Below are 62,386 nucleotides of genomic sequence, written 5' to 3' on the forward strand. Positions count from 1 at the left end.
CTCGAAATCCTAACGGGAAGCATCGGAACTCCACAAGGATCGGTAGTTTCACCATTCCTATTTAATGCCAGCATGATCGACCTCGCCAACAAATTTCTAATTATAGATGAAGCCCATCTCAGCATCTACGCCGACGACGTCACTTTGTGGGCAGCGAGGGCCAGAGACGTAGACGTACAAGATCGCCTTCAATTTGTTGTGGATGCTGTTGACAATACGCCAAAACACTCGGCCTTTCCTTTTCTCCCGAAAAGTCTGACCAACTGTCGTACAAGCACCCGAGACCAGGCTAAAAGCCCAAAGGTGCCACACAAAATCACAGCATAACGCTTCCAGTAGGTAAAACCCTATCCCCGAAGTGGGCGAGATACGTATCCTCGGCCTCCAACTCTAGGCCAACGCACACAACGGCAAGACTGTACAAACCGTAGAGATAGCCACGCAGCAAATCACGAGTCTAATTGCGCGGAGAGCCAACAATCATTAAAGCATGAAGTCGAAAACGCTTCTAAAGCTCGTAAAAGCATTCTTAATTAGCAGAAGTACGCATGTAGCCCCTTACCCCCAAAGGAAGCATAGCGCAATAAAATGGACCGTCTCATCAAGAGGGCACATAATCAGGCTCTGGGAATCCCGATATGAGTAACCCGATATGAAAATCTCGATATGGGAATCCCGATATGAGAATCTCGATATGAGAATCCCTGTAATGATAAATTTTCGGCACTGGGTGTACACAACACCCACGAAGGGCTCATCGAGGCGCATCGCTTTGCACACTTCAAACACCTGACCAATCCGCCACCGGCAGTCAAATGCTCGATCACCTCCGTATCCCGTACGAGAGAATTTTCAGAGACACACCGTTCCAGCCGAACTACGCAAACGCGTCTACATTCCTCTCCTCCCAGAACATGTACCCAGTCTACAACTAAAATCGAAGAGATATGCGAGTCCTAGCGATAAGAAAACAGTTTCAAGGCGAACATTAAGTCGTCTACTCGGACACTCCCTCTTACGAACAACAAAGGGCTATAGTCTCGGTTGCAACCGACCAGGCAGAAAGGGTTCTCACGGCCTGCTCCATCTGAACATGACACTCTGAAGGTGAAGAACTAGCCGTAGCGTTGGCCCTAGCCGCACCAATGCGAGGGAAATTGTCAGCGACTCCCAGCCTGCAATGCGCAACTTCACAAAGGGGAGAATCTCCAGTGCGGAAGTGCGAGTCCTTGAGCAGCAGGACAAGAACGCAGACACCCGAAACACTTTAATATGGACACCCCCACACGCGGGGCTGGAGGGCAATGAACTCGCCAACGAGGCTGCTCGAGCATTTGCCTACCGAGAGCCCCTGAAACCCGCCGTACACCCTGCCAAGAACACTGAGGATCGCCTGTGCACCTACCGGGATAAGCTGAGTCAATACAGAGGCGAAAGATAGAAGCACCCTGCAGCCGACCCCTTGCTGATCAAAAAGCAAGATGTTGCGTGTAGTCGCGGACAGACTAATACATATCCGAACCCAGGCCTCTACAGGCACTTTCATGCAGAAGTTCGGGATGGTAAATTTATCACGTATGCCTCTGGAATGCCCGGCTTACAAAGGAAAGACTTCAGCAACACAAAAGGAACATTTATGATGGACAGCAAAAAGCAGTGGGACACCGTGCTGCATAGCTAAGGACCCTGCCATCCAGCAGTAGGTTGTCAAGAAGGCCGAAGACGCAGCTCGGAGCCAAGACATCCTTTCCCTCGTCTAATGCACACCGGCCCTAACTTAGCCTTTCCTCTGGACAAAATAAAGTTACTTCCTCCTCCTGGGGTGGGATACGATTTGCAAATGAGAGTATTCTTGGTCTACAGGTTTGGAAATGAAGTTTACTTTTAAAAATCGGGTTTTAAAGATCCGCTATGTTTGGCAAGTGTGGCACTGTGTGCTGAATTTGCTGACGTTTGTTAGTGATGAGTGTAGTGCTGCTTCGAGGAAACTATAAGACCTGATTTCTCTGGTGACAGCAAGGGTGACACTATACAACCTCTGACGTCAGCTGGTGCCTGACAATTAGAGGCCTGAAGGCTACGTGGTCCCTAGGTGGTCCCTATTGGCAAGTTTGGGACTCGGGTAACGAAGCATGGTATAAGAAACAGGCGGAGTTTCGCGTTGCCCGCGTACTGGTTGGCCTGGCGGCCCTTTTTGCATCACGGGCAAGTTGCCCAAATACGCTCTAAAATACCACAAAGAACAGGGAAGCAATGCATATGTCAAAGGTGTCTGCCCAGGACTAGCTATTCATGCCGCCTGCTATATAGGCTTTTCTGTGCCATTGTAATCCTTGCAAAAAAAAATATTATATTCCAGTCTGCAGTGTATTGGTCATGTATATAATAATGTGGGGTATATTTGACTACTCACTATTTCTCAATACATGTCTGGCTTTTTTTGGCATAGAATCTTTTTTTATTTGGGCTGTGGCTCTTTTTTCTATTTGGCAACACCGAATAACCGCCGAAGGCATCTGTGGGCCTAGGAAACTATGTTGTCCCACGTAGTTCAGACAGCAACGGCAAGCACTGTATTGACGGCGCATTATTCGTCAAGGCAAAGGCAAGAAAGGTGAATTAGGCTTTCCGGTGACGTTTCGTGTACTGTGAAATCTTGTTTTCGCTTTCTCAACGTGGCGTCTCAATGCTGGCCACACTCTGCAACTGCCAGTTCCACGCCTGAAGCGGCGAAACCCAGGCAGGAACGGCGCACCTGCGGCGGCTGACACATAGCAATAGTCTCGTGCGTGGCCTTGTGCTTGGTGTGTTTTATTGAAATAAAGAAGCGCATAAAACATGCAAGGTGCTTATACGTGTATCGATGTGTGTGTGTGTCCGCGTGCGTGTGTGTGTGTGTGTGTGTGTGTGTGTGTGTGTGTGTGTGCGTGCGTGTGTGTGTGTGTGTGTGTGTGTGTGTGTGTGTGTGTGTGTGTGTGTGTGTGTGTGTGTGTGTGTGTGTGTGTGTGTGTGTGTCTGTGTGTGTGTGTGTGTGTGTTTGTATGGGTTGTATTATATATGTTCTAATATTACCCAGAGCAATGTAACAAGAACTGTATGGCTGTTACGTTTTTATCAGTATTCGTGGCTACATCGTTTGAATGCTACACACGGCGCTAAAACTTCAGCACGGTGACTTTTCTTACATCGCTAGTCTAATAGGCGTCAGCAATATTGCATCCCATGAAAAAACGAACTTGGCAGAGAAGGTCACTGGGGGTAGTTTACTTCCATCGGCGTTCCTGCTTGTCCACTCAATGTCAGCCGGCTTTTGCTCTCGGTCCGCACAAAACGTTCCGGGGGAACCAGTAAAGCATGAGAATCTTCCCTGTATTCTAGGCCGACGTAATTTGTTTTTTCTTACCGACTTGGAGACTGTGAAACTGCATGTGACGATCGATTAGCTGTGATAAACTTATACGAATTTATACGTCCCGCTTCTTCGCTTACTGCATCTCACTTACGGCTTCTTCGACAGCATCATTTTAGACGCTTTAGATATTATTAGGACATGAAGCCGCAATGCATGGTGTGAGCGAGAGGAGAACACAAGCAATGTGTACTAATAGCTCGTATTAATTAACATTCGAATTTTGCACACGCATCAAAACGTATTTTGAACGCCGCACAAAATTCGTTTCTAAAGAATGTTTATCACTCGATGCCCTCTACCACGGCGAATAAATCACAACAAAGAGCAAAGCCGTCGCCATGGGCACCACATTTTAGAGTAAACTACCGGTGGGGACTTACACTGAGCAGACATGGCCTCCAATACACAGTGGTGGCAAACGACTTAGAAGTGTGCGTTCTTGAAGATGACAAAAGTTCATTATGTTTGACAATTGTAAACATTTAGTCGAAATTCTTTCGCTTGTGCTTTTTTGTTCGAAGAAAGCGTGTTGCAGAAAAGCAACAATACTTGCCTGAATATGCTTCATTATCATTGAGCCATGTATTACTTTCTTACACTTATAGAAAACTTGATTATATATTATGGGTTTCACTTCCCTAAACTACACAGGCGATGAGGCGCGCTGTGTGGAGGGCTCAGAAACAATTTTGACCACCTGGGTATCTTTAACCTGCGCGGAAATCTCGAACGCACGGGCGTTTTAGGGGCGAAGCTCCTTAGGGCGTGGGTCTGTCCATCCTCGACGTATGTATGTAGCCACCTCTAGTTAAGTTCTTGGATTGTTTACTAGATGGCGTGGCTACCTCTAGTTTAGTTCTTGGATTGTTTACTAGATGGCGGTACTTGTATATGATGAAAAGATGCGCTTGGATTGTTTACTAGATGGCGTGGCTACCTCTAGTTTAGTTCTTGGATTGTTTACTAGATGGCGGGGAGCGTTGTAATAAAATCTGTTCGCTGTTGGCGCGCGCTCGGAGTCGCCCGATGGATAAGGCTGCAGATGTGCGAGCCCGCGAGGCAGAAGCGCTCCGTGAAGCTGCGTGACGCCGCCGCCAAGATCCTGCCGTACGAGAGCGGGAGGCCGAAGCGTGTCGTCTGGCTGCGCGACGGCGCCGCCAAGATCACAGCGTTCGAGAACGAGAGGCCCAAGCGTCACGGCAACGGCGCGAGGACCCTGCCGTACGCGAAGCGGCACGGCTGCGGCGCGAAGAGGATCTCCAAAACGCCAGAGAACGGGAAGCGGCGAGAAAGCGCGCGTATCGGCAGGCAGACCCCGATGCAGTGAGAGCTCGTGAGGCGTCTGCAAAACGCATCAGGCGAGCTCAGCCCCAAGGTGCCGACGCGCGGTTTAAGCGAGACTTTCTCGACGTTACGTTCGGACACAGATGTAGTGGGCGAACTTTCACTGAAGAGTCACGGTTTTACCGATGATTTCCCCTCAGGAGCTTCGCCCACTCATCATCATTCACCCCGTGGATATGCTGTGAATTTTTTTTCCTTTCCGCCTCCATCAGAAAAGCGGCCGCCGGGCCGAAAATCACACCCGTGTCTTTTGCTTCAGCAGCACAACACCTTAGGTACTGAGTCACCTCCGCGGCGAAAAAGGCGCGCCCGCCTTAGTTCAGATTCCTTTCTTTTGCGACAGTTTTTGAAAACCCTGTCTTACGTGTAATGTTTCGGAAGCACGAAAACTCCGAGGTGTTCCTTTTATTCTTCGGGCTCCACTTAGCCGCGCAGAATTAAGGGTGGACATCGCTCAGCAGCCGCGTCTTGCGACAAGCAGCACAATCAGAATTATCATTTCAACAACCAAACATCGAAAACATCCGTACTTGCTTCCAGTGAACTAGAAAGCTGACGTCTGGCCAATGGTTCGCCCGCTCAAAGGCCAGGAGGAGGAGGAAGAAACTATTTTATTGAGTATAACAAAATCCCGGGCCATCTACACTAACGTGGTGCCTTGGGAAGGGCGAAGCATGCAGTGTTTAAGTGTGCGCTTGGCCCCTTGGTGTTTTTGACAAGGGAGATGAAACCGTGAGGGTGTAAAGGTATACACCCTTGCTGAAAAAGTGTCGCGTTTTTGAAGCATGAAGCTCTCTAGCGGGAGGCGTGAACGAGTGTGCCAGTTTTTTTTTTCAGTGCACGCTACGAATCGCTCCGGCGCGAGGCGTAAACGAGTGTCCCGGTGTTTTAGTACCGTGACTACATGAGACGAACGACGATTACGTCAACGACGGCGACTACAGAAGACGCCAACAGCCCAGCCCCTAAAGGGCTTCACCCCAAAAAGCGTGAGGTATTAGGACTGTGGTCACCCCTTAAGCCCAGGAAGCCAGGGGTATGTGCTTAATTTAGGGCTCGATCGTTAGGAGCAAAGAAGAAAACCCGTACTGAAACGCCAATCCGCATGCGCAGCTTTGCGGGCAGTCGGACGTTGCTGAGCTGGCCCGCCAGCGCTGCCGGTGCCGAGAGGTAGAGAACAGAAATCTTCAGGAGAAGTAAAATTCACGCCCTACCATGGCTCCACGACGCTAGGTGCGCCGTATCCTCCGCCGACCCTTGCTTATACCCCGTCACAGGCGCTTACTGTTCATACGCATGTGAGGGATCCTCTGTGTTATATCTTTGACGGGCCCACTTTTCCTCCATATCGCCGAGGACCCCTTCAAAAACAGCGCAAAAAACACGGACGAGAAAGGTTACACAGACACGAGCGCTGACGAGCAACTGCTGAAATTTTATTAAAGTTGGCAATAAATAGAAGAAAAGAAAGCAATCATACGCCAGTACAAACGAGATAAATAAACAGCTCAAAAGCGGCGTCGGGAGTAAAAGATGATAAAACACACACAAATTTCTTTTTATCCGGCCAGATAAGCCATCTCGCGCTCAAAGAGTGTCGATGTCGAACTCACGCAATCCTCCCCCTTAGTGGCTATGACTGAAGCCTCAAAGGTTTTACGGAATCGGGCATCACGATACCGTTTTAAAATGCGGGTTTCGTTGAGCTTGAGGTAGCAATCTTTGCAATTCTTGCAGTGTAAGGCCAGATTGGCGTATTCATGGGATTAAAACTAAAGTAATGATCAATACCTCGGGACAGCCCAGCAGTTTGAGATAGGTGGCGAGGCAGTGAAAGTGGTAAGCGAATATATCTACTTAGGCCAAGTTGTGACCCCAGATCCCAACCATGAGGCAGAGATAATTAGAAGGATCAGAATGGGGTGGGGTGCATATGGCAGACATTCTCAGACAATGAATAGCAGCCTACCATTGTCGCTGAAGAAGAAAGTGTATGACAGCTGCATCTTACCGGTACTCACCTACGGGGCAGAAACTTGGAGGCTCACTAAGAGGTTTCAACTTAAATGGAGAACGACTCAGCGGGCAATGAAACGGAACATGATAGGTGTAACATTAAGGGACAAGAAGAGAGCGGAGTGGGTCAGGGAGCAAACTGGTGTTAAAGACATATTATTAGAGATTAAGAGGCAAGATAACTGCTGGTCATTAAGGGTAACAGAGTGGATCCCTAGAGAAGGCAAGCGTTGCAGGGGACGGCAGAATGTTAGATGGGCAGATGAGATCAAGAAGTTTGCGGGGATAAATTGGTCACAGTTGGCACAGGACCGAGGTAATTGGAGAATGATGGGAGAGGCATTTGCCCTGCAGTGGGCGTAGATAGGCTGGTGGTGGTGGTGGTGATGATGATGATGATGATGATGATGATGAAGGCCAGATTGCTACCAGTTCCTGTGCGCATGTTATTTGCGTGCTCACGAAGGCGGTCGTTGACGCACCTGCCACTCTGGCCCACGTATACTCGCCCGCACTTAAGTGGGATCTCGTATACTATGCATTCCACGCATTTGACATACTGTTCTATGTTTCTTCCCGGAAGCAGCCCTGGGAACCTTTTTTGTCATTCACCGTGGCACACAATGTGGCTAGTTCGTGCAGTGACTAGGTCCTGCAGTGACTAGGTACTGCCGTCACATGATGACGAGGAGCTTGGACAATCCGGTCAGCAGACTCAATTTGGCAGGGTATCCCACGCCATGGCTGCACAGCTCAGCGGAAACCGTTTTGAAACGGGTGACCAGCGGGGCTACGACAAGGTCGCAAGAGAATGCCAGGGGCCGCCTTAACGTCATCTCCTACGTACACGTCGTGTCACACCCCCCCCCCCCCCCCTCCCCGAAGAAGATAGGAGACAAGGCAGGAGTGCGGACAGTTTTTTCAGCACCAACAAACTAGCCACATTGTTTGCCATGGTGAATGACAAAAAGGTTCCCAGGGCTGCTTGTGGGAAGAAACATGAAAAACAGCATGTCAAATTCGTGGAATGCATAGTATCCGAGATCCCACTTAAGTGCGGGCCAGTTTACGTGGGTCAGGGTGGCAGGTGCGTCAACGACCGTCTTCGTGAGCACGCAAATAACGTGCGCACAGGAACTGGTAGCAATCTGGCCTTACACTGCAAGAATTGCAAAGATTGCTACCCCAAGCTCTACGAATCCCGCACTTTAAAACGGTATCATGATGCCTGATCCCGCGAAATCTTTGAAGCTTCAGTCATAGCCACTAAGGGGGAGGATTGCGTGAGTTCGCCATCCGTGGCACTCTTTGAGCGCGAGATTGCTTATCTGGCCGGATAAAAAGAAATTTGTGTGTGTTTTATCATCTTTTACTCCCGACGCCGCTTTTGAGCTGTTTATTTATCTTGTTTGTACTGGCGTACGATTGCTTCCTTTTCTTCTATTTATTGCCAACTTTAATAAAAATTCCACTAGTTGCTCGTCAGCGCTCGTGTATGTGTAACCTGTCTCATCCGTGTTTTTTGCGCTGTTTTTCAAGCTGTCATGCATACCCAACTAGACCAAAGTCAAGCTTTATCGCCAAGGAGGATACCGCTATCGCTTTCCACCCGTAATCGTGGAACGTAGGCGTACACCATATATTTTTGTCTTCCGAGTAATGGGAAGAAAAACTGACAAAAAACTGGGTACAAAACCACGGGTTTATTTCATAGACCACTGGAGACTTTCGTTTAACTCGTTAAAATTTTAAGCGCAGCATAAAAAAGGGGTCTGCGTTGGGTCGGCCAACTTCCGAAACCGTTGACGCTTTGTGTTCTGAGATATGTGGCCGGACTCTCATGGGCCCCGATACAGTTATCAGATAGGCGGCAAGGTCATTACGACCACGGCGCAGTGTAGGCAGCGATGCACCCATTGTGGCAAATAGGGGCTCGGAAGATTTACTACTTATAATAATCAATTCTAAGGATGTCAGTGCAATATAAAAAGCTTGTTAGAGTTCTTTCAGACATTCCTTCAGCAGGTCAAGGCTTTGCTTGTTGATCTCATCAAAATACGGTAGCTCCGCTTTGATTCGTTCGTAGTATGCCTTCAGCCGGGGGAACTTGTCGACTTGAACCACAGGAAACTGCAAAAAGAAATATTAAAAGCATATGTAGTTCAGCCTTGGGCCTTTTTTTTAATATTTTTTCCCAGCTAATTCTGGCTACGGCTATTTTTTTTACTTCCATAATCACCGCAAAAGCAATTTATATGTTTTCTCCTCTGGTAGATTACCTCCGCTTCACCGCTTCCAATCGGTTTGTTTGTTTCCAAGAACTGTTTGTTTCAAGAAACCAATTCCCGTAGCTTTAGACCAACATGTCTTATGAAGAAGTTAAGAGAAGACGTCTTGCGGTAAATATGTTGCCACCGGAAATTTTATTTGCGAGGGAATTCTTTTAACTTAGCGTGATAAATTAAGGTATGATGTAAGCGCATGTAAATTTGTTGGTTAGTCTTCACAATTAAACATTACTTTTGCACTTACCCGAAAAAATATTAACATTACAGTGTCGAAACTTTGAGGACAAAAGAAAGCGGAAAAGCACACATTTAAATAGTATTCGAAAAGTAGCTTTTTAACGGATCTCTATTTGGCACCGCTTCCGCTATATTAAAGATATTTTAACATTTGCGAAAATTCTTTTCGAATATTTTTTTTTCGGTTGTATCTATCCAATATGCTCTTGTGCAACAAACGCGATATGTCGCAGCGCCTAGAATCCATCTGCATTGGAGTTTTATAGTCATCAGTAGCCCATTGAAGTGCTCTGCATGATGAAGCCCGCTCCAGCAAAAATTAACTTATCCCAACCTTCGCTCTAATGGTCTATTCATCTCATCAAATTTTCCTATCTCTTAATAGCTGTTGTTACGCTGTATTAATTTGATTAGGTTTGCTGCAGCTAAAGCGGTAGTGTGGGCGAGTTTGTACATATTCATATAACGGCGCTAACAACACGAGAAAAAGAGAAGAGGGCACAAACACAGCGCTAACAACAACAACAACGGTTGTTCTTAGCGCTGTGTTTGTGCCCTCTTCTCTTTTTGTCGTGTTGTTAGCGCTGTTACTATGATGAACGAAACCAGAGTGGAATGTTGATGTGGGTTTACGTTTCCGCAAAGTTATCCTCACTAAACTACTTCACATTTCAAATTAAGTAAAACCTATTTTAGCTCTTGAGCTTTAATAGAGCCATATGCAATCAGGCGCCTGATATATAATATTCTGTTATTCCCATGGGGCCGTAGAGAATGGAAGCCACAAAGAGTTTCCCTCTTCCAAATGTGCTATGCATCTTATCAGCAAAACGGCTGATTGGTCCTCAGTGGTCCTGAGTGGTCCTGGGCTTTTTACCTCACATCATTTCACCTTTGCGGCCGTGCCATGGAAAAGCAGGAATGAAGTAACTGTTTACAATTAAAAATCACCGCCGGGTTTCTCAGCGCGCCTCCACATGTAGAAATGTTCACGGTTGACAGCGCCACGAACGTGCTCCAGTGAAAGGGTTCGGCACTGCCCCTAGCACTTTTGGTGAATGGGATATTCAAGCTTTATTATTGGCAGCTGTCAGCTAGTCCCCGGTGTGTTACTACTGTCGAATAGTTGAAAGGCTTAGGACAGCTAGTACCTGTTGTTTACTGCCCAAAACGAAAATTTGATGTAGCATTCGGTGTGTGACATCATTGGCGCGCAATGTACAACAGACCCCGCTTGCGCCAAAGCAAGGTGATACCACATTGCAAATCCGGGTGGAGAAACATCTATTGTTTAACCCTTTTATTGTTTAACCCATAAGTATGTGACGACGGATTCCCACACAGTGAATTACTCGGGCGAGAGAATTTCAAATCTTTAAAGAATATGAATTTTCGGCGGAAATTTCCAACTTCTCCACGCCGACCAATATGTTGTCACGAAGCCAAAGATGACGCAGTTTTTTTTAATTGGGAGACATTGCCCTACGCCATAACATGAAGTTTTAAAGCTACAACGTTGCACCAGTTTCGCGCAACAATTCAAGAAGAGACTGGTACTCGGGTCCCCGTATCCAGCGCTTGAGATCTTGGGGTGTCCCAGGATGGAGCCCTGTGCCTCGAAGGTGTTAAATTCGGGTGATTTTGAGACCTGAGTAAGTCCACAACAGGAGTTTAACGTCAACTTCTGCCGCAAGAGTCACACAGAAGAGGCAGGTGTCCGCAAACGGGGCGTGATATCGGGCAGGCCAAGCGTGAGTAACTGCTGGGGATAACGCCACCCCAACTCGAAGCCTCCGCAGCAAGACCTCCTCCCAGCGAGCGAGCCCACTGGTGGAGGGGGGTCAGTTCCACGCGGTAAAAGTAAAGCACACGTGGCGCGGCTGAGGTTATCTTTCTCCACCAACATTTCTTCCACGGTAGATACTGGAAGAAGTGGTAGTGGCAGTGGGAGGTCTCTTCTGTGGCAGGCGCGATCTGCCGCAGCGTGGACAGAAAGCATGTCCAGGCGTATCAACAACACACGGACAGGGGATGGGTAAGTGTCCATATTATCGTGAATGAATGCAACCAACCAGGCTTGCACACCATGCAACGCGACGTAAATCCCGAATCGCTGCTGTTGAGTTTGTGAAAATTTGCAGCTTCACATCACTAGTCAATGTAGATGGAAGCGCCTGCAGACCATCCCGAATGGCAGTAAGTTCTGCTACCGTGCTAGGTAGGGTAGTCAGGGTCTCCTACACGCAGCTTTGGTTCAAGTCAGGCTAAAACGGATACGTCAAGGCCGTGGTGACGATGCAGTCGTATGCTCCGACGTCCACGAAAGCCTGGACAGCCGCTTGCGTCGCATGCGCCCTGTCAGCGACAGAAAGGACGGTGTCCGGGGGCTGATGTAGGCCAGAGGTACGGACATGGAGCCTTGTCAGAGGCTTGCCCGTCACCTGATGGTAGAACGAGGGCGGCCCAGCGGCATAAAAGGCTGGCATCGTCTCGGGCGGTTGGCATGTACGCGGTGAGAGCTGCCTCCTCTGGAACTAGCCCACGTTTGAGTAGGCGGGCGGAACGACCCTGGAGAATAATTTCATCAAACGTGTTTAACTGGGCTTCTTCTTGCAGCTGCGGAATTGGCGTTAAGCGGGGGAGGCCAGTGATGGTGCGCATGGCGGCCCTATTAATAGCCTCAAGCCGATTCCAGTCTACCAGTGTCATTTGGTGGAACTGTGCCTCGTACACGAGCCTCGTCTGCAGTACGGAACGCACTAGGAGACGGCCAATAATCCAGCATTCCCCGCCAGACTTCCGGCGGCGAACAAGGTCTTGAGGGAAAAGAAATTTTATTTGAGCGAACTTTTGCTCCCCTAACAACTAAAAAAAATGCACAGGTGGCAAAACAGCAGTCAACAAACTGACGTGTGCAGGCGAGTGTCGGTGAATGAAGAGCCGTAGTGTCTGCTCTGGTGGCACTTATCTCTCGGCGCGAGCGTTCTCGAACAATCGAATTACATCGAGAATACTGCAGATCAAAGAAGATTGCTCTAGGCTGGTGAAGTTAGCTCGAAACCTTCTCCCTATCAAAGGATATAATACATACGGCACACAAAATAAGGAATGTAACGCGCGCTTCACTTGGCTCACGGATAATACAGATACCACAGCCCGGCGCAGCCGGACGGCAAAGACGAACCGCAAACAAACTCAATGCATGGTTCGCGGCAATACGAAGCCAGCTCCCGATCGCCGAAGTCTTACCTCGAAGCACAAAGTTAGATGGGCAACCAAAGAGAAATCCGCCAGAGTTAGCCCGTCTCCAACAGCATAGCCGCCATCCTTGCCCACGTGGTTTTGGAAGCTGGCCAAGGCGTTTTCCTCAAACGCAGCTATCTCCTCCGGTGTGGGCTTGTGGTTGTCAAAGAAACATGGTTTCTGTGCGAAAAAGGGAGGAAGTAAGCATTACAATTTACATCAAGGTCGAAGCGCTAACCCTGTTGCATATTGCTCTTCACACGGCCCTTAAAAAGAACCTGCAGTAGCTTTTTAGATGGAGGCAAAAAGCGATAACGTCTTTTTCCTGAGATTTCAGCGCGCGTTAATGATATCCAAGTAGTCAAACTAATTGCGGGTTCAGATTTCCGCGCGCCTCATAGCCCAGGTGTCTTTTCTGTGCGAACACACTCCCACCCAATCCTAGGCGCGCGTGTTTGCATCTGGGCCTTGTTTGGGGGGGCGAAGGAGGGGGGGTTGGAGTGGAGGGGGTCCAACTGGCTTATACCAACCACTCTACTCGCTGTGTTGTCATGCTCGCCATCCGCAAAGTTCTTGACCGCTTTATCCCAAAATGTGCCATCGAAAAACTTACTCCAGCCTTTATAACTACGCGGGGTAAACTTGAACCAACCCAGCGCAATATCAAACCAACACTTAATCTTAATTTTAACAGATCAACCGCAATATTTACGTTCACTGGCATGTGACTCAAGAATCCACCCACGCTCCGCCATTCTTTAATTTCACAGTTTAAAGCAGCCGGAATGTTCGAGACATTTTATCGCAAGATTCACAAAGACGCCGAATGTCACTGTTTCGACACATATCAAAGGACTCCTCCTTTTCAGAATTCATGAAAGCCTCATGAACAGGTTTGAAACGCTCTTCACCCCCTCACGGTCACTCTGTATATCTAATAGGTACTAAAACGGGCCTTTTGTTTGGGTTAAAAATCTAAAGCTATCGTGAAGCTCAATCTGCATACCATCGACACCTCCCAAAAGAAGAGAAGGATCAAATAAAAAAGCCTCCCAAACACCAGCCTGACCTGTGGCATTTCATATCACAAAACGCGCCCAAGCCCACTGTATCAATGAAGCCAAGGCTGGCAGACTTTCAATCGAACTTTGCCATTCTCGACACCATTCGGAAACTTAAATGTACACGTATCGCCCAACTTTAGGATCGCTTTCAGCTCGAAAACATCATTGAAGAACAAGTTCACTTAGCCACCTTTAGCGACCCCTCACTTATACTCATCGGTAGGGTGCTCAGTTACCCTTTTCAACCCTGCCGAGACGTCTACAATACCTCAATGGCGATGAAGCCTACTAACCGACTACACCGCCTGGCGTCCTATACCGTAATCTTCATAACACCGCCTCAAACGTATTGACGATAGTTCTTGGATTACAAATTCTACAGTACACCACACATAACCACGCATAACCCGTAAAGTATGTTTTCTTCATTTGCACTCTTCTGTGGCTTCACTTACGTTCGCTCTACGCCATAACAAAGAAAAGGCCTTACGAGAAACGAGAAGTAGTGGGGCTGAATGGTGCTCGTGATGGTCGCCAAAACCTGGTCAACCTGCGCTCGACTCCTCGGACACGCTGGGTAGAGGCTAGATGCTGGTGCGAACTTATTGCACAGGTAGGTACAGATTGGCGAACTGTAAGTGAAGGATTATCTGAGGTATGACCAACAAAGCTTGCTTTTTAGCGGAAGTATCTAAGCATTTAGAATAGCAAACAGAACAGAATAGGCCTTCATAACTCTACAAACAGCAGGGTGACTACGCCGTTTGTTTAAAAAAAAAATGCGCGCCAATCCACTCTGTGCAGGTGGTTGTAAAGCGAAGCTGCAAACGACACCGACGACGATTACCTAAGCGACGTCATTTGTATTCACACACGTGGCTCTACAAATAGTGAAACGAGATAAGTGGGATGCACTTAACCATACCCTTTACTACTACTACATGCCCTTTACTATTTATTTTTGCTAAGGATACATGAAATCATGATTCATGAACGGTGGTAGGTTGAATTGTATTGGGGAAGCACATGAGGGGAAACTTCTTTTATAAAATTAGAGGAAGCTCAAACCATGTGTTAAACGATCTTACTTCTCGTCCGACTCTGCCGCCGCCGACATAGGCGATGAGACCAGCCGCAGAGACGAAGGAGAAGTTTGGCGTATTGCGTTGGTGTGATCTTCCTTTAATTTTTTAACTCGTAGCGCATGCGCAAGGCGCGCAAACAGCACCTACACGTGCCATGGGCGGAGCGCACAGCTGCGCGAGATGTTGCGCGCTATAACGAGGCATTCAGCGAGAAAGCGGGGGTAAACCAGCCGATGATGTCAGTGACTGCACCGTCTGCTTCCCCCGTCTCCGCGTTGGCTCGTACCTCAATCGGTACTAAAAAGGGCTTGCGCTCCGTTTGTGTATTCGTTCCAGGTTCGATTCGTCAACTTCATTTGTTCGCGGGAGTTTTCTGCTGACACCAGCGCTCGCGACTGAACCTTTGAGGGGTAGAGGTAAAAAGGTTCGCTTTAAAACAAATCGCAGAAGGGATTCTCAAAATTACGCGTGCAATATTTATCGGTCACGTATCATGCGTAACGGTCGCTGTGTAGTGACACTGAGACACTGCGAAGCACAGCGCATAATCGCAAGCATAGTACCTAATTACTGGCTCCACAGATTCAAATGTGACGAAATCTTTGTATTTTTCCAAATACAATTGGAAGGATGCCCGAACAAAAAGTGGAAGCTAATCCACTTGACGATTGTACGAACCCGCTTTTACAAGGTACAGCGAGAGTGACAAATACACAAGCAAAACAACGCTATCATTAACATATAGCGGGATAATCAGTTCACAATAACCCACATATACAAATAAGAAACACAACTGATCAACCTATGAGCAAATATGAATATCTTTGGAAAACATATTCCGCATGTACAAAAAGAGTGCACTCTTGCTCTGCTGATAGTTTGGTAGATAATGTCTGTTTGTGCAGATAGTTTAGCAATATTGGGAGAGAATAGCGAATTATTTGTTCCCCGTAGGATGTCCTCGAAAAACGCATTTGCCAAGGTTCCGTGTTACAAATGGGGTATGTCGGGATCCGAGTTGATAGATACACAATGGAAGCTAGTAAATCTTCAGGAATGTTTGTAAATCTTCAGCTATATTTGTATCTTATCGCAAAATGATACGACTGAAGCTTGATAAGGAATACCTAATTAAAAGGATGGAAGAGTGCCTCTGTGTGAGCGTGGCAATCTGCATTGGCTATGCGTCGACGAGCTTTTTCTAGAGTGCGAGTAGGCTTTTTAGGATCGTTAAAGTGGTTTTCCACAAAACAAGGACGCAATAATTCCTATGAGAGAGAAAAAGAGCATTTAAATTTATTAGTTTCTTTGCCGTAGAAAGAAGCAAAATTTTGCTAAACTTCTAGCAGAATTGGCAATACGGTTAATGACGTGACTGATATGCTGATCCCCAAATATTGTTTTATGGAAATAGACACGACGAGCTTTAACAAAAGCAACGACTTGGACACTGCTGTTACCGAGAAGATTTATTCCTGACGTGGTGTCCGAGTACTTCGGTGAAAAGAAAACTGCGTTCATTTTGTTAATCCTCGGTGATTAACAAAAATAACAATGATAAGCAACACTATTTCGTTTTCGTTACACCCCTGTTTCCTTCGGGCGAAAGAAGAGAAAAAACGCCGCAAGAGCCAGTTGAATCTGCTCCCCGCTTCAAATCGTCCACTGTAACCGCGTCTTACAAATCGGACGCTGCAGTACGGCAACATGAAGTAGTTAAGACGCCCAAAAAGAAAAAAAATGGTACACCCAGCAGCCGAGAAACGCCGATATGCAATGAGTAATGCTGAGATAACGTCGAAGCAGTTGCTGTAGTTAATCAAAATTACCAATTTCTGCCCATTTTGGTTTCGTGCGGCACGCTTATGCTGTGGATTCTATTGTAGGTGATGTCAACTCCTTGCAAAACCTTGCGGTTCGTTTTTTTGTTTTTCTGATTACTCACTGAACAGCCCTACAAACTGGTGCCACACTGGATCTATTTTTGCCGCGCCGCCTCCATGCTCACTTATTGATTCCTTATAAAGTGCGTCACCATCGCTGACGGGATGACTTTTTCATTCGCCAATGTTCCCACGACGCTATAAATATCGCGAAGTTAAACATATTGTGCGCCACTCATTTACGGGCACGCACTTAGAGGCACGCTGGAGACCGCGGGTTATGTAGCACAATAAAGACGGTAGTCTTTCTTGGGCTATTTAAATGCAAAAATTTTTGTCGGTCTCTAGGTCCATCCATCCGTCCGTCTGTCTGTCTGTCTGTCTGTCTGTCTGTCTGTCGGTCGGTCTGTGTGTCTGTATGTATGTTCGTCCCTCAATTTCGCCGCCAGACCAAAAGGTAATGGAATTTTTAACGAGAACCTTATACAGGCAAAATATTTTTAAACTAATAATTGTGGAATGAATGAATGAATAAATGTGCTTTATTTAAAGGAGGCACGAAGCCCTTTGGGGGGGATGGAAGTAAGTGGTGATGAGATGAAGTGGGATACCACTATAATTCATTGTGGGATCATAGGCAATTTTCACGCTTGTCAATTTTTTTGCGGAAAACGAAAACATTTGGCATATGTCAGGAAAGATGTTAATAGGTGAATGATATTGGCGGTGTTTTCGAAATTTAAAGAACGTGGGTTGTTGAGTGTTGCGATTGCAAAATAAAGAAACACTCCCCGAAAAAATTATCGTGACATCAAAATACAAAAAGCACTCTAGGCGCCCCCTCATGGGAGTGTCCTAAGTTCAAAAGTTACATATTGTTCCAGTATATGGCGCGAAGAATGGAACACGGTAAAATTGGCTTCAGTACACCTCCACTGTGTTTAACGTGGGAGGAGCGAAACGGGAGTGAAAAAGCGTGAGTGGCGGGTGGGAAAGAGAACAGAAGCATTTGCGTGGGAAGGACGGCAGACGACTATCGTCTTTCAACGACATCTGCAGCAAAGCGAGCAGATTTGCGGCCAGTGTTTACGGGAAAACCCAGCCCAAACGAATGTTTGTCACACGACAGACATTGCGCTGAAATAAAGGGACCCTAGTAGCTATTTTAACTGGTCACCAAACGCGGCACTCAGCTCGAAGAGGCGCCAGCACCACCACACTGTGTGCGGGAAAAGCTTATTTTGTCGACGTGCCTGGCGCCACCGGGAAGCAAGGCGCTAGCCACAGAGTTAGTCCACTGGCCTATACGAGTTCGCTGTAATGAGGCGTACCAAGTGGAGTTATTGTGACGCGGGTGACCCGTCTGACAGTAGAAAAAATGCAGGAGCTGAAGCTGAATCACTCTTACATGTCAGCCAATAGATCTTAGAACAATGTGTTCAAATAATTTTAGCCTACGAGACGACGTCATAGTTCTCGCAGGTATCCTGAATAAAGTATCCTGAAGCGGGTATCCCGAATATCAGTCAAGGTTTCAGCTTTTATTAAACTTTCTTTGAAAATGGTCGAACGTTTTTGCTGTTACATGTCCGACTAGTTAATTTCCCTTCCATACGTTTCCTTGTTCCATAGCTGTGCCTCGATTTAGTTTATACTATCCAATTCTCTGCTCATTCTAGACCCATGACTCGGTTTAGTGCAAAAAATGATCAGTTCATTCACAATAATATATTCCGTGGCTCGAACGTTTTGATATTTGTTTAAGTTTAATTTTGCCTGTGTATCCTGGAACCCCTTCTTTACCAGTCAAGAATAACTGGTAGGGGAGGTAGGAACATCGATATGCTCAGTATCACACCACGTCATTTCTGTTCCTTTAGAACGCTTCGTAAATTTTATGGCTAAATTCTTTGAAAGGTTCATGTGACGATTACAATTTTTTAGAAATGTCTGTTAAGGCGTAGATTAAAAAAGCCTAAAGAGAACAAAAAGAAAAAAAAAGTTTACAAAGTCCGTACCTTGGCTTCTCTTAAAGAAAATCTTTGTGGTTGTTTGAATGTTTCCATTTCTTTCTCTATAGTAGTATAAAACATGAGTGAAGTTATAAAATCCTGCGTTAGGTCAAACTTTTGTTTGTCAATAAACTGTTCGGGGAGTTCCATAATAACTAAAATTTCTATTATCCTTTTGTTTTCACTGACGCAAAAAAATAAGAACTCTATTTTTATTGCACGCCTATTGAGCATCCAAAGTTTTTTTTAAGAAGGCTTCAATTTTCTACTGTTAACTGCATTAAGTAAAGGCGTTCTTCCCGTCCATGTTTTGATGTCTCCCGTACAAACCAAAGCATTCAAACAATAAAGTTAGAAAAATACCTTTCATAAAGAATAAAACCGTCGTCCTCCAATGTGGGAACCTTGTGATAGGGGTTCAGCTGCGTAAACAAAAGTGAAATGAGCGCCTGCTTCATGAAGCAAACACAATCACGGCCAAGCCCAAGGCCATATTTTTATATTCTTAACGTATTATTCCACCTTCGCAATTTGTGTAAAGCATGTCCTGCAGAATATATAAACATGGCAGCGCGAGATCCTAAAATATTGTACATCGTGATTCCGAATACTTTTATTACATAGCACACCTGGCAGCCCCACCAGGCCAGGTGACGAAAAGAAGTAAACAGGCCTTTAATCATGACCGGGGCAATTTTCTAGGAAATCAACAACGCACGAGAAGGAGCAGCTATTCGACAGGTACAAAGTAATTCTACAATTTAATTACGTAGAGTGTCAGAACACAACTACGCATAGGTAAACCTAAACGGCTTCTTCGAGGTAAATAATGGAGGACACAAAGACCCCTTAGTCAACAAGAAGCAGGTTGGAGCAATGAACATTTCTCTCACCTTGAGGTATTCTGGCTTCAGGTGTTCTCCTGTGAATAAGTTTAAATTGCGGAGTTCCAGTTCAACGCCCAAGTGTCTTGCAACCATACGCACAAGAGCGCATGGTGGGCTCCCATACTGGTTGTACAGAGCCACTGGCATGATGACAGCTTTGACGGTCGAGAGTTGTGAGGCGATGCGTGCGTGACTTGTGGAGTGGCCGCCTACGTTGAGTCTGGAGCTCGACTGGCTTGCCGAAGCAAAGTACACGGCTCTCGCTCCGGTTGCGTCCCTTTATTCCTATTGAAACAATGATGGTGCATTGGCAACCACGGCGAGGCTGTTCGCCTTAGCGGTTGTGGCACGACTGTGTTTGGTAACGAGCGCTGATTGGTGACCTTGCGAAATGTTCGCCGACCGAATACTGACCTCGTGAGAGCGCGTGGGAGCGAGCGACACGCTTGCTGACAAACCCTCTAAGCTCTCAACGCCCAAGGGGCGAGTACGCCTATTTTAGGAAAGGAAGATACGGACGTCGCTGGTTGATAACGACTTCGCTGATGTCGCCTTTCTTGCCCAAAAGATCCTTTCTTATCTACAAATTTTTTGTTATTTACTTGGTCTAGTCTTGGATTAGCAAACAGCGCTATCGCTGTTGAGTGCGGAGAAAAACTGCTGTCAGGGCATTGCTAAACAAGATTCGTGCTGTTTCGTTTGCATATAACAACCAGCTCACGCGATGTGCTCAAAGTCTACCGAATGGCCTATGAATTAATGCGCTGGAACAGAAAGCCGGTATTCTAGCCCGCAGGGTTAAAATGCTTGGCATGTAAAGTGATCAGTTTGTCGCATTCAGCGATTCTGTTTTTTTCGCATGCCAGCATAGCCTGTTGGGCTTGCTCTATAATTTTTTCTCTTACAACTTACCACCGTATAGTAGAAGTAATTCGTGATATGTAATACAATCAAATAAACGCAACTAAAATCAAGGATGGCAATCACAAGCACATCGTACGAAGGCGAGCATAACTTATAATCACGAAGATGTAGGTACCGGTGTTCATTCTGCTGCCGACGACTGCGAGTAATTAATAAGAAATATTTTTTCTCGACGCATTGCGCACAAAGGCATTAGTAACACGGTAATGGTTAACCAGAGCCCAAGCACAAATGGCCTACAGACCAAATATTTTCCTGGAGCTTGCTGTAGAAACAGTACATGAGCGGTTGTCCACTCATTTCAAGCGAAGCTGTCAGCCTCTCGCTAATGATGTCCCTACGGGAAAAAGCACTCCCACAAAGCCAATTTTCTCTGACAATTATGATGACCATGGGTCAGGCATAAATATGAGTTGCTTCCCTGCGAAGCCCGGCGATAGCTCTGTTAGGCCCTCTGTTCTGAAGTTTGATGTGCAGAAAGGGAGGAGGTGACGCAGGTGTGCGACACTGCGACGTGTATAGACCTAATGTCAGGTTCGGAGCTGAACATCGACAGCCGTTACCCACAGCTCGACGTACAATGCGAATGACGTTTCTGTGCATGCCGCAAGGCTGTTACCATGAGGACGTGAGTCCTAATGGCGTATTTAGACGCTTAACACCTTCAGGTGCACATACTCAAAAAAGTAGTGATAATACGCCAAGGAGCTCGTTGCGATTAACGCCGTAGATCCCGGAACGAAACATTAGGTCTACAGAGCGCATACCCTAAAGTAGCTGCGGCGATTCTAGATGGTGAGTGGGTACCTTGAGAGCATCGCATTCTGGCCTTGTGGGGTTGGCCAACAAAGCAAGCCACAACAAAAAAGCTGTGCGTTGAACCATCCTTTTTGTTAGACGAAGGGATGTAGGTTTTTATTATGTGGGTCAGTTGTATGTGCTCGCCCTTTGCCTGACGTTTGGCTACAGTACCTAGCAATTTAGCAGGTATGCCATGGGGCACGTTTAGCATTATAACTGGGTGTCGTCGCTGCAATAAAGGCATGCGAAAATTAGCACGCCGGCCGACCCTGGCACCCTCTCAGTGCACCTTGCCGCGCACTCACTGCGTTTGCCACTGAGGATTTTAATGGCAAAATTCCTGTTCTAATAAGTTTTTATTGTATATTTATTTGTTTTCTTACTTTTTCTACCCTGAAATATTTTTTTAGCAGATAAAAGTGACAAATTGGTGTCGTCTGTTTCCGAAACGCTTCTAGCTCTGGTTGTCTGCACTCTGGAGTGAGCAGACGATCAGAGGCTTCAATAGTACTGGAAACCTTCAAGTTCGTAAAAAAAAATTTCAGACACTAACAAAGACGCACAGAATAATACTTCCAGGAGGAGGTATTAAAATAACTATTCAGTTTTTAGAAAAAAAATGTCTCAATAGCGAAAATGCCTACTTTACTGATAGGGCGCTGCAGTCTAAAGCGCTAACCACATGGAGCGATTTTTCCAGCGACGCGACGAGCGACGCGACTAGGATCCGAAGTCGCCGAACCGAAGTCGCTCGCCGAGGCAACCACATGACAGCGACGGCTCGAGCGACTGAGGATGGCGATTTCAATGTTGCCGCACTGCGCATAGTAACGCGCTTGGTACGCTGGTTGTTTGCAAACATTTGTTTTGTTCATTTGTCATAAAAAGCATGGCTAAAAAGTATCACGCCTTTCTATTTTGCTTTTTACACTTCATTGCATCTCTAAAACTGGTTTGGATTAGCGATTGCGCACGCTTTTCCTTCTGCGCCTCGTCTCTCGGCTCCAACATGAACGTCGTGAAGAATTCGCTTTCTTGACGTCGTTTTTCCCACGCGGGTCTCACCCGCTGTGTGCGGGAGCCTTGCTTCTGCTTCAGCGTGTACACAAGCTTTGCCACGCAAAGCTTTCTTTGCCGCTGCACCGCAAACGCCGTCTGCGTGGATTTGCAAAATCTTCCCCCCGTTGCGGGGAAGATTTTGCACACCTGCACAAGGGGTGCAAAATGTGGGGTGCAATTGTGCAAAATTTGCACCCCTGCACAAGGGGTGCAATTTTGCACCCCTGCACCCCTGATTTTGCAATGAAAGAGCTCCGGTTGCGTGCTTACGTAAGGGCTTTCCCATTGGCTAGTCGCAGAGGCCACTTCCGGGAGGCGAGCGACTGTTTCTGGCGACCCAGAACCGAGCGATTCGATGAGCGACTTGGTCCGCGGCGAAAAGTAGTCCGTCGCTAGTCGCGTCGCTCCCCAAGTCGCTTGCAAAATCGCTCCATGTGGTTGGGGCTTAACGGTGTGCTTTCTGCCCGATGCATTCGCCGCAAAAAGAACCTCACGGAAGGCCTCGGATGGCAGAGTCGCCGAATTTCCAGGAACTATATTGTCGGCATGCACAGCCGGTCCCTATAACAGCTGACCTCCTTTGCTTCCAAGTAGGATAAAGGGAGAGTGATTTGTCGCGAAAATAATATTGATATTATAAAACCGCAGACAAAATACTCGCGAATGTCTATAGTGGTTATCACCAACACTCGACGTCTTGTTACTTAGAAGTAATGATACGTCCAATTCTAAACGCTGGATGAGTACAATAAGCCGACATAGCAGGCAACAGTAGCCCGCTCGAAAATGGGAATCTAGCGTGGGAGACAGAAAAAATGGAACCCATTCCAGGCTCTGAAGGCGTATGCTCAGTAAATGTGCATAAAATATACACCGCCACATGATCGGGTTACCTGCAAGTATGTTTTTCGTGTTTATTTTCGAATGGTAGTGACCACAGGTGATTTTCTTGTGAAACATTCAAAGACTCTAGAATTTTACCCTTCAGCCCACATGGGGCTTCCGCTCCCCTATTGTAGAGCCCATGTATTGACTGCACCCGGGAATTTTTAACGTTCAGAGCTTCCATTTGAAAAAAAAATACGACCTTCATTCTGGAATAAAATGAAACTTTGCATGTTGATATAGTGTTCTTGGTAGCCAATTATCAAAAACTTTTTGTGAGCAAAGTTACAATAAAATTTAAGTTATAGCCGGTTTCTGTACCAATCACCTCGTGCTTAATCTCATGTATTAAGAGCAATGGGAAATCCGACAGCATTTATAACTTGAGTGCGAGCTAACTAAGCGTGCAGGTTAAAGAAAACTTGGCGGAATTTTTCTCAGCGGCCAAATCGTCGTTTGCCAAAAAAATGGCAGCGTATCTGCTCCTTTCGTTGGAAATGCCTACTAAAGACGATAGTCGACTGCCTTCCCTGGCATGTAAGCACCTCCCTTTTATTTCCCGCTCACCTCGAATGCCGTTCCTGTGCCGTCGCGTTCCTGTCTAGATAGTGAATCGGTTGTGAATGGGTTGTGTATCGTACCAAGTGTGGCTCTATTACATACAAAGTGCCAACTACACACTGCTCTGTTATCTAACCTACGTGTGCTTGCTTAAGGCCATTAGGCAACTGCGGTATTTTGTAGGGTGATCGATCACATAACGGTCACCGCAGCCAGATATAGTGATTCCCAAAGCGAAACACATAAAAAAAACTTTGCACCAGTCAAAACACTGCGAGTACCCTCCACTGCCCCCCTCCCTCCCATCAATTGGCCGGGATTCGTTAGGACACGGGGGCTTCTAAGGCGAGACCGATGAATTTGCGCAGAGTGCTTGAGGCCCGGCTGGCTCACAGGACCTACTGGATGCCAGATTTCTATGAGGTTTGCTGTGGGAGGGACACGTCCACGCCATGTTAACGAGGTCCGCGACGCTGTTACTGTTCTTTCATGTAGAGTCGTATACTTTGCGGTGTCATTTGCAGTATAATAAAGGGTTTGGGAAGACCCCTGTTTGCAATTGCCTCCAGTAGACCTCTTCTTTCCTGCGAAGCTGAGGATTAGCCGGGGGAAGTACCATACGCGCTTGTCTGTAATGTTGGGTAATTTCGTGGAGCATTCCTAGTTCGTCTGCCCGCAGAGATCGTTCTACAAATGGGTGTAGAGCATCATCGGAGATCATCCGGAAGGTGGGACATCGGGCGTTCGCATGTGCCTTTTCGTTCCCGATGAGACCCAGATGAGCTGGAGTCCAAATAGGCGTCACCTGGTGAGTTCATCTGTTCCTGTAGCGTTCATGAGACGGACGAGCGTTGGAAATCCTGCCTCGATCCTAACTTTTAATGGCTGAATTAGAGTCGCTAACTACTACCCTCATTTCTGGCTTAGTCAGCGCCAGGGTTATGACAGCCTTTTCTGCTTCTTGAATGTCGGTACTAAGTATTGGGCAGCATGAGTGCGGGAGGCCGTCTTCCGTTACTGCCACTGCCGTGTAAGGTTTCGTTCTTTGATTTTCTGCGGCGTCGGTTTATAGCCTTGGGGCCTGCCTCCGTATCTGATTTGCCGGGCACTGGTCCTGCTCTTACATCAGCTCTCGTGATAAGCCGGATTCATGTCCCTGGTTAGGGGCATCGTTCTAATAATCTCCGACCTGTCCTACTGCCTAGCAGTCGTTTGTTACTGCGATGCATCGTCCGCCTTGATGAATTCGTCTAGGGTGTTCGAGAACCCTAGGCTGAGTATACTGGCCGTCAAGGTATTCGGGGGAAGACCCAATGCACTTTTGAATCCTTGTGTTATGATAATGACTAACTTACTTTGATCTTCTAAAGCGAAAAATATATTTTTCAGAATGCTTCTAAAGGTATGCGCGACGTTCCCGTCACCGTCAAATCTGCAAGAAACGAAGAGCCCACAGCTTGGCCTATATTGAGTTAATACCTGAGAAAGAACAAGCAGCAATTTTATTTATTTTATTTATTTTATTTATTCTATTTTACTAAGTCCGTGCATCAAGAGAAGAGGTGTCTTAAAAATTGTGTCAGATCCTGAAAAGCTGTTAAAAGTTTATAGAACTTTACACAATGGTTTATTGCTTTACAGCAAAGCTTTTGACAATGACGTAGGGACTACTGTTGCGGTCAGTGACAGGTTTTAAAATAACTTTGGCTGCACTGTTGGCTTAAGACCAAACACAATCTCTATCTTCATTGCTTGGGGCCTTGACTGGGGTAGCTGTAGAAGTTATACGAAAGTTCGCCTTGATGCAGGTAGTGAACCACTCCTTCTTGTCAGGCTTTGCAGGGTACACACTGAAGTCACTGTTGAGACTGCTGTCAGCTTCTTGATTAGCCGATGTAGAGGACGTTCGCACAAGGTTCGCCTTGTATATTTTGAAATGCTCGGTTGGTGACATTGTGGGAGTAATAAAACTCGCCCCAAACCGAAAGTATTGTGAGAAATGTTTGGCGGTACACCATGGTGGGTATGTGTTGGTGTGTGGGTGTGTAACATTGTGTGTGTTTAGTGTCTCGCACAAAATGTCAACGATGATATGGTCAACAGCATCTTGCCTAGTGAAATCTGTGAATAGGGCCTAGGACTTTGCTGGGTTAAAATTGGTGCCCCCATAAATTCGCCTGGTCGATATCAACCGCGATTTGTGGCATTTTCGGGCCGCCACGACGAAACGCGTGAACAAAACGTGCATGCTTCCTCGAAATCCCAGAAATGTTAGCCTAATCGGTGTTAGTTCGCTGTTAGTACGGAGATGCTGTTATTAGAAATCTTTCCCTGCTATTTTTGGCTTTTAACTGAGCTAGATACTAATTTTGCCTACCGACAACAATGTGATTGATTAGTTTAATGAAATGTTTTGAGTTCATTTCAAGGTATTTTGATAGATCGAGCAAATTATTCTTGGTGGCCTTCACCTTTGGAGAACATCAAAAGTGGCTATTCCGGCATGTGGGCTTATTAAACAAGAAATAGCAGTAGAGACTGGACGAATGACCGAACATAACGTGGCATACATGAGCGTTGAACGAGGACCTTACACAAGTAATACTATGCACACACGTACAGAACAGGGACATTCACAAAAATTCTACGAGTGAAGTTTCACCGATGCATCTGTAAAAGGTTCAGCTCTGGGACACTGCAATAGAGTGGGAGTTCACATGTTCGCGATCCCAGCTTCGGTTTATCAGCTCAACCTAACATATCTATCGTCTGACCGCGTAGGCACATTTCCCTATAACAACTGCTTTTTTAAGAATAGGTGTTCACCCTCACGTAGAGCAGTGGAGAGCCGGACAGCAAGAGGAGACATTTCGTGCAGGAGAGTTTGCGACATTGTTATCACGTTATCTTAACCTATCGTTCAAGGACCTCATGGCCTCTCTGACGTGCTCACTCTCACGGCTGGGGAATTTTGCTTTTGTGCTAATCGGACGGCACCTCCCCTTCACAAACAACGTGTGTGCGTTGGGTCTTCAATAGCGTTCTAAGTGATTCATAGAATTCCCGCTGTGATTAATAAATCCCACAAAGATTCCAGGTGGGCGTGCTGTCAGTGAATTTATATGCTTATGATTTTCGATCGGCATTCAAGGCAAACCTGGTGCAGTGACACCCTAGTGTATAGCGACGTCGGCCTATTTTTTTTAATGCCTTGTCACCCTTCACCTAAATATACTGTTTATAATAACGCGGCAAACGAAATTTCAAATACTGGTTGCAAGACCTGTTTTCAAGGTGGTGGCACCACAATATAAAAAGATTTTTCTGCGATACAACTTGGCCATTTTATGGTCGTTGAAAGGCTATTCGTCACGGCAAAGAAAACTAGAGAAATACGGGGACACAAGAAGAAATTCCACGGAAATAGCACAGACTCACCAAAATTTTTAGTTCATAATTTAACACCTATACAAGCGTACAAATCCACAACGTGTGTACTCACCATGCGCACTGAAATAGATGTGTATAAATGAAGAAAAAGGCGAAGGCGACACGCAACAAGGCATTGCACTACTAGCATGGGACGCAAAAGGAAAAATATGTAGAAAATTAGCACAATTAAAACACGGTAAGCGTCAGCCGTCCAGATTCTGTCCTGGAAATGTGGGTTCTGCACTAAGGAGCAGTGCAGACTGGAGCTGCACGTGCATTGCCTCTCTAGAATTAGGTATACCTCAAATGTTCTTCCAGTTTGTGCATCCTTTTAATGACATCCTTCTAAAATACTCAAAGCATGTTCGTGCATGAAGTTGCTGGTGCAAAGACTTGTTCGTGCATCATTTAAAGGACTCGAAGCACGCGCTGCGTTTGTAGGTGTTTTTAGGAAATGTCCAAGTGTCTTCCAGTAAACGTTTACGTTGTACTTGAGGCATTATCAACTTGTGTATCAAAAATATCCTGAAAAATCTTGCCACCCCTTTGTGCACCAGCGTTGATGGCTAGGTGGAGTGCTGCCAGATCGACTTCAATGTCATGTGTACTATCAAAAGAATACTGCCCAGAAAGTATTCCAAACAATGCGTGCTAGGGTTTAGCCATCCACAGAAACCGCGGAGATCAGTAAAACGGTAGCGGTTACCCAATATATGCACAAGTTGCCAAAAAGTAAATAAAAGTGGGCCAACTCAAGCCCGTTAAAACCATATTTTCTGCCTCTTAACTACTCAAGCTTTACAATGACCCATTTCGTATAAGACCAGTTTTTAGTGCCGAACGTTTTCATAAACCGTATAATATCTGCAAACAGCGAACTGCAGCACTAAAGTTTTTTTGTGAAAAAAAACGCAATTTACGCAGCAGCAAGCACGTTTTAGGGCACAGTAATTCTTTTGGCACTTATACCCATCTTTCCCATATAGCGTAATAAGTATACTGGAGAGAGAAGTGCGCCAGGGAAGCCATGTCGGCGTGGGGAGGTATGAGAACAGTACAGCTGCTGACTTGGCATGAATATCGAATTCTTCAGCGTCTTTTTGGATTTGCTTTCTTTACTACGTATTGTTATATCTACGAGGTAGCCCAAATACCCAAAACTCGCTACAGTTCGCTCGCTTCGCTTGGAAACTGGAAAGTCGCTGCCTTTGTTCTTGCCAGGACAGCTGTGCTTCATTATAAGCAAGTGAAAGGATTATGGCCGCCGGGAGACCATAGTTACGTAAGTTACACAGGTACCTAGTTACATCAGTACAAACACACAATGCAGGTACGTTTATTTGTGGTAAGAAGAGTTCGCATCAATGTGCTTTCACGTAGTAGCAGTAGCAGTAAACGTGTTAAAAGAGTCCGGACATTTTGCCCGGACATTTTCATCGAAGCTACAACAGTTACGGTGGAGATTCAATTTTCTTAGCATCAAAACCGTGTGCTTTATTTTTACTTAGACAATTACCCATTCTTCTTGGGTTTTTGTAGCATTGTATGTTACTTAACGGCCACTAAACGTCTCAGTCCAAGCCAACGGTGAGAGTGTAGCATAATAGAAGCCTTATGCGAGCCGCATACACGCTAGCGCCAGATTACTCTTTAGTGTATGTAGTACTAAGCTCTATGATCTTTTTCATCGAAGCTTAAGCGCTGTCTCAGAGCTCGCACTGGCACTAGCGCGTGATTTCTGTCTGGGTATTGTATGAAACGCTATGTTATGTATAAACATTCCACTTCTCCTTGGCATTGCTCATTAACGGGCTGAAAAATTTCCTGTAAGGGCAAAAGAAAACAATTGGCCGCGTATCTGCTTCTTTTGTTGCAAATGTCGTCAAAACACGCTAGTCTTTGAAGACATTTGCAAAGAAATGCCCCTTTGCTTTCCCGCTCACCTCTCATGCTGTTCCTGTACTGTTGCGCTCAACCCAAGGTAAACACACTAAAGGTTTGCGCAAGGCGATTTGAGGTTACCGCGTTCCACTGCTACAGGCCAGGTTCCTCGATGCCAGCGCTGCAGTACGGCAGAGACACGCATGAATGGAGGCGGCTGACTACAAGGTTTAGAACCGCGTGCCCGTATTCCACTTGCGTTCCAAGCAGAACGCGGAACCTAGCTAGTGGAACCTTTCGTTGCTATTGCCGCATGATTTTGATGCAAAGCATCTCTTGCTCTTGGCTCCTTCGTCCATCGTCTGTCGTCCATCCATCCGCCGGGCCAGGAAGACAGCAGCAACACTTCCGCTCCAGGAGCTCTTTAAGGGGATGCTTGCTTGTCTTGTGCCAGCCAGGAAGACACCGGCAACACTGTGGCTCCAGCATCTCATGGTCGGGGCTATGTCCCTCCCTTGTTCGTGTGCACGAGCTGTCCTCGGCGGATGCCTTTCACACCGGCTCCGTCGTTAGCCCCTCGTTTCTTTGGTATATTGACACCCCCGCTCTCAATATTGGTACCACGAGGATCACTCTGTCACACGGATTCCGGGATCCAATATCTTGGACATCAGAGTGCCCACCGGACAGTTACAACCATCTGAAAGTGCGACCACGCCGCCGACCGCGCTAGGCCTACTTCGGCCTCGCGATTCCATTTAGCTCGCCTGAGCCGCAGTGGCGGTGTTCCACTCTACCGGCTGCGGCGCAGCAACTCCGCTCAATTCCCCAGCATGGAAAACGTCGTCGAAGGTGAAGAGTTGGACCCAGCGGAGTTTCAGAAGCCTGGCTGGGCCACCATCCGGCACCGCCAACAAGTCTTGCACGCCGCGGAACAAGCCTCCACCAGCATGATGAATACTAAAGGCCCAATGCGCGCAGCACATGGCCGCCGGCGCCCTCCGAAGCGCCAGCCACCTGCTTCCCCACTGCCAGCCTCCGACGTCAAAACTATCTTACGCCCACGCGGAGGACTAGCGTTAACGTCTGTCGCACAAGCAACGCTAGCTGACGTCATCCAGGCTTAAGCTGGATTAGCCCCTTACCGAGATGACCAGATAAGAATTAACCAGGTCGCCAACGTCATCATCAGCACCCCATCAGAGGACCGAGTGAAAATGTACGCCAACATCAACTCCCTCACGCTCCGTGGACAGCAGTATGAAATTGGAGCTCACGTCTCGGCACCAGCCAATACCGTTGTCGGTGTAATCTTCAAGATTCCCGAGTACGATACTCCAGAGCAGATCATCAGCAGCATTAGCAACTACAACCCGGATCTTAAAATACTGGACGCCAAAAGGTTGAACTCTTCCAATATGGTTCAAATTCTCGTCGACGGCATGCAAGTCCCCTATTGGATCCGCTACAGGGCCACTACCTATCGCTGCAAACCGTTTCGGAGGAAGACAGACGCCTGCACAGCATGTTGCCAGGCCGGACACAGACCAGATGTGTGCCCGAATTCGCATGCTCAAGCTTGTCCCCGCTGCTCCAGATAGAGCACAGTGAACCCCGCTGAAGCCCACCCCTGTTCTCCCAGGTGCATTCTCTGTGAGGGCCCTCATGTCACTGGGACTGCGGATTGCCCTAAACGTTCCCAACGGCGCAGACGGCAACCCACATTTGCCCAGATCGTGGCTGAAGGCAACAACGTCAACAGGACCCCTGAAAAGGACGCCTAATTCCCGCGATCATAAGACAAACCAAAGGACAATCCCACCTGCCAGACCAACGACGCGGGGCCCAAAACAACAACTGGTGGCAACTCCTTCTGGCCCCGCCGCCGGGTCACCTCGTCAAAACCCGAACTGAACTTCCGAAAACAGGCAAGCTACCCTAGCCCCTCCCACCCATGCTCGTCACACCCGCTCCCGCCCCTCCCTCCCTCCCATGACATCCTTAAAGAGCTTAACGCCATTAGGGCGGAAGTGATTCTCCTTCGCCAGGAGAACGCAGAACTCAGGCAGAAAAACCAATCTCGGAAACAGATAATTACTCCTTTACGTGGAAGAAGCTCCCTCTCCCTCTCCCAATCCCCAACCACCCAAGCGTAAGGCAGTTTCAGACGACTCCCAGTCCGCTTCCGCCTCGTCGGACAGAGAGGAACTGGTGGGCAAGCACCTTACCGCTATAGAAGACTCATGTAAGCAGGCGCTCCTGGAGCAAAAGGCAGAATACTCCAACTTTTACAAAGGTCTGCAAGGCATTCTCTCCGTTGTTCAGGCCAACATTCAAAAACTACGAACAGAACTGCACGATTTCACGAGGGAAATGTTTGCCCGTATTAACGCTTCCACGGCTCCTCCTGCGGTGAACCAGCCCCCTTATGACACCACGTATGAACAACAATAAGGAAGTGCTCCGAGTCTGGCAGTGGAATTGCAGAGGGTACCGATGAAACGCCCTAATCTGCAGATGCTCATTCAGTCTACGGAGTTACCCCCTGTAGTTATTGTCTTACAGGAAACAGGCACTGCAGTTAAGCTCCCGGGTTACAAGGCGTTCCAATGTATAACCAATCCAAAAACGGCGGTCTTGGTTCAACGAAATGTGCCAGCTCGAAGATCTCAATTCGATAGCGTTGATATCGTACGTGATCTTGTCGTGTTATTTTAAACGAGATGCACTTAGGATATACATACTTATCGTATATAGCAGCCCCAAAGATACTGGGCACAAATTTGGTCACTTATTTTCTCTCGCTAAGCAGGCAGCCCAGAATCGCATGCTGATCATAGCAAAGGACTTCAAAACCCCTCATACTGCTTGGAGATACTTTCAGCGTACAAAGAAAGGTCGCCTGCTATGGGAACAAATACAAGCACACAGGCTTGTTATTGAGTCAGATTCCTTGAGTCAGAATATTGAGTCAGATCCCACCAGATTTGGCAATAGCGTCCAGAAACACTCCTCCCCAGTCCTCACAATCACTCACAAAATCAAGCGCTGCCGTTGGACCTGCACTGATTCATCGCTCGGCAGCGATCACTTAAATATTCAAACGGATATCTTCCTTGACGCTACCATTCCGCCGTGAACCAGACAAACCTATTTTACTAATTGGGATGAATTCCGCAACATCCGTGCTAATAACCCCTCGCAAGAAGTTAGCAACGACAACTTCCAGGACTGAGTAGACAGAATCATATCCGATGCCCGACTTGTAAGCACTCGCTTAGACCCAGAAATTCCTTCGGATGTAGTAGATTCCCGGCTACAGCACATGTGGGAAGCATTCGAAAGCATACAATGCCGTTGGCGCAACAAGTACAACCGCAAACTCCGCCTGAAGCTAGCTGAGTTAACCGAGTCCATACGAAAACACGCTGCCGAATTAGCGCGAGATCAATGGGGCCAAATCTGTGATTAGATGAAAGTAAACCTCAGTATGAAACCCACATGGTCACTACTCAGACATCTTCTAGATCCCGAACGGTCCAAGACAACTCAGTTGAATCGACTATCCGCCATAGTTCATAGTTTCCCGGGCACAAATTAGCAACTCCTCAATAAGGTACGCTCTCTTTACATCCCGATAGGCGATAGACAGGCTCTTCCGTCCTATCCAGGGGAAGCTAATGCTGAACTAAATGCTGAAATAACGAAAGCGGAGATACGAGCCGCCCTCATCCACATTCGCCCAGGGTCGGCCCCAGCACCAGACGGCATCACAAATAAGATGCTCCGTAATCTAGACGACCAATCTATTTCAACCCTTACAAAATGCTATAACCATTTTTGGAAACTCGGCGTTGTACCCCAGTCCTGGAAGCACGCAAAAGTTGCCCTGATACCTAAACCGGGGAAGCCGCTCAATATTGAACATCTTCGGCCCATCTCCCTCACTTCGTGCATTGGAAAAGTACTATAGCACATCATCAATGTTCGCCTTACGAATTATCTCAACTCTACTGATTTTGTTCCTCAGTCCATGATTGGCTTTAGATCAGGATTGTCCACTCACGATATTCTTCTTCAACTATCCCGGGAAGTATTTACCCCTCCGTCAAAAATGGACACGGCCGCTGTACTTGCCCTAGACCTCAAGAAGGCATTTGACCGGGTATCACACAAGGCAATCTTGGAAGGGCTGGCAACAGCCTCCCATGGAAAACGTACTTACAACTACGTCAGGGACTTCCTCACGTCTCGCACTGCAATTATTCAAGTCGGAGACGTCACATCAGACGTTGTTGAACTCCCCTCCGCAGGGCGCCTTACTGTCTCCGCTTTTTTTTAATCTCGCGCTCCTCAACATCCCCAAGAGGTTGGAAAGAATCCCGCACCTTCACCGAGTGGCCGCGATGCCCTCATAGAAGAAGCCCTACAAGGTCGTGCACAGGTGGTTGTCGAGGAGGCCGGTGCGGCAGGACTAAACTGTTCACTTCAGAAATCTCAGCTCCTTCTACCCGCGAAGCGTAGATCGGAAGCCCTCAGGACATAAAAAATTAGATTGAGACAAACACCATCCCAACAGTAGGAAGTGTTAAAAGTCTTGGTCTTTTCAAACAGCGTAACAGATCAAACAGTCAATTTATATCGCAAATTACATCGCATGTAAACCAAACTCTCGGCCTAATTCGACGAATAACCACCCGTCACAAAGGACTTAAGGAAACTGAAAGCCTCCAGCTGGTACAAGCTTTCGTGATAAGCCGCATCACCTACTCACTCCCTTATCTTTATGTACCAAAAACCGAACTGCAGAAAATTGATTGTCTCATGAGAAAAGCTTATAAGGGGGTGTTAAAGTGCCCATGCACGTATCCACTGCTCGACTCGAACGTCTGAGGGTCTATAATACCGCCGAGCCCATCATATTAATCAACTGAGGAGGCTTTCGGCCACCTCCACCGGAAGGCACATACTATATCGTCCGAAGCTTCACGCCCTTTTAATTACTGATAAGAGACTCCTCATTCCCCGCGATACGCATGCGTGTCTTATAGTCCGCCCCATACCGCGCAATATGCAACCCATTCATCACAAGGGTCGCAGGGAGCATAGAGAACAAGTGTGCGAAGGTGGGCGAGTCGGTAAGGATTCATGATTAGAAACAGCGCAAGAGACAGGACGAGGAAACAGGACGAGCGCTCGTCCTTGTCAGGTTCCTCGTCCTGTATCTTGCGCTGTTTCTAATCATAAAGCATAGAGCACGAGAGCTGTGCCAGCGCTTTTCAATGAATCCAGGCATACTTTATGTCGACGCGGTGGACTATCGATACCACGCCGCATACGCAGTGGCAATAGTCGACCGACCAAATGCCCCCCCCCCCCTGTCACCTCCCTCTCCGTCCGTACCACCTGTCCGGCGACGGTGGAAGAGACGGCAATTGCACTAGCCTTAACTCAACGGCCAGCCCCCGCAATCGTAATCTCTGATTCGAATACGGCCGTTCAAAATTTCGCCCGGATTCTAATAACCCCGCAGGCCCTCCAAATTCTCTCCAAAAATCCACCCACCACCCCGATAGAACTGATCCGGACCCCAACCCACACCGGTGTGGGGAGTAACGAGTCGGCCCACGCTACTGCTCGAGAACTAACTATCCGAGCGGGCCCTAGCCTTGTCCCCTGCCACGGTGCCAGATCGGCTCGAGATAGCCTCCTCAGCTATCACTACTTGGTCCTACACTACCGTCTCTCAATGCCGCGCGTTTCCCCCCGCTCATGTCAGCCTTAATAACTCCCAGGAACGCACGTGGCGGCTCTTGCACACCGACACTTTTCCGTGTCGTGCAGTACTGCACCGTAATCACCCCTCACTATTTCCCTCCTCCAACTCCCCTTCGTGCGGTGCTCTAGCCACCATGTCGCACTCTATGTGGGCATGTCCTAATGATCCCTTCTCCTCCATAGAGCGTGACGAGGAGTGGGAGGGGGCGCTGGGCAGCTCGGATCCGGTGATCCAAATCTCCCTGGTGAACCGAGCCACCGCTGTCGCCGACAGGCTCATGCCACCGGCCACCCCGCCCTCTTAACTGCCTTGTACATTATAGTTTTTCTCTCTCTCTCTCTCTCCCTTGTTGTGGCGCCGTCCACACCCCACTGCGCATGCTCGGCGCATCTCGGGCCGGCCAAGGAAGACACTGGTAACACTGTCGCTCCAGGAGCTATTAAAAGGTAAGACACCACCGGGTGTTCAGCAAGCCGAGCATGCGCAGTGGGGTATGGACGGCGCAACAACGACAAGGGAGGGACATAGCCCCGTCGCATCTAATAAATTACACCATCTTCCGTAGGGGAACCCTGAGTAGTATGCGAAGCAGCCATGGGGTCAATGCAATTTCCCATTTCGTATTGCCGGTAAGTGAAATGTGTGGTAGTTACCATGGAAACCAAACTATAAATATAACGGTATCTGCGTCCATCAACCTAACGGAAACGACGAACTGAAAACTAATGGGCACTTGAATCGACCCCATGGCTGCTTTCCATACAACTAAGGGTTCCCCCACGGGAAAATGGTGTAATTTTTTTTCATATGCCGCCAGGAGGCGGCGGTTTTCTGCAGTAGATGTAGAATATCATTTGCTATCGAAAAACTAAGCATCCATGAATTTTTTAATAGAGAGACACTGTCAATATTCCTTCTATACTAATTTCTTGTCTTATATTTGCGTAATGTATTCTTGTTCGACAAAGTTGACAAGTATGGACATATAAACCAGGTCTAGACGCTTGCATGTGGCTGTGAGTATATAAGACTATTGCGCAATATCAATTTTACTTTGGCCCGGTGGCTGAACCGAAACAAAGAAAGACAGACCGCAGACAGCCAGACAGACAGACAGACAGACAGACAGACAGACAGACATACAGACATACAGACAGACCAAAATTTCTGGGTTTAGGTGGCCCAAGAAAGACTATCGTCTTTTAAATAATATGAGCGCAATTGGGCATTCCAGCACTGAATGTTGGCGGAGCCATTCTTGGTGCGAGTACTCTGTACTTATAACAATGCTCCCTCTTCCTCTGTACACGATCCTTATCCCTAGCTGACGCCCCAGCACTTCGTCCTCAGCCACTGCAGATACCCATCATCATGGGGTGTTGACGTGGGTTCTTCGCTCGAGCTGCCGAATCAGCGGTCGCCCTGAACATTAACCTCTCCAGTGAACCGTGTCCTCTCAACACTGTAAGAAACTCTTTAAAGTTGAGGAATTGTTCCATAAATGGAGCTCAAAAATTTTACTTCGGTTTGATTATTTGAACCTTCAGCCAAGAAGGGAAAAAAATGTTACGGTTTTTGACTGATTTTGGTTGATTTACTCTTACTAATGAAGCAGGTGACGTGGCCACTGACTCGGAATGTGCCGATCTCTTTAATAGAGCCTTTACATCTGTTTTTAGCAAAGAAACTGACGTTCCACCCCCGCCACAGCCTACGGTAGTCAGTACTGCAATGCCGCCAATCCTTTTTGTTGAACCCGGAGTTTTAGCAATCATTGATAAACTTGAATTATCTTCATCATCAGGTATCGACAACATAAATTCGAAATTTCTAAAGAACACTCAACACATCTGTGCAATATTTTTGTCCCTACTTTACTCTCAGTCTCTTTCCACGGGTCAGCTTCCTGAAGATTGGAAACATGGAAATATCACACCACTATTCAAATCAGGTATCAGGTATCCATTATCGACCCATTTCATTAACCAGCATCCCATGCAAAATCATTGAACATGTCATCTACACCCGGATCATGGACTTCCTAGATTCAAATAGCTTTTTCAATTCCGCGCAGCATGGCTTTCGCAAAGGTTTCTCGTGCGAGACTCAACTGGCCATGTTTTCGCGCGACTTGCATATTAACTTGGATTCTAACGTGCAGACTGATGCCATCTTTCTGGACTTCGCGAAAGCGTTTGATAAAGTACCCCATAAGCGCCTTGTATTAAAACTTTACCGGTTAAACCTACACCCCGACGTCCTAAATTGGATCCGAGAATTTTTAGGTAACCGCACTCAAGCTGTCTTTGTTAACAGTGCTACCTCTACTTCCCTTCCGGTAACATTAGGTGTTCCGCAAGGGTCAGTTCTGGGTCCGCTTTTATTCCTAATGTTTATTAACGATCTCCCAACTCACGTATCCTGTAAAATCCGAATGTTTGCCGATGATTGTGTTATTTATCACACTGTTTGTAACGCTTCTGATCAATTAGCTCTACAAAGTGATCTTCACAATGTAAAACGATGGTGCGAAGATTGGCCAATGGAACTTAACCCTCACAAATGCAAAGCCTTATCCTTCACCCGCCGCCGCTCTCCACTTGTTTTTCCTTATGCTATCAGTAATGTTCCAGTTGAAACAGTTAATTCATTTAAATATATGGGGGTCACATTCTGCAATGATCTTTCATGGGGTTTGCATATCACGAAAGTCATATCATCGGCAAATAAAACATTGGGATTATTGCGACGTCATCTACGTAACGCACCTAGCAATGTAAAATTATTAGCGTACAAAAGCCTTGTCAGAACTAAACTCGAATATGCTTCCCCAATCTGGAGCCCGCAACAAGCCTATCTTGAAGACACCCTTGAGTCTCTTCAAAACCGTGCCGCTAGGTTTATCCATAGTTCTTACTCCCATGACGTCAGCGTATCTTCACTAAAGGCAGAAATTCAACTACCCCTCCTTTTCCTTCGCCGCCGTATCGCCAGTCTTTCATTATTTCATAAGTTTTTTCACAGCTCGATGCGCATGCCACCTTATTTTGTTCCCCCAGCGCACATCTCTCAACGAACCGGTCATCCCCTTCAAGTCGCACGACCACGTGCACGCACCGTTACTTTTTCGACATCATTTTTCCCTCGCACAACAGTTGCCTGGAATGGCCTTTCAGGCGACATTCCTGCCATTACTTGTACTTCTACTTTCATAAGCACTATCACTAATCATCTTTCACCTTAGGACAAACGATTGTTTTCTGCTCAGTTTTTTATGTACCCACCCCTTATGTAATACCCCGCAAGGGGTCTTTAAGGAAATTAAATGAAATGAAATGAAATGAGAACATGCCGTATGGCTAGCAAACAAGTAGGCGAGGAACCTCGCTAGCTGCTAGGGAGCCGCACACCATAGAACGCGACTGCAGCCACAGAATGTTCTGTAAAATGTACGACTATAAAACGGCATTGAAGTGCATCCCAGCCTCTAAGATTGTCGCAATCAATGCGTCGCAGCGGTAGGTTACTTGTCCATACGCTCCTTCGAAATGCGCGCCCTGGCATCTTCCCCAACCTTAGTATCCCGCGTCGGAGTCTGCTGGGACCACGGATTTCGGGACGGGCGTTTTCTTGGCGTTCCACATCGCGCTCGTTTTTTATATCTAAATTCCCCAAGCGCGCTCTCTTAATACAGCTTGCAAGGGTTAAGGCTTGGGTGAGTTGGTGCATGATTATGAAAGGGGAACAGCGCAAACTCAGATAAGGCACAAGAAGAAGGAGGTGACAAACACGAGCGCTGACTTACAACTGAGGTTTATTCCTTGGCTTTTCACATATATATGCCAATAGTAAAAAGCACAAAACAAAACCGAAAATTTCACGATAGAAGGAGATACGAAGCCGCTCGTCACGCTTCACCGACGCCATGTGCCACGAACACTTGCTGTACTATTGAGGGACAGATAATTAATCTCTTTCTGCGAGAGGGACAAGGAAGGAACGCTAACACATTTATCTTTTGTGCGCAATATTTCAATAACACCGACGAAGCAGGTCTTAAATCGTTGATGTTCCAGGTGTTAGATCATTTCCGTCATTGCTTTAAACCTTTGGTCTTAAATTTTGAAATTCCAGTTGACAGAACTATCCGGTTTTTAGATCTTAAGCTTCATTTTTCGCACAATCACATCTGCTGGGCGTACCAACCACGAGCCAGCAAACCACTTCCCTTTTGACTCATCACATTCTAAACTCGTGAAAAGGCCTATCGTAACAATGTGTTTTAAAAATGCCCTTAACAAGTCCTGTTTCGATTCGATACGAGAAAGCTTTCGTAAGCAGGTTGATCGGCTTCTGATAGCGAGGTACCCACAGCAGCTATTGGCCTCGATAGCAGAATCAATGATGCAGAGGTTAAAAAAAGAGAGGGGCGTGACAGTGAAGCAGATGTAGAAACTAACAAACGTGACAAACTTACTGTTATTCCTTACATGCACCGGATAGCGCACAATTGGAAAAAGATAGGAAAAAGAGCTAGCGTAAATGTTGTGTTTTCCGCTCCCAACAAGCTTTCCCCCATGTGTTCTAGAGTAAACAAAACCAAAAGAACAGTGCAGTCTTGCTCCGTAATGCACGAAAACCGGTTTGTTGAATGTGTTAAAGCCGCCGTCTATTCCCTTCCGCTGTCTTGTGGGAAAACGTACGTAGGCCAAACTGGACGATGCCTAAATGAAAGATTAAGAGAACATAACTATAACGCACATACGGCGATTAGTGGCCACTTAAATGTCCACTGTCGGGATTGCCGCGACTGCGCCCCAATATTTCAAGAAACGCAGGTCATTTCACGACACAAAGATAAAATACCAAGAGAAATAATTGAAGCCGCAGAAATATTGCGCAGAAAAGATAAATGTGTTAGCGTTCCTTCCTTGTCCCTCTCGCAGAAAGAGATTAATTATCTGTCCCTCAATAGTACAGCAAGTGTTTGTGGCACATGGCGTCGGTGAAGCGTGACGAGCGGCTTCGTATCTCCTTCTATCGTGAAATTTTCGGTTTTTTTTGTGCTTTTTACTATTGGCATATATATGTGAAAAGCCAAGGAATAAACAAGGTAAATATAAATGGTAGCGAAGCTTCGGGCAAAAAGCGGTTCAGAACCTATTGCCAGCGACATCAGCATGGGGGCTTATGGGAGTGGCGATTGAAGCGCGACTAGGTGAGGAGGGAACAAACACTAGTAACAAAAAACCAAGTTTTGTTCAACAATAAAACAACATTTATATTTTACGAACAATATTTATTTCTGAACCACATTTATTTAGTCACAATGTGTAAATAATTTATGAAATGGTGTTCATTCTCACAAACCTTTTTTGTAGCGCCCTCTGAAGAATGGCACATGTCATTGCTCTGTGATGCAGTCTTTGTAGTGTTCAGAAAGGCGCTCCTAAAGTTCGTCTGCTAGGAAACGCCCCTCGCGTGTTTTGGTAGTGCGCATTTGCATTTTTTTTCCTTGTTAATTTGGTGTGCACTTAATTTTTGCTGTGCGTGGAGTTGCGAGGTGCGTTGTATCGTCGGTGGACACGTTCAGTACCGTGCCCGGCGGGCATGGTGAACTACGGGACGATGCTGCCCGCGGTTTGAGCGGAGCGCTTTCCTCGGTACCTACGGAAACGATGTGCTGTACAAGGTTGCAACAGCAACTCCCGTGCGCCCGGCGTTTCACTTCACCATTTTCCTGTCATTTGCACAGGTAACGCGAAACTATAGTACTGTTAATAAGTGCACGGGGGTTGTGTAAGGGTAAGTGGTGGTGCTTCGAAAAAAAATGGGTCTAAAGCTTTGTTATGTAACAGTTCTCTATTGATGTCACCTCAGGCTGGCTCGGAGCAAGTGGTGTCAATTACTCTAGGACTTCTCAGCGTAGTACCAATAGAATTTAAACGAGTCGCTTTAATTGTTTATCTCAGTGTCTTCTCTATTGCATTACAACGCTTGTAGTGCGCGTTGCTTCCCGCACTTGTATGCGCAAGCATTATTTCCATCGCAGTACTGCGTTGTGCTGCTCCGTGCTGCGCTGCTGCCAGATCTTTCCTGCTATGTGCTTTTACATACTGCCGTCGCTTTCGTTTGCATTGATCCATTTTTCCTCTGTTTACTTATCTGTTGCGACACTTGCCTAATAATGCAACCAGGAAAGTGCAGGCGTGAATGCTGAGTGAACTTCTGTAGAAACCCTTGTCTACTTGATAAGACGCCGGGACAGCTGTGGTGTGCTTGCGGCACTTTCGTGAATCGGCATTCCTGCGGCCCGGTTTTCTGCGTCAAGATGCAGTCCCTAGTTCTTTTCTCTTGTTTCGAAGTAGTTCTGCTGTTGACGCTTTCATTGCTCATAATGCTGTGTGTTGCGGGTAAAGTCAATTTTTCGGCGCGTAAGGAAAATCATAATGCATGTAGTGCCCACGAACATTTTGGACTTGTATACGTGCTGATTTTGTGCAGTGTGGTAAATTTGTTTTATGTTTATTCTGGAATAAAATTCAAATGTCTTGATTATAGAATGACTATGAGTTATTTCTTCTCCTAGAACAGAAGTCCACAAACTGAGCAAGCATTATATAACCTTGATCTATAATTAAGGCACGCACGCAACCTGCGTATGTGCGACGCAATTAAACCCAGCAGTGGCCTTGGTAGAAACTGGTATCGGGGTAAGGAGTGGGCACGTTTTTTATATGGAAGGGGGGCCAAGGAGAGTGGCCAAGTGTCATTTTGTGCTCTGTATCCCAAGGTAGAAAAAAAATTGTCTGGGGGGGGGGGGTGGGGGGGGCGGGGGCTACGTGTGCCACCCACTGCAATCAAAATAAACTGATTGCTTTTATACAGCAGTGGAAGGCATGAATACAGAATAAAGGTTCAGGGAAGATGCAAGATGTTTTTTATAAACACCGAGGCGAATCATACGACAGTATGCTAAAGTACGTTTCTCTAGTCACGAGTATAAGCTGGCGTTGACTTGAAACGCACACGCCAAGGGCTCGCCAACTTGCGTCAGATGGCAATGACTTGAGCCATCAGCGATCAGAGGCCTGCTAAGGCTATTTTGAAATCAAATTTTCCCGCTAATGCCACCAAAATGACGTCACTTTCTGACCGGATCTTGCGTCACATCCTGTTTATTTTTTGTTCCGCCGGAAGTGTTCACTCCTCACACACATGGCGCTAAGCCCCATGAGCAGCTTAAGAGCCGCCATTTTCTGAGCGTATGGGCTTCTATGGAAGCTTCGCTACCAGGTATATTTACCTTGGAATAAACCTCAGTTGTAAGTCAGCGCTCGTGTTTGTCACCTCCTTCTTCTTGGGTCTTGTCTGAGTTTGCGCTGTTCCCCTTTCATAATTCTCTTAATACTTTCCGTGATTCGAGTGATCGGCCATCTGTTAACTGAAATTTTTGCAGCGCCTACAAAATGCCATCACGTCGCCTTCCCGGCGCCTCCGTCATACGCGGAACCTATTAAGAACTAGTCACCAGTGCAAAACGTCCCGAACGCGATGCCTATAGTATGGCCCAAGGGTGTACCTAGGGGAGGGTTTCGGTGTGAGTACATCTCCAGAAATTTTCTGAGTGGTGCATTCTCCTCTTTGTGCCGGCCGCATTTCGGCATTTTTTTGTCCCGCTGTTCACACTCCGCATCCATGTATTAATATGCAAAAATGAAATTCAGAAATTAGACAAGAAAATTGAAATGAAATGATGTTTGCGCGCAGGCTACCTTTCCTTTCATTTTTTGTTTTTTTTCTTTTGCTAGTGGTGTATAACACCCCTCAAAAAGTATCTCTGGTTATGCTACTGGTAAGGTCCTGCCCATGAGACGTGTATCCGGTAATCCTCGCTTCCCCGCTCTACAGCGACCGGGTTTAGATGCTTTAGTCCAAAGCGCAGCGTCATTTCTACTTACCTCCTGGTGGCGCCGCTTCGCTGCGTTGATAGCGTCTCGGCGACCAAAGCTGGTTTCGCTTTATCTTAGTCGCAGCAGCGTAAATGCGTAGTTACAAGGGCGTACTTACAATGCGCACAAAGTGTTATCTATATTATTCCCATTGTGGTACCATACGGAACGGCGGGCGGACGGGAACATTTTAAGTGCGAATGCATTTTATAGCGGACCCTGAATCACTCGTCCGCCGTCCGCGCTCCCCCTCTCCCCTTGCAACGGCGCGGAGGAGGAGAGAGAGCGTGCGTAGCAATGGTCTCGGCGTAGCAACGGTCTCCTGCTCGGCGTAGCTGTCTCTCGGCGCGCCAGCCAGGCCACTACACTATATAAAAAAATACCAGCATCCGGCGCCCGGTTTCGATCCGAGGACGTTGCGGCCGCCGCGCGACGCTCTACCGACTAAGCCACGGAAGCCACGCTGACTTAAGAGTTAGGAACGCTCCTTATATCTTTAACGCATTCAAACTACGTCGTCAGCGGCGTTGCGTTGGCGACTCAGCGGCGTTATAGCGGCTTGGTAACTGCGTGGTGTACACGTGATACTACAAACCCGATGGAAGAGATGGAAGAGAAGGCGGCGAGGCGGTGTGCTGCGGGTGCCGAGCGCAAGCGCCGCAAGCGGGCCGACAACCGTGCATTCGCACTTTCACATTCTCCCCCTCGGGGAAATGCGGGGGACTTTTTTAACGATAGGGGAAGAGTATGTGCTGACCATGCGAAAACACTCTTGAACAGAATGTATGCGCTGACTGTCTGGCTTTTCGGGCCCTCAATTATGTACGCGCGCCCGATTTCGAACAAACACTTGCTATCAGGAAATGTGCTAACCGTGTCACAGGCTAGGTTAAAGCTGCGCTGATAATGAAGGCCGACCCAAACGGTGTTAGCTCAAACTCTATCCCACTCACAACGAAAGAGATAGATATTTATAAGCCTAGCGCTCATAAAATCCAGACAAACAGAATTTTTATGGTTGGTAGTTTAATATTTGTTGTAAAGAGTGGTGAAATATTACGTTTCTTCATCGCTTATCTGTGTCATTTATTATTCTGTCCTTGCAATTCTCACTGCTCTTGTTAATATGTTAAGCAGTTACGACTATTTTCTAGTCCCTTTCCATATTTCGTATTTTGGAATAGTATCCCTTTGCTACAGCTGCGTTTACCGTTTTCGCTTTTTTTGTTCCGCGTGCATGACATGATGGTTCATTTTATTTTCGCCAGCTTTCTGCTTTTCCTTTTGCAAGAACCCGGAAACCGCTTAACATTTTTACGGAATTCCAACACAAAATCAGCACGACTGTTTGTAACCCGATGAGTGCTCCTTCAAATCGTAAGCCACGAATAGTGTCTCCGAATTTCGCTGCGGAGTACCGACGTGGACGGCCAACTCTTCCTACTGCCGAGGTAGCGGCCGCCGATGATGTTTCCGGCAAATGATGCTGCTATTCATACTTCCAGGCAAAGCTTCCCGGTAGCGTCCGTAGCCCGGCTGTGCACTTATATCCTAGAACATTTCAGAAGTGACCAAAAGTTTAGGAGCCGTTTACTGTACAGACGCCAAAATCTCGCGTGCTGGTACAGTGCGCCTAATAGTGCGTTCACCAGTACGGGATAGTAAAACGTGTGCAAACTTCTGAGGCGCTTACCTGTATACCTTCGAAGTGTGTGCTGCGCTTCAAACGCAAAGGCAGTTAAGGAGCGTTTCACGGGTACAACCGCAATACGCGGGATTTTCTGTTCAATGGTGCATATTATTCCTCCGCACCAAACTTTCTCTCAGGATTGGTTATCTAGTTTCAGAATCCGGGTTGGTTTCTTCATCAGTCACCGTCTTTTCATCTGGTTGTTGTTTAGTTCATTCCTACATACGGGTTTCCATTTCCTTGTTTCGTCTCTGTGTAAAGCGGCTATTATTACTGGTAGGAAGAAAATTTACATCTTTCACAATCGTACCGCCTTCAACATAAGACACAGTTTAATCTCGGCGATTGACTCATGAGGTGTTGCACCTTGCGCGTTTTCTCAAAACATCAATGTATAAGTTGGAAATTTCTGCCGCATGCTAGTGGTTCGAAATATTACTGCTGCGTTGCCGAAAGGCTAGCTATTTAAGGCGCCCATGATGTGAATACCGCGTTATTTGAAGCATGCTTAAGACAGCGTCACCAGGTTTGTTAGGACAGCCTGCACAGCTTTTAGGAGCGAAGCTCCTTACGGGCTAGGGCTGTCGTCGTCTCATGTCGTCGTCTCATGTCATCGTCGACGTAGTCACGGTACTAAAGCACGGGACAATCGATGTCTCTCCTTTTAGGGCCATGGTGTGAGGATATAGCGGTTCACTTATTTTAAGTGGGTCCATACTGACATACTCTGCTAAACGTCCTCATTCTGGTATATGGGGTACCTTTGGTTGATTTACACCTTTCTTGCTATTTTTTGTTCTAAAAGATTTATAGCTCGACTTCACTTCAGTGTGAACGCTTTTACAGCTCTCAAACCAGCAGAACTGAATAAATTCACAGTGCATCTTCTGTTCTCTGACAGAGGACCGGAAAGTGAAAGCCGCAGTGGTGATGTATTGGAAACTGACTGGAATGGCAGCGTTTCATGCTCTCTACCTCGACATTCACGTCCACTGTCTACATCTGTTTTCTGGTTTGGTATCTCATCGGCAACGGCTTCGTGGACGTCATCATGAATTTGCACGGTCTTTGCATTTTTTAAATATGTAGTCGGGTTAATTGCCAATGTCACGCCCACTTACCGAACTGGGACAAATTCCGAGAGGTGCGCCGTGGTCATGACGACCCAGAAATCTCACCGCTAGGTCTCGAGCGCTGGGTCCAGCAAATGGTAGCTGATGTCCGAGAAACCAGTACTCCCCTTGATCCCTGCATACCGGCGCAAACGGTCGACCCACACTTACAGCATCTTTGGGCAGCGTACTGCGGCATACAGCGCCGATGGCGGAAGCAAAAACATAATAGGAAACTTCGGGTTAGGGTAACTCGACTCGAAGCGGAAATTCTCAGATACTCGGCTGAGGTTACCCGTAACCAATGGTTTGAGATCTGTGACGGCATTAAAGGCACCTTAGGAATGAAACGTACCTGGTCCCTCTTAAGGCACCTTCTAGATCCGACGGGCTCTAAGACGGAACAACGCAACCGTCTCACAGTTATATTACATAAATTCTCGGGGGACAACGAACAGCTCCTGCGCACATTGAGCACGCATTACATCCCCACCGGTCCCTCGATTCCACTCGCGTCATACCGCGGCTCGCCTAACGAAACACTGGACGCACCCATCACGGAAGCAGAAGTGAGAAGCGCCCTCCTACTGATTCGGCCAGGATCCGCACCAGGTGCAGATGGCGTGACCAACAAACTTCTTCGCAACCTAGACGACCCTTCTATTACGGCTCTAACTGCTTACTTTAATTATTACTGGACTCAAGGCACTCTTCCCCCAGCATGGAAACATGCTTCCATAACATTAATTCCTAAGCCAGGCAAACCTCTTACTATCGAACACCTTCGACCCATATCTCTCACTTCGTGTATGGGCAAGGTGCTAGAACATGTAATCCTTAACAGACTAACCGCTCACATCACGAGCACGGAGGCCTTTCCCCCCACAGTCCTAGGGTTTAGACCTAAACTGTCCACCCAGGATGTCCTCCTGCAGTTACACCAAGAGATAATCTCCCAACCACCTAAGCGCGACGCAGCGGCGATCCTTGCGCTTGATTTGACAAAAGCATTCGACAGAGTCTCCCATAGTGCAATCCTCAGAGGCCTAGAGTCTATCCACCCAGGAGAGCGCACTTACAACTACGTACGCGATTTTCTCACCGCACGCACCGCCGCACTCCAGGTAGGCGAGCTCCATTCTGATCGCATTCGACTTCCTTCCATAGGTACACCCCAGGGTTCAGTATTGTCCCCTCTTTTGTTTAATTTGGCAATCTTGAACATCCCCAAAAAGTTAGATTCGGTACCTGGCCTCCGATACAGTTTATATGCCGACGACATTACGATGTGGGTACCTGGAGGTAGCGACGCTCAGATAGAAACCATCCTTCAACAGGGTGCCCATATCGTGGAGACAGAGGCGCAATTCGCTGGGTTATCCTGTTCTCCAGAAAAATCTGCCCTGCTCATTCTCCCTGCCCGGTCTTGTCGTGATTCGCCGAACATACAAGTTTCCCTCGGCAACCGAATAATCCCAGAGGTGCAAACCCTTAAGGTGCTAGGCCTAATTATACAACGCAATCGAGGTAACGCTAAATTCCTATCCCTACTTAACTCTCAAGTAAATCAAACAATTGGCCTTATTCGACGAATCGCTAGCCGTCACCACGGGCTCAAGGAGAGAGAACGAATCCGTCTAGTTCAGGCTTTCATCATCAGTCGGATCACGTACTCTCTCCCCTACCTTAAGCTTACCACCTCCGACATAGACAAAATTGACTGCCTCATCCGAAAGGCATACAAGGCAGCATTACAAATCCCCCTCTACTCGTCCACTGCCAGACTCGCCTCGTTGGGAGTATACAATACTGCCCACGAGCTACTAGAGGCCCATCGTATTAATCAGTTACGCCGCCTCTCTACCACTTACACAGGGCGGCACATTCTTCACCGCTTACGAATTGGCATCCCGGCAGCGGTGGAGAACGAAGCTTCGTTGCCTCGAGACATCCGAGACTGCCTCTGCATACGTCCACTCCCGCGCAACATGCACCCAGTGCATCACGCGGAGCGCAGGTGCCAGCGCGCCCGTGCCCTTTCAGATAAATACCCCATCTCCCCCACCACCATGTATGTAGACGCCGCGGAGTACCGACACGCGGAAGGATTTGCTCTCGCAGTGGTCACTCACCCCAACTCTCCCCCAGTCACCTCCCTTACCGTACGGACACCTTACCCCGCAACGGCGGAAGAGGCGGCAATAGCCCTGGCCCTTATCACTAGGCCGCAACCACACATTATAATCACTGATTCGAAGACGGCCGTTCAAAACTTCATTCGCGGTAGTATTTCGGCTACGGCACTCAAAATTATCCTCCAAAATCCCCCTCATCAACCAGTCGACATCGTCTGGACTCCGGCCCACACTGGGGTGGGAGGCAACGAGGCGGCCCACAAAGCAGCACGAGAACTCACCAGCCGTGCTGGGCTCGCTCCTGCTCCCTACCATGGTGCTCGGTCGGCCCGCGATCGACTGCTCTCGTACCAAGAGGTCACGGAGCATTACCGCCTCTCCCGCCGCCGCTATCCCCCTGCCCACACATCCCTCACCAACGATCAGGAGCGCCTATGGCGACTCCTTCAGACAAACTCCCTCGCCAGTCGGTCCCTCCTCCACAAGATCTATCCCTCTGAGTTCCCTTCACCCAACTGTCCCCTATGTGACTCCCTGGACACTCTAACCCACGCCATGTGGGCCTGCCCTCTTAACCCACTCCCCCCCATCTCCAGCGTCGAGCAGTGGGAGGACGCGCTGGGCAGCTCGCAACCGGGGGTGCAGCTACTTCTGGTTGACCGAGCTGCCACCGTCGCCGCCAGCCTTCGGCCGGCAGCCACCACGCGTTCCTAGCCAACTTGCTTGGAAAATAAAGTGATTTCTCTCTCTCTCTCACGTCGTGCTGCTTTGCACAAGGACACGGTTCGATTCCCGGCCGCGGCAGTCGCTTTTCTGTTGAAGGCGAAAAGCAAAAACGCCCGTGTATGTGATATTTCGGCGCACGTTAAACCTCCCCAGGTGGTCAAAATTGATCCGGAGCCCTGCACTACGGCGCGCCTGATCACGTGCGTTGCGTCGGTGCGTTGAACCCTACAATCCATCAATAATTACCAACCTTATTTAGCTACACAATTCATGGCCGTTATTGGTTGACGTGATTATCTTTGTCATGCCTGTTAGATATATGACTCACCCACGTTTTTATTCTTCCGAGATTCGAATCCTCCAAACTCAGCGCGCCCATTATTGAGTTGAGTCTTCTGTAACGCGCGCTAATGAAAGGCACTGATGTAGTTTGTACCCATGCGCCCACAATGACCGTTTGCTTGAGCGCTGATAAAAGGCAAGAAAACAATTCGCCCGGATTCGAAAACGCAACGTAGACAGCTTAGGCAACACTTTAAGCAGGCGTCTAGGTAGGGGTCAAAAAAATGAGAATCGAAATGGTGCTGCTGCCCCCTGCAGAGAAGAAAACACCTTGCAACAACTGTCAACCAGAGCAAACAGTTCGGGTAACGAAAACTTCACGAAAACTACATAGGAGTCGAAAATAATATTATAACAAAATCAAACTTCGCAAATGATAAATTGTGAACAGTTACAAATTCTAAGCCTACTTTGGTGTTTGTTTGGGGCGCAGCACTTCTTATAGATTGTGATTGAATTCTTATGAATTCCCATTTGAACGCCTGCCATGTTTTGCTTCTACCTAGCGTTCTCGAAGGGCTTCGTAATCTTGCCGCTTGAGACATTTTGCTTTGCGATCCAGCTGAAGGCCTTCCAATGGCTTCGTTCAGCTACCTAACCGTTGCGCTTCTGCTCGTTCCAGCCGCCGTGTAACGGGGAGCTGACAACGAAGGTGAATTTTTGGCCTCCTTCTCCCATTCTCTTCATGTGCGGTATATTGGCGGTGTATACCACCTCTCGCTACAGCCGAGCTCAGTGTCGAGCTGTTGAATGCCTATCGGTATCGTACGCCTGCGAAGAAGTCCTTCCTCTGTTACGGACGGCCGGCGACGGCTTTCTTCTGTATGAGCCATTAGGGCTATGGCCTTAAAAGGCGGGGATAACGCCCTCCATGCCCTCCAGTAGGGCCTGTAAGGTTTCTAGTAATAAATAAATAAATAAATAACGTCACTTTTTGGTGTAAACGGCCTGAATCTCTACGGGTTTCAAATGGGGTCTTCTCGGGATTCTGAAAATCTGGAACGCCGCTCAGGAGGGCCTTTCCCGGGCCTTCAGTTGCCTCCGACCGAGGTTCATGAGCTGTCAGAACTTTCGCGTCAGAGCTTTCCAGAAAATGGCGTCTCCACTGTTTCTTTCAACGCATGGCGCCGGGTTCTGTGTACGCGGGGAGAACATTGAATCTATTGGGCTATTTCTGCAGCTGCTATCGTCGCAATGTTGAAGTAAAAATAGTCGTCTAAAAACAGTCTTGATCTTGCATGCATGTCCTTGTTATGGGAAGTTAAAACGTTTTGTTAAATAATTGCTGCTGACGAGTACATCACTTTGCTTGGAGTTGCTCCGTGAACACACATCGCCCATAAGGCACTCATAGGCGCGTGGAGTTTTTTTGGCGGGTGATGTCACTAAAAGTGCGCTTGCAGCGAGTGAAAGTTTCTGTAAGTGCCGCCAACTTGGTTGCTAGGTGGTCTCAACCAAATGCATCACGCAAGGTACCACGAGTTAGGTTTCATTAGAAATTCCCTCATTTTAAGTAACTAAATTTAGGAAACTGTCCTGAAGCCAGTTTCCTCTTAGCATACGCCATAAAATGTTCGGAAGCGTTTTTCCGCACGGTTTCATCTTTAAAACCAGATAGCGCGCGCCCCTCCTTCAAAGTGAAATTCCCTGAATTTTGTGGGCGGCCACAAAATTATCTAGACGTTTTGAAGACCGTGAACGTGCACCTTAAAATCTCCGAGTTGACTTGGTCGGTTTGTTTCCCCCACATCATTTAAGATCAGGACAGCAAATCGATTCAAAAATTATTGGTTACGCTGCACCAACACCGTAATCACAAAGCTATTTTGGGTGGAGAATAATCAACAAAAACTAGCAAATTAGCTACACTTTCCTATGCATGGAAAGGAGAAAATGGAATTATATGCGAACTCATTGAAAAGCTGTCGATATAACCTGGAACTACCCACATCGACTGTCTGAGGCATACCGTTGGAAAAATCGCTACGGTAAGCCCCGCAATTGTCGCTTTTAAAAAATGCTCGAAGTACCGAGCGAGGAAACGGCGTTTCTTGCAGAGGTGATTAGTGCGCTTGGGGAAATGGCCATCCACATTCACACTGATTATTGGCCGTGATTCCTTTACTGTAAGCATGTGTCGATTGTAGCGGATGACAAGCGTGAAAAAGCTGAAATGTGGTGACATGACGGCGTTTCCCGTTATTACAAGGGATTACAGCGAGAATTACAGAAAAATTTGCAAGGAAAAAATGTTTGTTTTGCCACGTAAACTGCAAGGTTGGCATAAACGTTATTGTACAATAGGCTGTTTCGGCTCACTATCAGGGAGAACTTGTGAACATACTCTTCCAGTAGCACTAGTTTAGAGTTGTGGGCTTCAACCCTGGCCTTGGAAAAGTATTTTAGTTTCGAGGACAGTGCCTGGCCTCTTATGCTTCCTGATTCCGGTGACGGAGACACGGCCACAAAATAATGCAGGCGGGCAAACGGCGATGCAGACATGATGACGTATACACGGCCCACAAGGCGAAAAACGCTCGGTGCGAATATGTCTCCGTGTAAAAAACCATTTATTGCTGGCACTGCAATGTTAGTAGCTTATTTGAGCCCTTTCAGACGTTCATTCAGCAAGTCGATGCCGGGCTTGTTGATCTCGTCAAAATACGGGAGCTCCGCCTTGATTCGTTCATAGTAAGCCTTAAGCCGGGGGAACTTGTCGACTCGAAGAACAGGTAGCTGCAAGAAAAAAAATGAAAGCATGATCTCTATAGTTCCGGGTGCTTCCACTGGATTTATAAGTGATATTTCTTCTCAGGAAATTCTTACAGCGGCCCCTTTGTATGTTGCAGATGAGGACTGGAAAAAGAATATTTCAGTTTTTTTTTGCAACCAGTAATTTTTCTCCTTGGTTTGGCGGCTGTATCAATTTACACCTAGTGATATCAATATTTACACCGCATGCGCCCCGCCATGAGTTAAGGTCCATATTACCATGTATTCTGCTTCCGAGTCTTCTTATAAAGTTCGTTCTGAACGTCTTGTGACAATGATTTTGATGGCAAGCATTTTTATTTTATTTAAGCATTGAAGCATAAACACTCAATACATTTGCAGGTGGTTCTATTAGCCAGAAACAGTAAATTAACGTACAGTGAACTAGCAGGCAAATCTGTTTATGACTTCCAATAGGGACATATTTTCAGTACTGTTCTGCGTACCTAGCAAATCCAAAAAAATTGCTTCTGACAGTATTTATACCAAAACGAAAGTAAACAAAACAATTCCTTGTATATCATCGTTGTCACTGTATATCGGCACGTGCAGATTGATTGATAATGGGGTTTTGCGCGCCGACGCTACGCAGGCGATGAGGCGCGCCGTAGTGGAAGGGTACTGAGGATGTTCCACCGCCTGAATATCTATAACTTCCGCTGAAATCTCGAACACACTGGCGTTTTCGTTTTTCGCCTCCATGAGAAAAGCGACCGCCGCTGCTTGGAGTCGGTCCCGCGTCCTTGAGGTAAGCAGCGCAACGCCTTAGCCACTGAGCCACCGCGCCAGGCACCACCCATGCACACATTGTAAGGCTGCACTCTTATGTTTAGACCGGGATACTCAGCTCCGGCCCGTTTGATGGCCAAGGACGTTGCCAGACCCACAGAATCTTGGGTATCGCATAAGCAGGGGCGGAGTTCAGATCCTCCGACGTCTTTGCTTTGCTGCCATTGGAATCTTGGGTATCGCATAAGCAGGGGCGGAGTTCAGATCCTCCGACGTCTTTGCTTTGCTGTCATTGTGTGAAAAATAATAAAGTATATTGATAAAAGTACTTGAATAGAATTACTAAAGCAATCGAAATTGCCTATGTTTGGCTGAGCTCCTTCAATTTGTATGTATCGCTTGAAACCTTCACTAGAGGGCGTATGGAGAAGCATGTGGTCACACCTTTAAGGAAGAGTGAAACAAAAGAAATGTAAGTTGGTGCAGCATCTTGAGGTTACTTTGCCTGTGTATTTCTGCAATTTTTTCATTAGGCAATAACGTCCACGTTATCCTAAAGGTTAATCCAGAGTTTTCACATCTATGCAATCGTGCGGTCTCCTGATCCATTCCTTGCGCCGAACTTTGTAATCCCTGTCAAGTGTTTGTACACCACATATATTTCGTTACTTTAACTGGCAGTCAACTCAGACTCTAAAATTCATTGGCAACAATGCGCACGTGCTAACTATTGTCTTTGATTGTATGTCATCAGCATTTTATACACCTCAAAATTGCTATTTTGCAGTTCTGCATAGATAACAGCCTTGATAATTGGTGGATCAGTTATACAATGGCGTCTTTCAAAGACTTGGTCATAGCTGGCGTATGCATCACAGGGTTGTTCGCTCTTTATACTACCCGCCGCCTATCGGCGAAAATCCGGAGAGATCTACCGGCCATCACTCAGAAAATGTTTCACTTTTGCATGCTATGTTCGCCTCAAGAAGGCCTCAAATATTGTTTTCGTCTTTAAAACAAGTGAACCACCCATATCCCTCCGTTTCACCCTTTCGCTTCACTGTATTCACCCCATCTGGAGTAGCAAGCCCTACCGTTAGTGGCGCCGATCTTTTCATCTTTGATCAAAGGTTTTCTCTCTCTCTCTCTCTCTCTCTAACCCGGTTAAAAGAGCTGTGTCTATGCAAACTTGTTTTTTTTTCCATAAAATTTGCAACATCTATCGTTGCAGGTTTTACATGTAACTATAGGGGGTGAGGCTTTATCAAGCTGCATCTGCGCAGCTTTCTCCTCATTTTCCACACCACATTGCGTTGTTGACATTTCTGTTTGTAATTTTCTTTGTATGAGCACGCACTGTTTTGTGGTCAAATAAAGAAACTTCAAGCCTGCTTCAACAGGTGCAGTACTATTGAAGCAGTTCAAGGAGTGTAGTTTCTCGTGCGCGAACCTTAGCCTGTGATTTGTACTGGGTATTTACAATAGGCACAATAAACCCCCATGTGCGAAAACGGAAGGCAAGGCTCAATGGGAAGCGCTGTTAGAAAAACGAGTGTCTTCTCAAATGGTGCAAATCTATGATATGCCCCCAAAAAGCGAATCGCTCAAGAGTTCCACTTCAATATGTGTGAGTAAAGGACTTTCACAGTACAAATTGCCAACTGCAACATGCCCACCAAAACGTTGTTAGCTCCTTATCGTCGACGACTTACTTCCAGGCATAGCGTTAGGTGGGCAGCCAAGGACAGATCCGCTAGAGTTAGCATGTCGCCAACAGCGTAGCCACCATCCTTGCCCACGTGGTTATCGAAGCTGGAGAGGACGTTTTCTTCGAACGCAGCTATGTCTTCCGGTGTGGGCTTCTTCAGATCAAAGAAGCGTGGTTTCTGTATGGAAAGAGTTACAGGGAACAAGAACAGTGTTATACCAAGGTCAAACTGCCAACTTAGCCGCATGTGTTTAACACACTTAATCAAGATATCATTTTCAGGTACTTCTAAAGCTTGTAAGATATGCTGATATGGGGTATTACATGTAATAGAGGCAATTTGGTTTCGCTCCTGAGTAGTCCTGTTTCAGACTACACTTTGTCCTGTTCCCCTTAAAATAAGGGCGCAGATGAGGTTATTTGTAATGACTAGTTTAGGTTCAGTACATATCCCTGGAAGTGACCACACCCTCCTCATCCGGCTTACAATAGCAAGCCCCCCATGAACCCTACAAATGTTGAACACGTAGTTGTCCCACTCCATGAGAACACTGCCCGTCTGCTTCAGCTTACAGCAGCATGCGACAAAATTCTGACGAGCCCTCGCCCTATTTTCTCAATCCCTTCTCCACTCGAGCTTTAGTGGAGGAGGCTTTTGAAAGCGATTTTCATATGTAAATAGTTGCGTCATCCTCCATTAAACCGAGTCGAGCAAGCACATGGAGTGCAGGGTGGAGTCAGAATATGGCTTATCGTCTCGATTGACGAACAGGCTCCCTAATTGAGTCAGTGCATCTAAAGAGGCTCTGCGATGGAATTCGCTATCTTTCACGACGAGTGAGCATACTCCTGCCCTTGTTACAGGGTAGGTGTTTGTGGTGCTTCAGGACATATTCCCTGAAACGCACTGCATAAGATCATTCACTCCACCTCACATGGCGGTTTATGCCCGCGAGAAAGGAATCGCAAAAACTATGAGCTTTTATAAATCAAGCAATTCAATCGAGTGAAAGCAAACACGGTCCAAGGTCCAAGTAAACCCCTGTTAGGCTAAATTTGTGAATAGAACATTCGTGTTTTCACGTCGTCCGTGGTCCTTTTAAAGGTAGTTGATATTGTGAAATAATTGGTTAGCCTGACCTGACCGATTCTGAATCATGGGCTGCAATCGCAACGCAAATACGCGATCTGCTGTGCCACATTAGTGGGAAGTTTCGTGTACGTATGGAAGAACAGGCGAAGGAAGATGGGGAGAGGGCATTTCCGTGCTGGTGCTTCTTACGGCGGGGCTGTGGCGACCCAAAGCTTCCCACGTATCTGTCACGCCCACCTAAAGGCAGAGACGGCGGGGAGCTGAGGGTCATTGTTAAGGTCAGGCACCTCACTTAGTTAGAATTGACTGGCAGCTTCATATCGTTGTTGTTAGTGAGCTTTGCTTTATTGTGTTTGTTGTCGTGGTGACCGAACTAACATAGGCACGAAGGACTCGAGAAAATTTGGCGGGAGCTTTCGGATGCCGTCGACGTGTTTGACGGCGATTACGGTCGTAGCGGGCCCACAAACGTTTGGGGGGTTGATTTCCACTTTGTGCGGATTTTTTTCCTCCTTCCTTTTGCGATGTCGGCGGAGTGCGTTCCTTTACCTGTTTAACGACGGTGATTACGGCCATTGACATGCCAGAAACAGGCAGGGAGCCCGAAGGGTCATAGCCAGGACAAGAGACCTTCTGTCTACCCCGGTTGCACTGCTCAAAGTTACTGGGCAAAGTTCAACTTCATCTCATTTCTGTGTCTGGCGCTTCCGTGGTTGGGCAGCCATACCCGCACAAAAGAAGACGTGGCGACTTTTCCAAACGAAAACCTTTCCGACCCCAGTCAAACTCAACCTCATCCAATGATCCCTTTACTCCTTGCCAAACTCCAAAGCATGCGTAGCCCTCACAACCCTTTCCCGCATCATACGGGGATGCAACATGGACCATTTTCCCGAAATGTCTTGCGATGAGCGGTTGGAGGAGGCTCTGGCGAGGTTACACCAGGGGACCCAAACCTCCATGGTTACCAAAACTGCCCACGTCGCTGCCCAGCACAAACTGGACGCCACGAGAGACTTTTAACCGCGCAAACCTCAACTAAAGTGTTCTCTCGCTTCCCTCTCTCTCCCTCTCTCTCGGTGGCTGGGTGATGCAAATGGCTAGAATTTGCAGTCGCTCAGCGCGGTTTTCATAATTCAAGCGACGTATTGACGAAGAAAAGAAGTCCTGTCGGCTTGGCGCACCGTAGAGTTTCATACAGTACTAACTAGAGAGGAATCTGGCCCTAGTGTCAAGGCAAACTTCGAGACCGCGCTTACGCTTCGATGGGAACCATGGGCAGAAGTGGAACCGGATGGTGCAGGATCTAAAAGCGGCTGCGGCTGCGAATGTGGAGTTTATCTAGCAGAAAATATTTACTGCGCGGTTCGCTATTCACGAAGTACTCTGTGCCCAAAAAATTTAGTTCCTAAAAACTGCCATTGAACAAAATAAAACTGCACGTTTAGATAAAAAACTAAAGCCGTTCCAATCAATGTGAAAGCTGTCGTAAGTGCAGAGCAGTGAATTGCCATAACGGGCTGTAGCCCCGTTCTCCGCTCACTGTGCCACCAAATGGAATTCCGATTTCCCGCTTTCGCACTGCTCGCGCGCCCCCTGCTTGAAACTGCGCTAGCGGGAGTTCTGATCTTTTTGTGCTTTTCTTCCCGCACGTGCCGGCGTTGCACTGCCACATTTTGCGTTTACTATCGTAAAACCCAACCCAACGGGCGTCCATACCTAAAGGAACGCGGGCGCTGCCGGTTAATTACGTATATTTTTCCTCAAATGTAGCTATAGCTTTCTTTGCACTAAACAACGGGAAGTTCTATCAAAAGCGCCAGCGTTTCACGAGTTTCGAACGCTTATGGCGTTTTAAACCGCTTGGCTTTCGAAGCCTCTGGGGTACGCCGCGAACAAAATCGTTACCCCGGGACGCCGGCTTGGTGCTCTATATACTTGGGTCGAGCGAGTGAGCTAGGACGACAAGGCGAGCGCCTAAAATGCTCTGCACTTAAAAGCACAAGCGAAGTCATGGTGGTTCGCGGAGCAAGTCTGCCATTTGATGCCAAATATAGCAGGCGAAGGACGTCTTCGAAAACGATTTGTAGAAGTCCCAACTCTACCAGTTTGTATTATTAACAAAATGTTTCGTGCTAAAAAAGAAATATTTTACCTCTAAAGAAGTTATTTTAGCCTTAACCCACGGCGTTCCCCTAGCTTGCTGTCCACCAATGGGCGAGCCACCTAGTTGTGTTCCTACCTGCCACCTACCCGGCCGGTCTACGCCATAGAAACAGCGTTCCTACGAAACTTTTGGCCGTCCCAAGCATTTAGTTTGCCTAAGCTGCGAAAATAGAACGCTCTCTCACACGAGCGGCGTCGCAACACCCAAGGAGGTTAAAAAAATTGCTTGGCAACACCTAATTCGCAGATATTTTACCGCCGTCTTTGTGTTTTCTTGTTCGTTCGGTAGGCAGCAACTAATCTAAAAACGTTGGACGGCAGGGAATGGATGACAGCACGCCGGTCTGGAAAGGTTTTTGTGGTTGTAGGACATTTTCACTGAATGCGGCGTCATCGCACGAGCGACGCTGCTTTCAAAGGCCAATACATTTTCGAAAGTTTTTTTTCCTAAGGCGCCTGATATTCCTTACACTATTGAAGGCGAGCAAGCTAGACTACGATAAAAACGAAGCAGGCTGCCCGATTCAAATTCATAGTAGTTTCCGCGAGCCATCCAGCGCAAATTCGAATCCACTAATACCCATCACGCCCATCGCGACGGACGATCGCAGAGCCAGATTCGTCTGTATAGGTATTAGTGTATGAAGCGCTATGTGACGCAAAATGCCAGCGTGCGTCATATACACAATACTTAGACGTGTTATTCAAAGGTCAATGGTCTGCGTTCACAGTTGCTTTTATTTCGTAGTTTTTTGGTGGGTGCGTTACTGGTGTTTTGATCAACACCTTCGAGTTTCCGCATAAGAGCAAGAGAGTGTTGTCACGTGGTTATCTGTGTACACGCCTAGCGTTGGTCAATCAGTAGCCTAAGGTGGGCCCTCGTTTCTCTGCGAGTCTGATGTCCTTTTGGGAGGAGGGACTTTCGGAATGAAACTCATGTGTTTGGGTTTTTGGGGAGAGAGGAGTGCACCGCTGGTTCCGGGCTCCGCTCAACCTCTTTTCTCTGATCACATTATGAGTCTCAAATACTTCATGTAAATAAACTACACGTATTTTACACTTGCTTGGAGTAGCGCATCGTCTGCTACGTGCCGTGGACAATGAGCGAGTCATCAGTGTATTATCACCTTTGATCACTGGCTGACCGATCCCAATCCAGTTACACAATCAATTGTAACAACTAGAATTTGGATGAAGACACCACATCTTTCAACAAACATGATACGCGGCGGCGCTACGAGCGACACAACAGATGGTAGAAGAGCCAATGATTTTATAAATCTCCATAATAGCATGAGTGAACGCCGGGGCATTCCCACATTTACAGCGTCATGGCCTTTGTATGTCTTCAATTGCGCACTGGGCCACTCCCCACTTCTTCCTTGTCTGTGAACATTATGCTTGCATTGCTCGTGTTAGGCGGTCGTGTTAGACTGCAGTGTTTCCCATTCATCGACACCATCTCTGACATGGAATTTTGCGCTACCCCTTTAGCGGCATGGCACGCCTCAACCCCTTAAAACAATGGCATAAGGGGTTTTGTCTGCTTCACCAGACTTACCCTCCCTTCGCCTATAAATTTGTTTCTGAACCCTCTTCACCGATTCGACCGTATCTCGTCTTCGACCCACTTCTCAATGACGTACCCATCTTGACCGAATTGCAGATCTTTTAAGAACAAAGTACCCTCCACTAACTAACGAATGAATGCGCACGAAGCATGAGAATGTATTTTTTATATTGGAACACTTTTGCGGCACGAATGAATTTGCTTAGCCGCGAAATGGTTTCATGCGTTCGGAAAGAAAATCACTTACGAAAAAGGCGAAGTAGTGGGGCTGAATGGTGCTCGTGATGGTCGCCAAAATCTGGTCGACCATTGCTCGGCTTTTCGGGCATGATGGGTTGAGGCTAGATGCTGGTTTGAACTTATTGCAAAGGTAAGTACAGATGGCCGAACTGCAAAAAAACAGATAAGAGGAATGGTAAATAAAGTGTTTTCTGCCGCAACCACGCAGAGTCTATACCTTGGTATTCACAGAACCGTTAGGCGGGCTTCTTCTTCATTTGGCAATAGTAAAAACTAATCGGCACGGTGGCTCAGTGGCTAAGGCGTTGTGCTGCTGAGCACGAGGACGCGGGTTCGATTCCCGGCCGCGGCGGCCGCTTTTCTGATGGAGGCAAAAAGCAAAAACGCCCGTGTGTTCGGGATTTCGGCGCACGTTAAATATCCCCAGGTGGTCAGAATTAACACGGAGCACTCCACTACGGCGGGCTTCATCGCCTCTGCGTTGCGTCACCGCGTTAAACTCTACAATCAATTCAGGGGTGGCTACTTGAGGCAAATAGACCTTTGCACGACCCGTGATCGGCTAACGACAAGTGACACCGCGACGCTGAAGCACATCACACAATCGTGTCAACATTCGGTTTAATTCGGTCATATTAGCGGTGCTGCTATCCTTTGCGAGTTGCCGTGGGTACATTACCCAACAACTTTGCACTATTTGAAACATTGTCGTGTCGTTTAGATACGGCGGTGATTTTTTTGTCGTACAGAAAAACAGGCATCCCACGAGGGCAAAATGTCTCAGTAGCCAGCTTAACCACCTCCCAGCCTCAAAGAGGGCGCCGCCGCAGTCAGTCTTCAAACAAGGAACCTTTTGGCAGAGCAAAATATATTGAGGTATTTAAAAACAAAAATGTGTGTTCACAAGCACGCGAAACACCACATGCAATAAATATTTCGGCTATATGGTGTTAAAAGCGAACACACAACAGAACAACACGGTAGCGGTTGTTGAGGCGGACGCAAATTGAATTCGGGATATTTGTAAACATTGACGATGAATTAGCGGGGCTAGACGATTCTGAAGCGCCTACGTTATTCGGCTGCCTTTTGACCAATTGACCAATATCGGTGCTTGGCTGCGTCTCATTCTGGCTATTCAAGGACACAAAGGAGCCCAACAGTAGGAGTGTTGGTTGCAGCTTTTGTGAGCAGCTTAACCCTGTCGTCTAGTGAGCCGTGTTTTAGTTCTAGCTTGTATGTCTTCAGCAGAACTGAGCCGACGTTATATTTTCTAGTTACCCTGCCACCGCGTGGTCAAGGCCGTTGACAAAAAATGCAAGCATGTATTTTGCGGTAAACATTTTGACGCTCTGTAAGAAATATACATAGTCGCAAAGTGATACGTTCGGTTTGAAAACTTCTTATTCCAGCGCAATGACGGTTTCTGTTCCACCTTGCATTCTCGCATTTATTACAGGTGAGTTCACCTTTGTGACATACACACGACGAACTCAGACATGCCGGACCCATATGTATGCAAGCACACACACGCGCACGCACACAACCGCACACACTCCCAAACCCACCCGCCCGCCCGCAAACACGCATCCATTCGCACATGCGCAGGGACACACACGCACACGCAAACGCACACCAAACACCTAAACACACGTACATACGTACGCTTGCGAATGTGCACACGTACAAATTTATTTACGTTATTTCTCTAGAAGCAAAAATCCTTCGTACCTAACACCCTAACCAGGGGCGGCATTCTCGTGTTTGTTCCGTTGTGTTCGTTTCAAAAGTGTCCGTTTTGATCAAGTCATGATTGGCTAAAAGCGAACACCCAGTTGTGACGCCATGCAAGCACGGCGGGGCTATGAGCCACGGCTTCTCAGAGCAGGCGATTTTTCGTCGCCTTGTTGTTGGTTCGCTGGAGGAACAATAAACACATAAAAGATACTTCAAATAGGTTTAGTCTTTCAAAATGTGTTTACAAGAACAGTTGCGCGAAAGTCAGCCCGAAGCCCGCCTACAGCTGGAAGTACGTCACAATCAAACAGGCGCAAAATGTACGTTTTAAAAACAGAAAAAAAAAACACGAGAATACCGCCCCAGAAGTGAATTTCTGCGTCTATCTCTTTCTTCAAGGCTCCAACTTGTTCGAATTGGTGGCGTTAGTTCAGCGAGATTTTGTCAGTCAGATGCAAGTTTTTTTCGTCCCAGCACCCGAGCACTTTATGTGTAGTAAACTTAAGGTTATAGCCCTGATTACTACATTTTATCCCCGACATAGGGCCTGAAAGTAACATGTTGCCTTAGTCGGTTTTGTTGTGATGCTTCAAGGCCTGTCGTTATTAAATGTAAATATATCGTAGCTTCATATGCACCGCTGCTTCTTTCCGTAACAGCCCACAACTAACAGCACTAGATTTAAACGAAAGACTAGTTTCAATCGTTCTCTTTCACAATTTTTTTGCGAAAGGCATTCAGTTGGAAACCCTGGCAAGTATTTCGTGTTCTTTGCGAAGATTTGCTACAGTTGAGTTTTGGCGTCTCTTTTTATTATACTATCTGTACCAGAACTATTCCCACAGTCGCTTTCGTAATAACACTGCCGACAAACGCTTCTCTCTAGGTAAACTAGATTCCAGATATCCTTACTGGCATATCAACCAATAGATGTCAACCGAAGGCAAAGACGAGGTTTAAAAATACACGCAGAGTACAGATCGCTGTGCAGTCAAGGCATTACGTTCAACCAGCATCGTCGCGCTGTGTTCGGTAGCCATATATTTTCACGAGATGAAGTACCAGCAAGGTTTTCTTGCAGCGTTGTAATACGCGTGGGCATTCCTTTACTCAAAGAAACGACATAGGCAATATTTCTAAGGAGACACTAGGAAATGCCCTAAATAAATTGTGGTGTTTTTCCCAAAAATATACATTGCAGTGGCCGCCCTAGACAAACCTAGATAAGTGAAGGTTTGGTGAGGACTGTGCCAACTACAAGACGACACAGCTACAAAAATGTCCTTCAAAAAGCAGCTGAAAAAATGTCATCCCTTGAAAAAACGCCTTTGAAGTGTGCCCATCTTCCCACATTCTAAGTGAGGGAAGATGGGCACCCTCGCAAGGCTTGAATTTCACGAGGTGACATCATCCGCAAAGTGACGTCAGCCTTACCATGTGACGAGGGGTTAGCGAGGGTGAGTGGTTGCAGTGTACTGTGTTAGCGAGCTGGTAGGTTATGAACTGAATCCCAACCGATGAGCATTAGGTTTAGCGTTAGCAAACGTTCTTAGCTACACTTGGAGCGACGAGTTGAAAGTTTGCTAAGCTAATATTATCTTTCAAGTTTCATTGATGTTCA

General features: G+C 47.1%; 2 protein-coding genes across 2 annotated transcripts in view; both read right to left on the reverse strand.

The window, feature by feature from the left end:
• Positions 1-8,716: 8,716 nt before the first annotated feature.
• Positions 8,717-19,944, reverse strand: LOC144164947 (glutathione S-transferase 1-1-like). Its single transcript, XM_077695164.1, has 5 exons — positions 19,478-19,944; positions 18,948-19,006; positions 14,095-14,236; positions 12,547-12,720; positions 8,717-8,902 (listed from the first exon to the last, which is right to left on the reverse strand). Exons 1-5 carry the CDS (start codon positions 19,616-19,618, stop codon positions 8,768-8,770), a joined length of 651 nt encoding a protein of 216 aa, XP_077551290.1. The 5' UTR covers positions 19,619-19,944; the 3' UTR covers positions 8,717-8,767.
• A 31,357-nt stretch (positions 19,945-51,301) lies between these two features.
• The window catches only part of LOC144164948 (glutathione S-transferase 4-like), a 17,930-nt gene continuing 6,845 nt past the window's right edge, over positions 51,302-62,386 (reverse strand). Inside the window, exons 3-5 of the mRNA XM_077695165.1 lie at positions 59,036-59,177; positions 53,964-54,137; positions 51,302-51,486 (exon numbers count right to left, since the gene is read on the reverse strand). Of these exons, the coding sequence (XP_077551291.1) occupies positions 51,349-51,486; positions 53,964-54,137; positions 59,036-59,177 (454 nt within the window). The 3' untranslated portion in view covers positions 51,302-51,348. The remainder of the gene's footprint in view (positions 51,487-53,963; positions 54,138-59,035; positions 59,178-62,386) is intronic.

Source organism: Haemaphysalis longicornis, unplaced genomic scaffold (assembly GCF_048455015.1).
Source record: "Haemaphysalis longicornis isolate Haplotype H1 unplaced genomic scaffold, Haemaphysalis longicornis Haplotype H1 scaffold_14, whole genome shotgun sequence".
In the NCBI taxonomy this organism is placed as follows: Eukaryota; Metazoa; Arthropoda; class Arachnida; order Ixodida; family Ixodidae; genus Haemaphysalis; species Haemaphysalis longicornis.

Coding starts and splice junctions, on each gene's coding strand:
- LOC144164947 (XM_077695164.1), bottom strand. CDS start 19,618: ATGCCAGTGGCTCTGTACAACCAGTATGGGAGCCCACCATGCGCTCTT. Junction 12,721..14,094: donor CCCACTACTTCTCGTTTCTC/GTAAGGCCTTTT, acceptor TTTTTCGCACAG/AAACCATGTTTCTTTGACAA. Junction 8,903..12,546: donor ATCTAACTTTGTGCTTCGAG/GTAAGACTTCGG, acceptor TTCTTTTTGCAG/TTTCCTGTGGTTCAAGTCGA.